Below are 72,089 nucleotides of genomic sequence, written 5' to 3' on the forward strand. Positions count from 1 at the left end.
TTTGTATATTTTAACTTGTTCATTATTAACCTAGCACAAATAGAAGCAAAATAGGGGTTGCTTTTAAATGCACCTCTAATTTCTTTACACTCACCTTCTATAATATACAAGAGTGTTCACAAGGTTCAAGATTCAATATGTACATAGTGGGTGTAAAGAATATAATTAATTAATGTATTTAAAGGCTTTAGCAAAAAAGTTTGTGATTTAATTTAAGATTCTTACAAATTTAAGGGAAAGCGTCATTTGTGAGCTTTGTCTCAAACACACACATTTGGCTTCTTGTGGAAGGTATTGTTGAAACAAAACGACTATAGAGGTGGTTTTTGAATTATCGCAACAAAAATTTTATAATAAAATTTTCACTTTTAAAAATAAAAATAAAAAATTAAATCCCAAAAACCTTATCTATCGTAGGGTTTGTGTGAATTAAGACCACACAAATGTTGTCACGCCCCCAAAATATTACAATAAAGATAACTCATATGTGGAATAAATATGAGAAACAACATACTTTCATACATCAGAGTTCGCTATTTAACAACCAGTTAACTGCCATGTAAGCTTACATCTTTCCATGTCATTGCTTAGTTACACAAATTGAGTCTCGCTCATTACATCTTAAGCCCTTGGCTTTACAAATAACAAACATACAAACATAGGGCATAATTAAGAAGCTCTTGCTTCCTGAAAGTCCAACCATGCTATTGCCTTGGAGGAAACATGTCACCTGCACCTGAAAATGGTATTCCCGTATAGGGTGAGCCAACAGCCCAGTAGAGATAATCTAACACAATATATGAGGTTTAGCAAAGGTATAAATATTACGTGCATAAATAATATCGATATTGAAACATCCACAAGGCCTGCATATTCATATGCCACTAAGACCAAACATCATTCCATTTTTCTTTCAATTCATTTCCAGTTATATATGCTACTCAATTTATGAGTTAAATTCATTATCTTTCAACAATCAAAATGAGACTACAACTCAATGGTTTTCCAACTATGCAAAACTCACATAAACACTTCAAACTTGTCATTTTACGGATATTTCGTCTGAAGGAATCGGCACCCATTTATATATAAAATTTCGGGTTTTCACCCAGGACACTCCGGCCAACTTGCTTTAAATGAAGTCCATCCCCTTTCTCCTCCCAAACAAATATACATATGCAATGTATTTATAAACATAATCACATACGGAGTAAATCCCCTTTCTCCTCCCAATAAACATACATATACAATGTATCTATAACATGGTCATATTCAATGACACCAGCAATGGATTAGCATTAAATCGCCTAATCCTCGTGTAATTTCTACAGCAGTCATAGCTATCCTCCACCGATAGCCCAATGTAATTATTTCTAAACAGATGTTCAATATCAAAATAAATAGTTTATTCAAAACTTCCATAGGTGAGATAATACATATCCAATATCACCATTTATAATCACAACCTTCCAGTTTCACGTTTTCAATGTTAATCCCAATTATTTATGCAAAATAATAATTTAATTAAAATTAGGGAAAAATCCCCCTTTCACCAAATATCAACCCAAACACCAAAATCAACTATTTTGACACAACATGATTTTATATTCAAGCTTCATACTCGTTTACCTCATATTTATCAAAACCCTCTTTTCATTTCACACCCAAATCCTAGATTTGTCCAAACCACAACCAAATCTCATCATCTATACACAATAGCAAATAACTAAGCTAAAAACCATATTAGAGTGCAGAAAATCCCTACCTCAAGTTTGAAGAAAAAACGAGTTGAAACCCCAAAATCAACGATGCCTGAACTCGATCTCCACCACACAACGTAGCCCTCACCTAGATAACCAACTTTGATGAAGGACTTGGATCTAAATCCCAATGGATTTGGAGAAATCAAAGATCTTATGAGTTTTTTTGGTAGAAAATGTAGAGAGAAGGGAGAGGAAATGTTTTTAGAGAGAGATATACAAAAGTGATGTCAAATATCAGATTCACGAACTGATATAATACATAGTCCGCTCGAGCGTGGAAAGCCCCGCTCGAGCGTCAAATACACTATCCTAGTACTTTTGCAGACAGGTCAAACTTCTGATATTAAACATTCTCCGCTCAAGCGCATAAATGGCCGCTCGAGCGGACATGCAACTTCGAATGCGTTTTGCATTTTTGTTTTGAGGGGCGCTGCCCCTTAACCCCGCCAGGGCGCTGCCCTTGGAACCCGCCAAGGGGCGCTGCCCCCTGGACCCCCGCGAGCTGACTGGGCAGCTCAACCCCAGCTAGGGCACTGCCCTTGGACCCGCCAAAGGGCGCTGCCCCCAGAACCCCCGCGAGCTGATCAGGCAGCTCGACCCCCGACCAGCCCAATCGAAGTGTCAAAACATGAAAGAAGGATCGAAACCGGAATCGCTACAAATGTTATGGCATTGCTCATAGTATCAGGTGGATCAATGAAGTCCAAATTGAATGGCATAGAAAGTTTATCACATACATGAATAAATCCTAGAAAAGTGTTTTACGTATAAAATTTTTATGCATAAAATTCAAACAAAATGAAATAATAGGAACATTTTTGAAATTTTTAGTCACAATAATGTATGTTTTTACTCCATACAAAAAAATTGCAAAAGATCACAAATATGAATATTTTATTTGTTTAACATTATTAAAAACATTAATGGGGGTGGAGGCAAATTAGAACTCCTTTTTCTGGCATTGGCACCATATCACCAAAAACCTTCTCCTTCGGAAAAAGTACCTCCCATTTATACTTCTTCACCACATTGTGGATCAAAGTTAGCACTACTAAATGAGCATACTCTTTTCTAGGGCAAAGTCTAGGCCTACCTCCAAATGGAGCGTACGTGTATGGAGCTGATGCTTCTCTACCTTCGTACCTTGATGGATCAAATTTTCTTGGATTGCGAAAAGACTTAGAGCTCTTGTTTGTTGTGTTAACTGTCCAATATACCTGCAAACAACACTCACAAATTAGTTGTGATAACTAGTAAAGAAAAATTATTTAATAGTTCAAAATTATATATTATCTTTTGTTCTAATCACTTATGATCAATCAACCATGTTAACAAAGTTGTTAGGGGTTTTCTTAAAATAGAAAAAGGAAAAAAAAAATAAAAAAGATGACTACAAAAATAGTTATGTCCCACACACACACACACACACACACACACATATATATATATATATATATATATATTATTTTAGAGAAAGAAAATTAAAAACCATAGGCTAGAGAGTAACGGTTGAAAAGATGATGTGATTTAAAGTCAATAAGCCTATACACCTACCTAACAACCAATAACACAAAAGAAAGACCCAAGATTCCACTCATTCGAAACCTTCCTTCTCAACAAGATTAAAAGATAGGATTTAAAATCTCATTTTATTTTTATAATTAGTTAGAACAAAAGATGATGTGACAGTTCCAGATCATTGAATAATGAGCTAGCTTGAAAAGAAATACACAAGCTTCATTTGATATATGTTTACACACCTTCCAGCCCTTTGGAATTGTGTAACCAGCATATGTGAAGTTAGTGAAGACTTCTTTGAAGGTTCCTTGTTGAGGAGGAACAAGTCTCATCACTTCACACATTGCATTCCATGAGTACTTCATTTCCGACATGTCATTTTAGTCTAACAATTCTCTTGTCTTTTTATCTTTTGGGATCTCCAATTGCTCTGCATTTCAAATATATGTAAAAAGACATAAATTAGTTGTAACATGAAACTCGAACAACATGAGTATAGTACACAAAATTTTAGGAGATTGAACAATATTATTTTAAATTTGATCAATATTTGGTTTTAAATTTGTCAACCCAAATTTCATTATTTATAATGAATATGATATATATATAGTTGGTTCACTATATTCAAAAATTTATTATTAAAAAATTAATTTTATATGTATATATACACATAAATAAGATTATTCTTATAGCGACCCCAGTTTGAATTCGATCTGTTGATGATTTGGATCCGGGTTTCTTTGCCTTTTATGGTTATTCTTATCTTGTTTCCCTTGTCTTTCCCTTATTGTAGTTATCGGGTTGTAGTTGTGCGTTTGGAACAGGTTGGTTGCTTGTTTTGCCAAACATTTGTTGCCCAGATTTTGGCTTCTCCACTCGAGTGGACATTCTTACACTCGGCGAGCTTCACTAATTTTGCTCCTCCACTCGAGTGGACATTCTTGCGCTCAAGCGGGGCCTTCATCTGCAAAAATTCTAGAAGTGGGTATTCCACGCTCGAGCGCAACTTTTCATGCCTAAGCGGACCTTTATGTCTGGCACTCGAGCGTCAGTTTCCACGCTCGAGTGGGCCGTGCATCTTTATAAGGTCGCAGTACGCCGAAAAAGTAACTTTTTGCTTTTCTCTCTCCCTTTCCGCCATTGGTAGGGTTTCTTGGACCTTAAAGCTTGGATTTCATCTAGTTACACCCATTTCCTACCCCTGGTCCTATAGATCAAAACATAAAGGGTCGCAAGGGCTCCATTTTGATCTAAGTGGATCGTGTTTTCATCGCCGGCAGATTTTCGGCTTTTCTCCTCTTTGCTTCAAGTGGTAAGGATTCTTGAGCTTCTCCTCAATACTTCTTTATAGATAGACTTGTGGTATTTTGATTATGTTAAAAACCATAGTTGGTGGTTGATTTTGTTAAAAAGCATATGGGCGGATTTGGGTTTAAAATGGTGAGTGTGTGGGTTTATGTGTAATTGATTGTGGGTCACAAATCATGTTCTAAACATGGGTTTAAAATGGTGAGTGTGTGGGTTTATGTGTAATTGATTGTGGGTCACAAATCATGTTTAGAACATAAATTGGGAAGGTTTGGTATATCATTTATTAACTTGGAATGTCAAAGAGAAGTTTAATGTTGAATAGAAATGGGGTTGTGATATGGTGGTTTATGAATGATTGAGGTGTTTAGGCTAATGTTGGTGGATGTGGCCATTGTGGTGCTTGTTGGGATTTGGAGAAGTAAAGTTTGATTTTCAAAATAAAATGAACAAGTTATTTTTATAAACCTTGAAGGGTTTACGATGAACGGGATGATGGGATTTCTTATGGGCGTATTTATTATTTCTGAATATATGATTGGCGTCTAGAGTTTTGTCTTTGGCCATCGGTGGAGGATGGCATTGCTTGTTGCTAGAGATGGTCTACGAGTATTATGGTAGAATGGGTTATGCGATGTAACACGTTGTATTGTCATTGATAATTGAACATTGTGAATGGACGATTCTATTGTTAAGCTGTGAATTATGTTGTTAAGAAAACGGGGTAACTGGAACGCTTGTAAATGTTGTTACAATTAAGAAGCGAATATTGACAAGTTATGTCTTAGTACTGTAGACACCCCATTTTTGACCGTCCTCAGGACTTGGAAGTCACCGTTTGAACACTCGGTGATCATCCATGTTTGTGTTCATCTTGAGTTCCCGAAGGTCTCGGCTCGCGCGCCTGGCCTCAGGATCTCTCGACTCGACTGTTTAGTGTCTGGTTTTGCACCGAACACTTGTGTTTTTCCTTGGAGGGGCAGGGAATACCTTGTGAGGCATCCCCACACATCACTGGCCATGGCCAGGGGCCACCGGCTGGTGTTTTGTTGCCATCGGCAATGTATATTGCCGGTCGGCATTATTTGTTGCCGGTCGACAGTCCATTTTGTCAAAATGGCAATTTTGAGCAGCCGACTACTGTTCATCTACTTTTTGTAGATATTTTGTGCCAGCTGTGATAGCTGGCACCCACTCTGTTCCCCTCCATACACGTGTATGGAGGGATTTCCCTCTAAGCAAGCTTGTTTGGAAAGCTTTGCAAGGGGGACTTCTATAAGAGGGGAGGTCTTCTCCTTGTTCTAGGTTGGCAAGTTTGAAAGAAAAACCAGAGCTTACATATAGATACATCATCTCTCTTTATATTTCCTTCTCTCTCTTCCCTTAGTGTGTGTTTGGTAGCCCAAAAGTGCATTTTACCTTACTTTTGCACTAATACACACACCATTACACCTTGCTCCGAGATTGAGTCACTTTGAGGGTTGATTCTTGAGCTTTTGGACTGATTTTGATCAAAAGAAGAGGGCTGGACCAACTGTTCTTCAAAGGTTCTTCAAGGGTAATCACTTTGCTTTAGTTTCCCCAAACTTGCACTAGTTTTTTACCTATCTTGCTTTCTGATTTAGGTTTTGTGCATAACATAAAAAAAGCTTATATTTTCATGCTTAAGAACTTTCATTAAGGGTGTTTTGTGGTTTGAGTTCAAACTCACTCTCTTAGGCCTTATTTGGCCTTTTTGGTGCTTCCTTTGTGAGGCTTTGTTTGCTTGAGTGTTTTAGTCTTCTCACTACTGAAAACCAGTAGATTTTCAGTGGTGAGGAAGGTGGTTTGAAGTTTTGTATAGGGGAGGGACACCCCTCTCCCTTCATTGCCTCATTTCCTTGCCTTTTGGCTTAAAGGGCAACATGCATGCGTGATTGATTTTGGCCCTATTTAAGAGTTTTTTTGGTGTTTCTAGGTCACATGTTATCTCTGTTTTTGGTCGAATTTGTGCCCTTTTGCATGCTTAACATACTTGCTTTACATTCCTCTATTTGGCCTAGAAATGCATCTTGTGTTTAGGTCATGATTCTTGCATGTGTTAGCCTAATTTCATGAAGGTATTGGCATTACTTTACCATGTTTAAGGCTTGTTGGCCATCTGTTTCAGTCATGCTTGCCATGTTTGGTGTCCTCTCTTTGCGTTTTGGCTTGTAAGCCTTGAGCATATTGGCCTCTAGCATGCGTAGCTTAGACCATCCTCATGATTTGGCATCATTTAGGATCATATTTCAGTCCATAAATCATGTTTGTATGTTTGCATGTGTGACCTCTTTCATGCTTTGAGGATTTGCCCTTTCATGCCTAGAAATGAGTTTTGGTGCATGCATCTCATTGGAGCCACTTAAGCTGCCATATTAGTGGGTTTTGGAGTCCATTTTTGCATGCTAGGATTCTATTTTTTCTTGTCTAATTCATGCCATGAATGGTCATGTTAGTGGAAGTAAAGTGCCCCCTTTTGTGCCTTAGTCTTAGGTCCATTGGCTTGCGTGTTGGCATGAGTGTTTGTCCACCATTTTGGGCAATTTTGGTCACTGTTTTGAGGTGGATTGAGGTCTGCCCCCTTGGTGGTTTAAGGCCACCATTGCATGCTTGTCTCATGTTTGTTGCATGATTGCTTCATTAGGTGTTGTAACATGATGATCCTATTGCTTAAATCGCCCATGTTTGCATTGCATTTGCATCTTGCATGCCTAGCATTGCATACTTGCCATGGTAGTTGTATGGCATTTGGCATGCCTTGCATCTTAATCTCATGTTGTATTTTTGAGTCATGTTTGCATGACATGCATTGCATTACTTGGTTTGGGGTGTCAAACCAAGTGTGAGGGTTAAGGAGCGTTCATACTATAAGTGATGTAACGCATCTTAACTCTCGATCACCGGGGACCTTGACTTCGACATGATAGGGTCTTGGTCCTCATTTGTGTGTTGCATGCATTTTTACATCAAATGGCAACCTTGATCTCTTAGGCTATTCATGCACAATTGATGGCTCGAGGATCGAGGGCCATGCTCCCCTGAGTTCAATACATGATGGGGAACATGACCACGCTCACATGTGCCTGAAATCCCATGCCATATACTGTCTGTCCTCTGTTGCTGTCAAAATTGTCTTCTGCAGGAAGTTTCTGCCGACCGACAGAATTCAATGCCGACCAGCCATTGGTGAATGGCCGATAACTCCAACAGCAGCCGATGGAAATTATATATGGCCGGTGGGCATTTCCTCCAGCCGATGGTATTCTATAGTGTGCAAGGAACCTGTCCCAGAACTTTGGCGTTTTTCAGAGAAGCAGGGTAGTGTAAACAAAGGCAGCAGTGTAAACAGAGGCAGCAGTGGTATGGTATGGACTTTCTGGGCAAGGCGGGTTCGAGCATGCATCATTCGCGCATCCCGAGACGGGGGCTGTGGCCACCTTTCTTCTTTTTTTGTATTCTTTCTGTTAATTAATTAGAAATTCTGTAATAATTTATGGTTTATTATTCGGACTGTAATATTTATTTGGACCCTCCGAGTGAGGGCAATTGTGTAATAAGTGTGTACGTAAGTGTGTGTATGTCTTCCAACCCCACGTCTTTCTTCCCTTTTATTTACCTGCTTATGATGGTAGACTAGGGCATATTTAAATTAGCATACCTTATGCTATGCATGCGTGCATCCATACATTTGTCTTGCATGCACCGGGCTCGGTACATCATGCTAACTGCACTCGTATTTCAATTCCAAGTTGAATATGTGTTAATTGCAGCATTTCACATGCCATGTTTAGGATAGCTGAGCCTGTCTGGATTGCATCTTTGCATGTGTTGCATTAGCCATTTCAAATATGAACTAGGATCATGCATGTGATTACTAACTAGTTCCTGTCTTGGCTTGGAGTACTCTGTAAGTTCTTTTGCTTTAGCATCCTTGCATGCGTGTGAGTGTTGCCATGACAGTATGATTACCATGAGGCTAGCTACTTATGTGATATAACTGCTTGAATGCCTGTGGATGGAGGTTAAATTACCTAAATTGGGACAACGCATTAAAACTGTGAGTTTTAAAGCCCACTGGATAGTGGCAAAACCATATTTTCTAAAAGCCCACTCGATGGTGGCAAAACCTGCATTTTAGCCTACTTGCGAGTAGCAAACCATTTTTCAAAACAAGCATGAAATGTTTTCTTCCAATTTAGGCGATTTGGTCTATATTTGTTTGCTGTGCGCATAACATAGTAATCCTAGACTAATAAACCGAATAAGAACACATAACGTTTTCAAAAGCGGATATCACGGTTAGTAGAGGCCGATCTTCGGATCGGGCGAGAAGGGGTGCTCATAGCTGACCTTCCCCAATCGTACCCAAGTTCCCGAGCCGAGGCAACTTTGGTGATGACGGACACGTGGCCTTTGGCACCGAGTCAGGGTTTCCTAAATTTCCCAAAATAAAATATTTAGGTGGCGACTCTGTATCTGGCAAAGCAGTCCATATTTGGCACTTCTTTTTCTAAAAATCTGTTTTCTCAAAACAATTTGCCGGATTTGGACTCTTTGGTTCAGACTTAGAACCGTGACAATTTTAGAGTCCTGAACTGTAGTGAGCCCAATATCGAACGGAACGGGGGACTCGTTCCTCCCCGGGACGTTCGGGGACGTCTACAGTTTCTGGCGACTCTGCTAGGGATTTAGAGAACTTGACTCGAACTCATGATATCTGTTTTTGACTACACTTGTGTGTTTCTTTGTATTGCATTTGCATTGGTGCGCCTAGGACACCGTGTTTGCCATCTGTCATTCCTGAACGGTTTGCCGGAGGCTTGTCTTGTCAAGGCATGACCATAAGGCTGACCGGTTATGGGCTCTGACAGCATGGGAACACAAACCCCGGTTTTACCGGGGCACCCTTTTCGACCATTCGACCTAGTGCATATTCGGATCTATAGTGACCATTCCAAGCTAGGACAGGTTGCTTACCCGATGTTAGGTTATTTGAAAACCGCTGCGTGCGTAGTGAAACCCTAGCTCCTGACAAAATAGGACAGGGAAACCCTACCCCAACATAGGGGTTTTTTTGGCTCTCTTTACTTGTTATGTGCTTTTAGAGTGTATCTCTACAAGGACGTACATATCAGTTTGCAAGATTGAGTATTAGACCTGAGGGCATCAATATCAGTTTATGAGAACCAGTTATCTGCGGGTACCAGGTTCAGTTTTGGGAACAGTGATTCTGGGGAACAGTGATCAGTATCGAGGAACAGTGTATTCGGCTTACCAACTGTGTGTTATACCTAACTGTGCGTTGTATATGTTTACTTTACGCCGTTGTGTTGTCCGATTGTTTGTTTATTTACTGCTTTATTTATCTTTTGCTAGGTAGTTTAGCACCATTGCTTCTAACCCGGTAGATATTCCCCAAGCACTCTGGATTAGAGGTCGTCGGCTCCATCGATCTGAGGATCTGGTAGACGGACAACCAGTGTACCACTCTCTACCCGCGGTTACTAGACGGAGGACAGCTAGGCAGAGGGCATCAGTTCAACAGTCAATACAGAGGGCTTTATCTACCCCAACTGTGTACAGTAGAGATTAGGGTCCTGTTTCACCCACAGAGAGGGAACATATACCGATAATTTAGTCAGAACAAAACAGTATAGCTAGTTTAGAGGAGATGGTGCGCCAACTCCAAGAGAGCATGAAAATGATGCAGCAAGATGCTGTTCGGCAGGCAGAGTTCGCCAAGCAGCAGGCCACGGTTGTGAGCGAACAAGCAGAGTTAATCATGAGGTTACAATAGCAAAACGGAGCATCTGCTTCGCAACAAGTTCCTCCCAAGCCAGGAATTCCTACCCTCGGGTAGACAGCTAATGTTCAGAATGACACGGACATTCCCATAGGACCACCTCCACCCCCGACCCTACCCCAAATCCAACCCCAGTTATCCAAAACACCCACTAACCTACCGGACTCTCCTTTCGAGTTCGAGACAGATCCCACAGCATTATAGCTGAGCAAGCTCGAAAAGCTGTTCAAAAGATCCCAAGGAGTCCAGACTATCCCTGACATTGAAGATGGCTATACCGACGCAGCCGTGACGCTGCCTGACAGATTCAAGATGCCGCACATTGATCGATTTGATGGCTCTGGAGACCCCATGGTGCACCTAAGATTGTTTTTAGACATCCTAAGGCCAATGGGCCTCACTAGACTGCAGAAGCTGTCTCTATTTGGCCGGACCCTGTCGGGTGTAGCAGCCATATGGTATGCCAAATTGGAGGATGACGTCAAGAGAAGTTGGGACGAGATGGCTGAGGCCTTCATCTTGCAGTACTCATACAATACACAAATCGAGATTATGACCCGGGATCTCAAGACAACGAGGCAAGAACCCAAAGAGAGTTTCTCAGAATTCGTAACCAGATGGCGGGCTAAGGCTTCGATGATGACCTTAAGGCCCACAGACAAAGACCAGATTCGGATGATTGTGCGCAATCTTCAGCCGAAGTTAATGTAGAAGATGATTGTACTCCCCTTCCTTACCTTTTCAGATCTACATGAAATGGGGGTGCAGATTGAGGATGCCTTAAAGCAAGGCTTAATTGATAATGACCGGGAGCAACCCCGCAGAACTTTCAACCGTAACACTAATGCAGGCCCGAGTGGCACTACAACTACCAGGACCTCCGAAGTGAGTATGGTCACCACCAACCCTCCCTGAAGAACTATGGCAGCCGCACCATTCTCCAGTGCGTTCGGAAGCAACCCACAAACAGTCAAATACCCACCCAAAAACACCAGAACCTTCGCTCCACTTTATATGCCCCTGTCCAAAGCTTTGGGGGTCTTAATCAGAAAAGGGCATCTGAAGCCCCTAGAGCCGCGGCCCTTACCAGAAAGACTCCCCGCTGCCCACAACCTAGCCAAATATTGTGCATTTCACCAACAACACGGTCATGACACCGACCTGTGCTTCCGATTGCGTCATGAGATTCAAGATCTCATCGACAACGGGGTGATTTTGCCTCCCGAGAAACCCAACGTTACTACAAACCCTCTCCCCACACATAACCAATCTCCACCATCCAAAAGAGTCAACTTCATCCAAGCTGGGGTCGTGCCTTATGATCCTAGCATCTATATCACTCCTTCCCACCTGCCTAAGCCGGAAGTGTTCCTTCCCGATTGCACCGATTTGTGCATGATGGACATCTCCCTAACCTAACCTAAGCCAACGGTGGTGACTATTGAGAACAGGAGAGAGAAGACTCCAAAGGAGAAGGGGGTTGTTGAGCCAGAGTCCGCGGAATCTGGGAGTGGTGTTGGGAATGCTTATAGTCCGAGTGACTACATTTTGTCAATAGGCCAGGACAGGCCAGGTATGGAACTACCAACATAGGGGGAGTTGTGTGTGATCCAAGGGGACAGTTTGGGACAGGGAACGGATGATGTAACGGCTATGGAAGAGGACCTTGCCAAGCTCCAGTTTTACAGTAACCAAGATCCAGGGGATTTAGCCGTCAACTGGTTCGATTATGAGGAATCAACAGAGGCTACAGGATGGTTAAACGATCAACCAGATGTGGTGGAGGAGCTTCAGCCACAACAAGGCCCGGCAGTGGCAAGAATATCAGTGACAGCCGGAAGGGTTAGAGAACAGAGTGCATCGTCGGAGAGCGCCGGTGTCAAGAATTTCGCTCGAGATTGGAGCATTTCGAGTACGAGGATTATTGAACAGTCGGCTGCATTGACACAGCCGGAACAGGGAAGATTCGAAGATTCCGAGAGAATCAGGAAGGCAAAAGCCCATGTGGGGATTGAGACTGCTGCGAGTACAGAAAGGGAGAATGCCGCGAGCATAGGAATAGAAGGTGCTGCGAGTAAGAGAACAGTCATGCCCGAACCGGACAGGTGCCTGTCAGCAGCAGATGGAATGTGGTGGGAGGATGATGATCTATGTCTTGCCCACATAGACGAAGATTGGGGGAGTAACCAACCAGATGATACCTGGTATATCGACGAAGTCGATCACATGACTAGGAGTGGACGGTATTTCAAGCCTCCACACCTAGATCAACCAGAGGCGTCTGGAAAAGATAGGGAGGCAGAGAAGCAAAAAGAAAAGCAACTCGAAGATGAGGCCATATTGAGACAATTGAAAAAGATACAAGCAGACATCTCCATCGGGGGGCTGCTTATGGCTTCTCAAGTACATAGACAGGCTGTCCTTTCAGCCATGGACAAAGCCAAGCTTTCTATAGACACCACGCCTGAACAGCTGGTGGGCCTAGTCTTTTCGGGAGGAGCTACCCCGATGTTGACCTTTTCTGACAAAGAACTGCCACCTGAGGGTGCGAACCATAACAAGCCACTCTACATCTCCGTGGAGTGCAGAGATAAATGGATACCCGTGGTGCTTGTCGACACAGGGTCCGCCATCAATGTCTGTCCGGCAAGGACAGCCTACGCGATCGGTTTGAAAATCGCGGACTTTGTGCCAACGGCCCAGGTGATTCGGGCATATGATAACACAAGCCGGGAAGTAATGGGAACAGTTAAGATTCAAACAAAGGTTGGGTCGGGACAGCATGAGATAGATTTCCATGTCTTGGAGGTTCCTACAACTTTCAACCCGCTTTTGGGGCGGCCGTGGCTGCATCAGGTAAAGGTGGTCTCCTCCCCCCTACATCAAGTGGTGAAATACCCCTACGAGAAGGGAGTAGCCATTGTTTTCGGGAATTCATCGATTCATCCGCCGCCGGAGGTATCTACGCCTGTTCTAGAAATCGAGCACGGTATGGAAGATGTGTTCATATCAGGTTTTACCTTGGCTGAGGCTCGGGTCGTACAGGACATCATGGCAGCTAATGAAGGGGTATATGTCAGTGCTCAAGCAGTCTACCTTATGAACAAGCTCCAACACATCCCCGGGATGGGATTGGGAAAGAGCGGCCGGAAAGGCGTCGCAGCATTGGCCGAAGTGCCACACAACCCTCATACCTTCGGATTGGGTTATCTACCCACCAAAGAGGACTGGATAAGGAGAGGAAAGGAAATGGCCAGAAGAGCCAGAGCGAAATAGATGGGGAAGCCCTTTGACATAATGCACCGGCCCATTCAGGGTACCCTAAACGGACGCTTCATCCGGGAGGGGGAGGACTTTCTATTTTGTGGCTTCCCAGAGCCGTGGCTGAACGCGGGGAGGAAGCGCGTACCGGGGTTTGAGATTTTCTTTGACCTGCAGCTACCTGAGAATGACGTCACCGAAGGGCAGGCAGATCTACTAGCCGAGGCTGAGCAAAGTAAGGAAGCGGATTCCGAAGGCGCCGAGATTGAAATGGGGGTAGCACTGGCATGTCTACTTTCAGATCCTCCGATCGTACAGAAGTGCTTGGGGGATAACTGCTCGGTATGCATGATCGGGAATGAAACGGCTGCGGGCCTACCATCAACTATTTTGGATGCATCCATTGCACCCTCTCTCGTCTGGCAATATGAAGAGGGATTTTTATCAAGCAGCACCGGGTCAGGTAGTGAGCCGGAATCTGATTCCACCGAATCTTGTGAGTCGGAATCAGGTTCCAGCTCAACTGAGTCTGAGTCCGGTATTCCTAAGGGTGACAACCCAGATGCCACAGTCCTGTCTAGGTCGTCATTTTCTTTCTCTTTTGAGTCTGTTGTAACAGAAGAATCGGACGGCTTGGAAGTATTTAATAAGAATGATGTGGATGTGGTTTCTGAGTATTTTTCTGTGCCTTTGATTTATTGCTTAAATCAGGATTTTCAAAATTTTGATGAAAACGACGAGGAAGAAATTCCTCTAGTTTTGCAACGATTAATTGATCAAGAGCAGGAAAGATTTGTTAAACCCTTAATGGATGAAATCACTACTGTGAATGTTGGTACTGAGAAGGACCCGCAGCTGGTCGAGATCGGGTCCACGTTGTCTTCGGAGGAACGCGAGCGCTTAGTCGCTTTATTAAAAGATTTTAAAGACGTTTTCGCGTGGTCCTACGAAGACATGCCTGGAATCGGTCTTGTGACTGTACAGCACCGGATCCCTCTCGACCCCGAGGCCCGACCGATCAAACAGAAGCTCAGAAGGAATCGTCCGGACTGGGCCATCAAAATTAAGGAAGAGGTCACCAAGCAAATCGATGCAGGCTTCCTGTTAGTATCCGAATACCCGACTTGGTTGGCCAACATTGTTCCAGTGCCGAAGAAGGATGGCAAGATCCGAGTATGCGTGGATTTCAGGGATTTGAATAGAGCTAGTCCGAAGGACGACTTCCCCTTGCCACATATTGATGAGTTGGTGGATTTTACAGCGGGGCGTGCTTTGCTCTCGTTTATGGATGGTTTCTCAGGCTACAATCAGATAGTGATGGCACCCGAAGACCGGGAGAAGACTGCTTTCACCACCCCGTGTGGGACATACTGTTACAGAGTGATGCCGTTTGGGCTGAAGAACGCTGGGGCCACATATCAACGGGCTGCAACCACAATATTGCATGACATGATCCACAAAGAGGTTGAGGTGTACGTGGACGACATGATTGTCAAGTCCAAAGAAAGAGAAGGCCACTACACCGCCTTGCAAAAGTTCTTCCAAAGGATCAGAGAATTTCGGTTGCGGCTAAATCCTCAGAAGTGTACATTCGGTGTTACAGCGGGAAAAATGCTGGGGTTTCTGATTACACAAAGGGGCATCGAGGTCGACCCTTCAAAAATCAAGGCCATCTTAGAAATGCCACCACCAAGGACTGAAAAGGAGGTGCGAGGCTTTCTAGGTAAAGTGCAATTCATAAGACGGTTTATTTCAAAACTAACCTTGACTTGTGAACCACATTTTGGTCTCCTGAAGAAAGAAAAGAAATTCCAATGGGACGGCCGATGTCAAGCAGCTTTTGAACAGATCAAAGAATATTTACACAACCCGCCCGTGCTATCGCCGCCAGAGCAGGGGAGACCACTGATATTGTATCTTTCGGTGACTAAGACCACAATGGTGTAGACGTCCCCGAACGCCCCGGGAGGGTGAGTCCCGTTCTGTTCATTTGGGGTCACTACAGCTCAGGACTCTCAAATTGTCACGGTTCTTAATCTAAACCAAAGAGTCCAAATCTGGCAAATCGTTTTGAGAAAACAGATTTTTAGAAAAGAAGTGCCAAACATGGACTGCTTTGCCAGATACAGAGTCGCCACCTAAATGTTTTATTTTGGGAAATTTAGGAAACCCTGACTCGTTGCCTAAGGCCACGTGTCCGTCATCACCAAAGTTGCCTCGGCTCGGGAGCTTGGGTACGATTGGGGAAGGTCAGCTGTGAGCACCCCCTCTCGCCCGATCCGAAGATCGGCCTCTACTAACCGTGATATCCATTTTTGAAAACGTTATATGTTCTTATTCCATTTATTAGCCTAGCATTACTATGTTATGCGCACAACAAACAAGTATAGACTAGATCGCCTAATTTGGAAATAAGCATTGCATATCCGTTTGTCTTTGAAACACATTTTGGAATTTGCTACTCGCAAGTAGGCTAAAATACGGATTTCAACGAGTTTTTCCAACTCAGACAATCCAACCTTCACCCACAGGCATTCAAACAATTTATCACATAAGCATTTAGCCGCATGGCAAGCATACTGTCATGGCAACACTCGCACGCATGCGGTATGCTAAAGCATAAATACTTACAATGTACTCCATGCCAAAACAATAAACTAGTTAGTAAACATGCGTGATCCTAGTCCATGTTAAATTGCCTAATGTAACACATATAGGATGCAATCAAAGTAGGCTCGGTTAACCTAAGCATGGCATGTGAAATGCGATCAATTGATGCACGTATTCAATTTGGAATTGAAGTACAAGTGCAGTTAGCGTGATGTACCGAGCCTGATGCATGCAATACAAATGCATGAATGCACGCATGCATAGCATAAGGTATGCTAATTTTAAATATGCCCTAGCCTACCATCATAAGCAGGTAAATAAAAGGGAAGAAAGACGTGAGGTTGGAAGGCATACACACACTCACGCACACTTATTACACAATTGCCCTCACTCGGAGGGTCCAAATAAATATTACAGTCCGAATGACAAGCAAATAAATTATTACAGAATTTCTAATTTACTTAACAGAATGAGTGCAAACAAAAGAAAGGCGGCCACAGCCCCCACCTCGGGATGCGCGAATGATGCATGCTCAAACCCGTCTCGCCCGGAAAGCCCGCACCATATCCATTGCTGCCTCTGTTTTTACTGCCTTGCTTCTCTGAAAAATGCCAAAATTCTGGGACAGGTTTGTTGCATACTGTAGAGTACCACCGGCTGGGGGAAATTCCCACCGGCAGTGTATAACTCCCATCGGCTGCTGATTGAGTCATCGGCCATTCACCAATGGCCGATCGGCAATGAATTATGCCGGTCGGCAGAAACTTCCTGCAGAAGACAGTTTTGACAGCAACAGAGGACAGACAGCATATGGCATAGGATTTCAGGCACATGTGAGCTTGGTCATGTTTCCCATCATGTGTTGAACTCGGGGAAGCATGGCCCTCGACCCTCGAGCCACCAATTGTGCATGATAGCCCAAGAGATCAAGCTTGCCATTTGATGTAAAAATGCATGCAACACACAAATGAGGACCAAGGCCTTATCATGTCGAAGTCAAAGGTCCCGGTGACCGAGAGTTAAGGCACGTTGCATCACTTATAGTATGAACGCTCCTTAACCCTCACACTTGGTTTGACATCCCAAACCAAGTAATGCAATGCATGTTATGCTCACATGGCTCAAAATGCAACATGATACTAATTATGCGAGGCATGCCAAATGCCATGCAACTATTATGGCAAATATGCAATGCTATGCAAGCAAGATGCAAATGTAATGCAAACATGGACAATTTAAGCAATAGGGTCAACATATTACAACACTTAATGAAGCAATTATGCAATGGACATGAGACAAGCATGCAAAGGGGCCTTGAACCATAAAAGGAGAGACCTTGATCCTCCCCAAAACAGTGACCAAAAGTGCCTAAAAAGGTTGACAAATACTCATGCCAACAAGCAAACCAAAGGTCCTAAGGTTAAGGCACAAAAGGGGGCATTTCACTTCCAACAACATGACCACTCATGGCGTGAATTGGACAAGCCAAAACAGGAACTTAGCATGCAAAATGGACTCCAAACCTACTGATATGGCAGCTTAAATGGCTCCAATGGGATGCATGCACCAAAGCTCATTTCTAGGCATAAAAGGGCACACCCTCAAAACATGAAAGAGGTCACATATGCAAGCATGCAAGCATGATTTATGGGCTGAAATGTGACCCTAAATGATGGCAAATCATGAGGATGGCCTATGCTATGCATGTTGGAGGTCAATATACTTAAAGCTTACAAGCCAAAACACAAAGAGAGGATACCGAATAAGGCAAGCATGACTAAAATAGATGGCCAACAGGCCTTAAACATGGTAAAATAATGCCAACACCTTCATGGGACTAAGCCAACACATGCAAGAATCATGGCCTAAACACAAGATGCATTTCTAGGCCAAATAGGGGGATGTAAAGCAAGTATATTAAGCATGCAAAAGGCCACAAATCCGACTAAAAATAGAGATGACATATGACCTAAAAACACCCAAAAACCTCTGAAAAAGGGCCAAAACAAAGCAAGCTTGCATGTCACCCTTTAAGCCAAAATGCAAGGAAATAAGACAATGAAGGGAGAGGGGTGTCCCTCCCCTACGCAAGACTTCAAACCACCTTCCTCACCACTGAAAACCCACTGGTTTTCAGTGGTGAGAAGACCAAAACACTCAAGCAAACAAGGCCTCACAAAGGAAGCACCAAAAGGGCCAAATAAGGCTTAAGAGGGTGAGTTTGAACTCAAATCACAAAATACCCTTAATTAAAGTTCTTAAGCATGAAAATACAAGCTTTTTTTATGTTATGCACAAAACTTAAAACAGCAAGCAAGATAGGTAAAACACTAGTGCAAGTTTGGGAAAACTAAAGCAAAGTAGTTACCCTTGAAGATCCTCTGAAGAACAGTTGGTCCAGCCCTCTTCTTTTGATCAAAATTAGTCCAAAAACTCAAGAATCAACCCCCCAAGCCTCTCAACCTCGGAGCAAGGTGTAATGGTGTGTGTATTAGTGCAAAAGTAAGGTAAAAATGCACTTCTGGGCCATCAAACACACACTAAGGGAGGAGAGAGATGATATATCTAGCAGATATATGTATATAAGCTCTGGTTTTTAGGTTTAAAACTCCCAACCTTCAACAATGGGGGAGGAGGGCTCTATATATAGACTAAGCAAATGGTTCTTGGCTTCTCCAAGAAGCCAAGTGAAAGGGGCAAGAAGGTGCAAAGGAGACTAGGCTTCTTGGAGAAGCTAAAACAGCTGGCAAAGCTTCTCCAAGAAGCTTAGCCAAGGGTTCATCCTTCTAGAAGGAACCAAGGGGTTCAAAGGCACATACCAGCCAAAACCCCACGGGGAAGAGTGATGGTGCATTCCAGCTGGCACAGCTGGCATGCACCATGCCTCAAGTGTGCAAAGGAGTCACACCGGCCAGCAAAAGAAGTCACCGGCAGAAAAGAGTGCCGGTCGGCAGTATATAGTGCCGGCCGGCCATTTATTTTAAGAAAACATGGCCGGTGGAACCCCTACACAGCCGGTGATGCTAGGGGAAGGCCGGTGGAAAGTGAGGATGGCCAAAAAGCCATTATCCTCCCTCCAAGGTAAAAGCACAAGTGTTTGGTGCAAAACCAGACACTAAAGAGTCGAGTCCGGAGATCCTAAGGCAAAGCGCGTAGCCGAGGCGTCCGGGAACTCCAAACGAACACAAACATGGATGATCACCGGGTGTTCAAACAGTGACGTCCAAGTCTTGAGGACGGTCAAAAATGGGGTGTCTACAGATGGGTTGCATGCTTGCGCAAGAATCAGAGGACAAAGTGGAGAGAGCCATCTACTATCTAAGCAAGAAGATGCTGGATTACGAGATCCGCTACACTCCGCTGGAGAAGGCTTGTTTGGCCTTGGTATGGGCTACTAGGAAACTGCGGCACTACCTGTTAGCTCACTCTGTAATGTTGGTTTCACGCTTGGATCCCATCAAATATCTTTTCAAGAAACCGGCACTTACGGGTAGGCTAGCTCGTTGGCTGCTGCTGCTTTCTGAATTTGATCTAAAGTATGTGACACGAAAGTCAGTAAAAGGAAGAGCGGTAGCGGAGTTCCTTGCCGACCACCCGGTTGAAGGGGATGAGGCGGTTGAGTACCTATTCCCAGATGAAGCCATTCTGCACGTCGAAGATGAAACTTGGACGATGTACTTTGACGGAGCGTCAAACCAGTACGGGTATAGGATAGGAGTGTTAATGATAGCACCTGACGATTCCCGTATCACCTTAGCATTCAAGCTCCGGTTCAAAGTCTCGAACAATGAAGCAGAATATGAGGCATGTATTGCCGGCCTAGAAGCAGCCCTAGAACTAGGGGCAAGGCGGTTGGACGTCATTGGGGACTCGAACCTTGTTGTGTCTCAAGTAAAAGGAGATTGGAAAGTCAAAGAGGAGAAGATGATAATTTACCACCAGACCTTGGACTTGTTAATTCCTCGGTTTGAGAAGCTAAATTTCACTCACCTAGTGAGAGAGAACAACAGGTTCGCAGATTCACTAGCAACTCTATCCTCCATGATAGACATCCCGTCCGGAGTCCGGATGCGTCCAGTCATTATTGACCAGAAGTTTGCACCGACGTATGAATCAATCGCCGCCATAGACGAAGTTCAGGACGAAAACCCCTGGTATTACGACATTTGGAACTTCTTGGAGAAGGAAGCATATCCACCGGGGGTAAATGCCAAGGATAAAAGGGCAATCAGAAGAATGGCCGTTCAGTTCATCATCTGTGGGGGTAAGCTGTATAAGAGAGGCCATTTGGGAATGCACAAGCTATGTGTCGAAGCCGAAGAATCGAAGCGCCTGATGGAGGCCATCCATGGGGGAGAGTGCGGTGCGCACATGAACAGAGTAATGCTAGCACGGAAAATCCTTCGACAAGGATACTACTGGTCCACCATGGAGGAGGATTGTATCAGTTTTGTTCGGTGATGCCACAAATGTCAGATCCATGCAAACCGCATGAATATCCCGCCGTCGAAGCTGTACAATATGACTTCACCATGGCCATTTTCAGTTTGGGGAATTGATGTGATCGGGGCTGTCACTCCGAAGGGATCGAATGGGCATGAGTTCATCCTAGTTGCGATAGATTACTTTACAAAGTGGGTCGAGGCCCAATCATATGCCGTGTTGAAGGCGTCGCACGTTGCAAAGTTTATCAGAAACAACATCATCTGTCGCTACGGGGTCCCAAACGAGATTATTTCGGATAATGGTTCCCACTTTAAGAAGGAAGTAATTGACTTGTTGGAGAAATATAACGTGGCTTTTCATAAGTCATCCACCTACCGGCCGCAAACCAACGGAGCAGTTGAGGCCGCCAACAAGAACATCAAGCATATACTGCAGAAGATGGTGGAAACCTACCGGGATTGGCCAGATAAGTTGCCATTTGCTCTGTGGGGCTACAGGACTTCAATTAGGACTTCTACCGGAGCGACTCCGTATTCATTGGTTTATGGGATGGAGGCCGTTCTACCCATCGAAGTTGAGGTTCCGTCATTACGAGTATTGGCTGAGTGTCAGATAGCCGAAGCAAATTGGCAGCAGAGCAGGTTTGAGGAACTCATGCTCTTTGATGAGAGAAGGCCGAAAGCACTGTACCATGTTCAAAGTTATCAGCGCAGAATTGCCCGGACTTTCAACAAGAAAGTTAAGTCCAGGAATTTAAAGGAAGGAGATTTGGTGCTCAAGGACAACCGAGCTCCCATCCACGACCCAAGGGGCAAGTTCAGACCTAATTGGACTGGTCCCTACATCATCAAAGCTGTCTAGTCAGGTGGAGCTGTGGTTCTGATGGACCTAGATGGCCTGGAATTTTCCCAACCAATCAACATGGACAAGTTGAAGAAATATTACCCTTGAGAGGCTCGCTAGGCCAAAAACCCGAAAGGGCGACCTAGGCAAAAGTTAGAGCATAAAAACTTGGAAAATATAAAAACTGAGCTCGCAAGGTTGAAAACCCGCAAAGGGCGACCTTGGCAAAAGTTAGAGCGTAAAAGGAGAGTGAAAATACTCGAGTGAACCTAAGCCTGAACTACGTAAGGCTTGATTCCCATCTTTGGGATACGTAGGCAGCTTCATCTTGAAGTTCAGCCATAAACCTTTTCCCCGATCAACTTTGTCCATTTGATCATCTCAGTCATCTTTGTCTATCAGCATCCATTGGAATCTTCAGTACATTGCTATTCAGACTAGGGGCAACTTTCCGTTGCCATGCAGTGCCGTGGTACTCTTCAGACTAGGGGCAACTTTCCAGTTGCAGGAATCCGAGGTTGTGCATCTCGGTGATAGATCTCAGGCGTGTCCAGTTCTGATCCACATCGAAAATGATTTTGAGAAGTTTTAATAAAAGCTGACTTTGTTCAGAATAATCTTTTTACAACTTTGACCATTTTTGGACCAAAGCGAAAAATTTTCAGTACCACAACCTTCAATTTCATTGATTTCAAAATAGAGTCCTCCTGCTCTTGCATACAATCAAAGTTGCTTTTTATTACATTCATAAAGAAAACTTGAAAGTACTTATAAAGCAATAAATCCGGGGCACAGTCAAGTCAGGTGCTCCTGCGCCCCCTCCCGGAGCTGGTCAAAATCTCTAACGCCAAGACGGGCCCGACCTGTGCCTCCTCATTAAGCCAATCCAAGCACTCATCAGACAAAGTGCAACTGAAAGTAGGAGCGGGGGCCAGGAGTTCTCTCGTCCTCCACGCGGTGGCCTGCCAAGCAAGCTGTGCGCCTCGGGCTGGGAATGCAGTAGGATACTCTATCCCCTCTGGCGGGCAGGTCTAATCATGGCCGAATTGGCGCCGAATCCGAAATGGGAAGTAGAATGCACAGTGAGTGAGACCAATCAATTGAATCCCAGTCTGCCGGGACATGTTGTAACTCATTGCTGGAAGGCTCAGCCATGGGCACCGCCAAGCAATACGGTCTGCGGACAAGCGGCACATCCAAGCGAACCACCATCCCTCATCAAGGGCATTGACTAAACGGTGCCGGAAGAAATAGCCGCGAGCTGAATACACTGGGCAAGAGTCCGCAACCTGCAATTTGTCCATCAACCATACCTGGGAAGGGATGAAAAATGAGAGAATAAAGAATAGAGAGATATACGAGGAGAGAAAAGTGAGAACAGGGTTTTGTGAGAAAAGACCGAGCTTGAGGGCCGAGTGATGTGAGCAATGCAAATGTGAGATTGGGTGGGAAACATTACCTGTAGTAGTAGTGGACTCCCTGCTAATCTGGTCGTCTCATGACGATAAAAGGCGTCTAAGCCCATCAACGTCTCAGCCAGAGTCATGGCAATACAGCTCTTGCCCTCCTTCAAGCCTTGGGCAACCTCGGTCAGCCGGACACTAGACCCTCCGAAGCCTAAGACAAATAGAAAATGAGATAGCATGCACAAACTGAGGGCGTGTTGCCGGAAGCCTTGCCAACGATGGTTGTTGCGATCACCGGCATCAGAAAACCGATCGATCAAACTCGAAATGACCAGCATCCCATCACAAATCAGAGACCGAGCGTCACGCATACTGAGTCCACACATTCGCCCTAAGGATTGGGCATGGCCAAAATTAAGTTGGGGCAGGAGCTCCTCGTCACGCTCGGACTCCATTAAGGCTCGGAAATCTTCGAAGGTAGGACATATCTCTTGCCCAGCGAAGCTAAAGACATGCGTCATCGGATTCCAAAACCTCGTCGCGGCATGAAGAAACGGAAGGTGTAACGGGGTACGACCCAGAGTGAATAGTGCATTTATGCCAAAATCCCGGAAATTCAACTTTTCCGAGCCATCCAAGCTAGCAACCCAAGCTGTGAGATTTTGAGCAAGAAACTCTTCCATTAGAGAAAATCAGTGTGGAATTGAGGAAAACTACGAAGCTGGGGTCTTTTGTAGGAGATAAGGTTGGGTGGAGGACAAGTGTCAACATTCTGGTGATTCCCTTAATCATAGCCGGCCGGGCGAATATTCTGCCGACCGACCATCATCTTTTGCCGACCGAACAAATTTCTGGCCGATGGCCATTCCTTGCGGCCGATGGCCTCTACCCCTGGCCGATGGGCTCCCTCCTGGTTCCCTGAGCTGTTTATGCTAGGGATTGGGGAACTCCACCACCTCCGATCCCTCCCCCGGTGATCGATTCTTGCGGAGTCACACCTGTCTGCTTATCAAGTTATTGTACATTTGCTTGTCGAGTTGTATTTCACTCTCTTTGAGCTTTTGATTCGTTTATCGAGTTGTACTCACACTTGTTTGGTTATATAATGTCTTTGTTTTGCTTATCGAGTTGTAAGTCGGTTCACTACCTGATTATTACGATGCAAATATTCATTGTTCAAAATAGGTTCAATTTCGTTCACATTGTGGTGTGGTACCTTGCGATGCGATGCATAGAACATTTACAAACGGAACACCTTTTGAACAAAATGGTTGTTTCATTCCCGTCACGTGTTTTGCAAAATATGTAATTTTGAAAAAAAATAAAACCTGCCCGAGGCAGCGCAATGTGCTTAAACTACCAGTAAAAAGGAAAGTAAAGCATAGAATGGCAGGGTAGCAAAGTGTCAGAATTGATACCAGTAAAACTCCCCTTGCGGTCAACGCACCTTCCGCACCTTTGTTCGGGTTAACTACATGGTTTGGCGTCTTCATCACTCGAGACAATGCGGGAAAGCACACTTTTGAAACGTGAACCTTCGAGTTGACCTCAGGCCACAACTTCTGCGAGCAATGCTCGATACGTGCGAAGAACGTCCCGTCCCGTATCCTTTTCATGTCTTGTGAATTCCACAAATCGTTTCAATTATGCTGTGTTACAGTACTTTACATTCCAGCATCGTGAATGACATGTTTTTACTTACATGTGTACATTCAACTCTTCTCATACACACTACTTGTGTAGACCGCATGTTTTGCTTGCGTAGACCGCATCTTTTACTTGCGTAGACCGCATGTTTGTTCAACGTCATTACTTGCGTAGACCGCATGTTTGTTCAATTTCATTACCTGCGTAGACCGCATGTTTTGATTGCGTAGACCGCATGATTGTTCAATTTCATTACTTGCGTAGACCGCATGATTGTTCAATTTCATTACTTACGTAGACCGCATGTTTTATATGCGTAGACCGCATGCTTGTTCAATTTCATTACTTGCGTAGACCGCATGTTTTGATTGCGTAGACCGCATGCTTGTTCAATTTCATTACTCGCATAGACCGCATGTTTTATCTGCGTAGACCGCATGTTTGTTCAAAATTCATCACTTGCGTAGACCGCATGTTTTGCTTGCGTAGACCGCATGCTTGTTCAATTTCATTACCTGCGTAGACCCCATGTTTTGCTTGCGTAGACCGCATGATTTCCTTGCGTAGACCGCATGTTTGTTCAAACCCGTCACCTGCGTAGACCGCATGTTTTGCTTGCGTAGACCGCATGTTTGTTCACTTTCGTCACCTGCGTAGACCGCATGTTTTTCTTGCGTAGACCGCATGATTGTTCAATTTCATTACTTGCGTAGACCGCATGTTTGTTCAAGTTCATTACTTGCGTAGACCACATGTTTTACATGCGTAGACCACATGTTTTGCTTGCGTAGACAGCGTGTTCTGCTTGCGTAGACCGCATGCTTATGTTCAATTTCATTACTTGCGTAGACCGCATGCTCATGATCAATTTCGTTGCCTGCGTAGACCGCGCGCTCCATTTGCATGTCCGTACCTTCACAGTATTGTTATGCTTCCCACTTGCTATGCGTTGTCACGCATTTCAAGTACACTATTATGCATGTTGCTAACAATATTGTACCTGTTAAGTTTGTTTTCTTTGCAGGCACGATATTGTATGTACGGTTCATTTGAGGTTGGTGCAACCAGACGAGCCGCACAGGTATTGTATCCTCCGAGTGAGACGTATTGAGAATTACATAATTCTCTTACACCCTCTCTGCATTGTAGTGTAGTTTGGCCTATGCTAGCTTAAAACTGTTGCATGTGTGCTCCGTTACAGCTTTCTTTGCATGATCATAAGTTATGTCTGGCTCTGTGCATTGTCTTGCATTTTGCCCCTGCCTTCGGGCGCATATCTTGTTTGTCTTGCATGTCTGTCTGAGTCTTCGGCCTTGTCAAAAATGGGTCGTCTCTGGGCTTTGACATTCACTCCCGTCATTGTTATGACTTTCGAGTTCTGTCAAAGAGGGGCAACTGTAGACACCCCATTTTTGACCGTCCTCAAGACTTGGACGTCACCGTTTGAACACTCGGTGATCATCCATGTTTGTGTTCGTCTTGAGTTCCCGGAGGTCTTGACTCGCGTGCCTTGCCTCAGGATCTCTCGACTCGACTGTTTAGTGTCTGGTTTTGCACCAAACACTTGTGTTTTGCCTTGGAGGGGCAGGGAATACCTTCTGAGGCATCCCCACACATCACCGGCCATGGCCAGGGGCCACCAGCTGGTGTTTTGTTGCCATCGGCAATGTATATTGCCGGTTGGCATTATTTGTTGCCGGTCGGCAGCCCATTTTGTCAAAATGGCAATTTTGAGCAGCCGACTACTGTTCATCTACTTTTTGTAGATATTTTGTGCCAACTGTGATAGCTGGCACCCACTCTGTTCCCCTCCGTACACGTGTATGGAGGGATTTCCCTCTAAGCAAGCTTGTTTGGAAAGCTTTGCAAGGGCGACTTCTATAAGAGGAGAGGTCTTCTCCTTGTTCTAGGTTGGCAAGTTTGAAAGAAAAACCAGAGCTTACATATAGATACATCATCTCTCTCTATATTTCCCTCTCTCTCCTCCCTTAGTGTGTGTTTGGTAGCCCAAAAGTGCATTTTACCTTACTTTTGCACTAATACACACACCATTACACCTTGCTCCGAGATTGAGTCACTTTGAGGGTTGATTTTGAGCTTTTGGACTGGTTTTGATCAAAAGAAGAGGACTGGACCAACTGTTCTTCAAAGGTTCTTCAAGGGTAATCACTTTGCTTTAGTTTCCCCAAACTTGCACTAGTTTTTTACCTATCTTGCTTGCTAATTTAGGTTTTGTGCATAACATAAAAAAAGCTTATATTTTCATGCTTAAGAACTTTCATTAAGGGTGTTTTGTGGTTTGAGTTCAAACTCACTCTCTTAGGCCTTATTTGGCCTTTTTGGTGCTTCCTTTGTGAGGCTTTGTTTGCTTGAGTGTTTTAGTCTTCTCACTACTGAAAACCAGTAGATTTTCAGTGGTGAGGAAGCTGGTTTGAAGTTTTGTATAGGGGAGGGACACCCCTCTCCCTTCATTGCCTAATTTCCTTGCCTTTTGGCTTAAAGGGCAACATGCATGCTTGATTGATTTTGGCCCTATTTCAGAGTTTTTTTGGTGTTTCTAGGTCACATGTTATCTCTGTTTTTGGTCGAATTTGTGCCCTTTTGCATGCTTAACATACATGCTTTACATTCCTCTATTTGGCCTAGAAATGCATCTTGTGTTTAGGTCTTGATTCTTGCATGTGTTAGCCTAATTTCATGAAGGTATTGGCATTACTTTACCGTGTTTAAGGCCTGTTGGCCATCTGTTTCAATCATGCTTGCCATGTTTGGTGTCCTCTCTTTGTGTTTTGGCTTGTAAGCCTTGAGCATATTGGCCTCTAGCATGCGTAGCTTAGACCATCCTCATGATTTGGCATCATTTAGGATCATATTTCAGTCCATAAATCATGTTTGTATGTTTGCATATGTGACCTCTTTCATGCTTTGAGGATGTGCCCTTTCATGCCTAGAAATGAGTTTTGGTGCATGCATCTCATTGGAGCCACTTAAGCTGCCATATTAGTGGGTTTTGGAGTCCATTTTTGCATGCTAGGATTCTGTTTTTGCTTGTCTAATTCATGCCATGAATGGCCATGTTAGTGGAAGTAAAGTGCCCCCTTTTGTGCCTTAGTCTTAGGTCCATTGGCTTGCGTGTTGGCATGAGTGTTTGTCTACCATTTTGGGCAATTTTGGTCATTGTTTTGAGGTGGATTGAGGTCTGCCCCCTTGGTGGTTTAAGGCCACCATTGCATGCTTGTCTCATGTTTGTTGCATGATTGCTTCATTAGGTGTTGTAACATGATGATCCTATTGCTTAAATCGCCCATGTTTGCATTGCATTTGCATCTTGCATACCTAGCATTGCATGCTTGCCATGGTAGTTGTATGGCATTTGGCATGCCTTGCATCTTAATCTCATGTTATATCTTTGAGTCATGTTTGCATGACATGCATTGCATTACTTGGTTTGGAGTGTCAAACCAAGTGTGAGGGTTAAGGAGCGTTCATTCTATAAGTGATGTAACGCGTCTTAACTCTCGGTCACCGGGGCCCTTGACTTCGACATGATAGGGTCTTGGTCCTCATTTGTGTGTTGCATGCATTTTTACATAAAATGGCAACCTTGATCTCTTAGGCTATTCATGCACAATTGATGGCTCGAGGATCGAGGGCCATGCTCCCCTGAGTTCAATACATGATGGGGAACATGACCATGCTCACATGTGCCTGAAATCCCATGCCATATACTGTCTGTCCTCTATTGCTGTCAAAACTGTCTTCTGCAGGAAGTTTCTGCTGACCGGCAGAATTCAATGCCGACCAGCCATTGGTGAATGGCCGATAACTCCAACAGCAGCCGATGGAAATTATATATGGCCGGTGGGCATTTCCTTCAGCCGATGGTATTCTATAGTGTGCAAGGAACCTGTCCCAGAACTTTGGCATTTTTCAGAGAAGCAGAGCAGTGTAAACAGAGGCAGCAGTGGTATGGTACGGACTTTCCGGGCAAGGCGGGTTCGAGCATGCATCATTCGCGCATCCCGAGACGGGGGCTGTGGCCACCTTTCTTCTTTTTTTGCATTCTTTCTGTTAATTAATTAGAAATTCTGTAATAATTTATGGTTTATTATTCGGACTGTAATATTTATTTGGACCCTCCGAGTGAGGGCAATTGTGTAATAAGTGTGTACGTGAGTGTGTGTATGTCTTCCAACCCCACGTCTTTCTTCCCTTTTATTTACCTGCTTATGATGGTAGACTAGGGCATATTTAAATTATCATACCTTATGCTATGCATGCGTGCATCCATACATTTGTCTTGCATGCACCGGGCTCGGTACATCATGCTAACTGCACTCGTATTTCAATTCCAAGTTGAATATATGTTAATTGCAGCATTTCACATGCCATGTTTAGGGTAGCCGAGCCTGTCTGGATTGCATCTTTGCATGTGTTGCATTAGCCATTTCAAATATGAACTAGGATCATGCATGTGATTACTAACTAGTTCCTGTCTTGGCTTGGAGTACTCTGTAAGTTCTTTTGCTTTAGCATCCTTGCATGCGTGTGAGTGTTGCCATGACAGTATGATTACCATGAGGCTAGCTTCTTATGTGATATAACTGCTTGAATGCCTGTGGATGGAGGTTAAATTACCTAAATTGGGACAACGCATTAAAACTGTGAGTTTTAAAGCCCACTGGATAGTGGCAAAACCATATTTTCTAAAAGCCCACTCGATGGTGGCAAAACCTGCATTTTAGCCTACTTGCGAGTAGCAAACCATTTTTCAAAACAAGCATGAAATGTTTTCTTCCAATTTAGGCGATTTGGTCTATATTTGTTTGCTGTGCGCATAACATAGTAATCCTAGACTAATAAACCGAATAAGAACACATAACGTTTTCAAAAGCGGATATCACGGTTAGTAGAGGCCGATCTTCGGATTGGGCGAGAGGGGGTGCTCATAGCTGACCTTCCTCAATTGTACCCAAGTTCCTGAGCCGAGGCAACTTTGGTGATGACGGACACGTGGCCTTTAGCACTGAGTCAGGGTTTCCTAAATTCCCCAAAATAAAATATTTAGGTGGCGACTCTGTATCTGGCAAAGCAGTCCATGTTTGGCACTTCTTTTTCTAAAAATCTGTTTTCTCAAAACGATTTGCCGGATTTGGACTCTTTGGTTAAGACTTAGAACCGTGACAATTTTAGAGTCCTGAACTGTAGTGAGCCCAATATCGAATAGAACGGCGGACTCGTTCCTCCCCGGGACGTTCGGGGACGTCTACAAGTACCCAATGAGGTCTTTTGGGAACATTTGAAGTTGTAACGCCCGAAATTTCTAGCCCAAATGATAATGCAACAATCATGGCTCTCTTAAAGGAAAACCAAATATAACTTCCCATACTTGCATTACATAATAATAATAGTTCCTCATGCGATATTACATTGATTCAACAACAAGTAAATAACCAAATAAACACCCCCAAGGGTTTACAATCTTCCAAGGCTTAAGCCCGGTACACAAAATGGTTATTCAAACCCACACATACATAGCCCTTGGCTTACAAATAGGATCATACCAAATGAGAACTTTAGTGCTCTCAACACACACATTTCCACGCCCTCAATTAGGCGGATTCACCACGTCTTTTCCTGCACAAAAATCCGGTAGGGTGAGCATAAAGCCCAATAGGAAATCCTTAACAAAGTATATACATTTTATACAAGTCTCAAGAGATGAATGCACATGTCGTACCATGCCTTTTTGAAAATAAAACACATCTTCATCTTTTGAAAACCATCATGCTCAATGATGTTATGCAACTTCAACTGTTCAAAATTTATCAATTTAATTAAAGAGGGCGGTAAATACAACTCTGGTAATCCATAGGTTGGTGTCTGCAAGTAGACTATACGAGTACTACCAATTGTCATTTTTACTGGTATTAACCAGAAGGCTCGACACCTATCCGCGCGACTTTCTGGTCTTTCACCAAGGACACTCAGGCCAACTTAAACAATTTCATCTACACCACCTATCAAGACTTACCACCGTATTTACCCCAAAACCATTTCATGAAAACCCATTTCCTAACATTCTTTTCTCAATGCAAATTTCCAAAGCTTAACATAGTCCAATGAATTGAAATGCCAATGTATGCTTAATAATGCAATGCAACATTACTTCCATATTCAATTGTTCCACACAATATACCATTGTGATCAAAATTCCAAATACTCTTTTGAACACAATTCCACAAGATGAATATATATATATATACATACTTTCATATCCAATTCATTCAAGAGAATAACGTAATTCTCACATTTCGAGCAATCTCAACAATTTAGTCAATTCAAGACTAAATCAACATTTTGACAACAATTTCCAAAATAAACAACATTTCTCATTTTTTTCACAAAATTCGTCATTTATATATAAATAAACAATTTTCAAAACATCCATTTATTTTGGTACACAAAATAAATATGACAACATCTTCCAAGGATTTTTAACATCTTTCAAAGAAAAGACCCAATTTCTAGGTTTTCTCACCAAAACCATTCATCTCCAAGATATTTAGAAGAATCTCTCCAAAATCATCTTTCTTCAATCAATAAGGTTCAAAACGTTCAATTTCTATTTTAAAAGGGAAAGAAATTAAACCCTCCTTCAAAATCACTCATCTTCTTGAAATCAACAATCAATTTTTCAAAGCTAATCAAAGGATGATTTCGAAAATCATCTAAATCTTGCAAAAACATATATATAACTCTAAGAATATCCCTACCTCAAGTTTTGAAGAAGAAATGAGATAAAACCCCCAAAATCAACAATATCGAAACTCGATCTTCACCGCACACAACGAAGCCCTCGAGATGATAACCACCTTTGGTGAAGAACTTAGGTCTAAATCCCAATGGATTTGGAGAAATCAAAGAGAGAAGATGACTTCTAGATAAAGAAGCTCCCGATCTAGAATTCTGGAGAGTTTTAGAGAGAGAGAGAGGACTGAAAAAGTGATATGAAATTCAGATTCACAAACTAATATAACATGCCCCGCTCGAGCGCCAAATACACTAACCCAGTACTTTTGTAGACAGGTCAAACTTTTGAAACCAAACATTCTCCGCTTGAGTGGACAAGCAACTTCGAATGCATTTTGCATTTCTGTTTTGGGGGCGCTACCCCTCAACCCCGCCAGGGCGCTGCCTTAGGACCCACCAAGGGATGCTGCCCCCTAGACCCCCGCGAGCTGACCGGGCAGCTCGACCCCCAACCGGCCCAGTCGAAGTGGCAAAACATGAAAGAAGGATCGAAACCGGGATCGCTACAACCTTCCCCCCTTAAAGAATTTTAAAATTTCAAATCAAACTACCCAAACAAAGGGGTTTCTAGCGATCAAAGCCACGCTATTTCATTTTCAAATCACAATACTAACTCTCAACCAAATTCCACCATGGTTATCTCATTAACAATGACCTCCCAAATATGCATAAACATGAAATTTCTCAAAAAGTAATGGCAACTCTAAACAACCTTATGCTTAAAACAACAACGCACATATCAACATGTGGTTAACAACTTTAAATACGTTTTCCCTCAACACTAGGGAATATTACAAAGAAAAGCAACTTAAGCATTTTCAAATAAATCCGGATATTTGGAGCGGACTTCCGCCTCTCGTTCCCACGTCGCTTCTTCAACCCCATGGTGTCTCCACGACACCTTTACCAACGGTATAGTTTTGCCCTGCAGCACTTGCTCCCAGGTATCTAATATTTGAACCGGTCGTTTTTCGTAAGAGCCATCCTCATCTACCCCCAAGTCAACCCAGTCAAGAACATGAGAAGGGTCGGGTTCATACTTCCTTAGCACAGATACATGAAATACGTTGTGAAAAGTTGTGACGGTAAAGCTAATCGGTATGCCACTTCCCTAATTCGCTCTAAAATCTCAAAAGGCCCAATGAACCTTGGAGATAATTTACCACTCTTACCAAATCTCATAAAACCCCATCTTGGTGAGATTTTTAGAAACACATGGTCACCATCTTCAAAAGAGAAAGGTTGTCTCCTCTTATTGGCATAACTCTTTCGTCGGCTTTGGGCCAAAGCTAACCTCTTCCAAATGAGAACAACTTTCTCGATTGTCTCTCTAACAATTTCCGGACCCAGTAACGGTGCATCACCTACTTCGGCCCAACAAACTGGTGATCTACAAGGTCAGCCATATGAGTCCTCAAATGGTGCCATCCCAATACTAGCTTGGTAACTATTGTTGTAAGCAAACTCGATCAATGGTAAGTGCCTTTCCCAAGGCCCCTTAAAATCAAGGACACAAGCTCTAAACATGTCCTCCAAAATCTGAATGGTTCGTTCCGACTGTCCATCGGTTTGAGGATGATAAGCGGTCCTAAGAGTCAACTTAGTTCCTAACGTCTCTTGAAGGATTTTCCATAACCGGGTAGTAAAACGAGGATCACTATCCGACACAATAGTCATAGGGACTCCACGAAGTTGAACTATCTCTCTAATGTACAATTCTGCCAAGCGTTCAACTGAGTCACTGGTGCACATCAAAATGAAATGGGTAGACTTAGTCAACCTATCAACAATCACCCAAACGACGTCATTGCCTTGTTGTGTTCTAGGAAGCCAAACTACAAAATCCATGGTAACACGCTCCCATTTCCACTTGGCTATTGGTAACGGTTGTAACAAACCCGCTGGTCTTTGGTGTTCGGCCTTCACTTGTTGACAAGTAAAGCACTTCAATACAAATAAAGCAACATCCTGTTTCATACCCCTCCACCAAAACTGACGACTAAGATCAGGATACATTTTAGTGCCTCCCGGGTGTACCGCAAGGCGTGAGTGATGGAACTCCCGAAGTACTTCCTCTCTACAAGATTCTCATACAAACAAACGGTCTAGGTAATGTACACTCAGATCCGAGTGAACGTTCAAACCTTTCTCTTCCTTCCCATTGGAAATCTTAACAAGGATTGATTCCATATCACAGTCTCCTCGTTGTACCCCTATGACCTTACTAACTAAGGTAGGTTAAGAATTCAAAGTAAATAAGGTAGCACTCTCTCCGGACTCACCCAAGTGCAAATCAAACTTGCCAATAACATCTAGCATATCCCATTCCCGAATGGCCATACTTGCCAAACTACTCACAGATTTTCAACTCAAAGTATTGGCCACCACATTGGCCTTCCCTCGATGATAGTGTAACTCAAAGTCATAATCCTCCATAAATTCCATCCACCTCCGTTGTCGTAAATTCAAGTCTTTTTGAGAAAACAAATACTTTAGACTCTTATGATCGGAGAAGACTTCAAACTTCTCACCGTACAAGTAATGCCTCCAAATTTTCAAAGCAAAAATCACCACTGCTAATTCTAGATCATGGGTGGGGTAATTTTTCTCATGAGTTCTCAATTGTCGTGAATCGTAGGCCACAACTTTTTCCTCTTTCATCAAGGCACAACCAAGTCCATCCCCAGATGCATCACAATAGACAGTGTAATTCAAACCCCTTTCCGTAATTATTAAGACTGGTGTGGTGGTCAATCTAGTCTTAAGTTCTTGGAATAACTTTTCATAAGCCTCATGTAGACGCGCCCGTGCGTGGGCCTCATGCTACTACAGTTCGGACTCGATTTATGTCACGGTTCGTAATCTGAACCAAAGAGTCCAAATCTGGCAAATCGTTTTGAGAAACAGATATTGAAAAAGTAGTGCCAAACATGGACTGCTTTGCCAGATACAGAGTCGCCACCTAAATATTTTTTAAAATGGGGAAATTTAGGAAACCCTGACTCGGTGCCGAAGGCCACGTGTCCGTCATCACCGGAGTTGTCTCGGCTCGGGAGCTTGGGTAAGATCGGGGAAGGTCAACTATGAGCACCCCCTTTCGCCCGGTCCGAAGACCGGCCTCTACTAACCGTGATATCCAATTTTGAAAGCGTTTTGTGTTCTTATTCCATTTATTAGCCTAGAATTACTATGTTATGCGCGCAGCAAACAAGTATAGACTAGATTGCCTAATTTGGAAAGAAACATTGCATATCCGTTTGTTTTAAAAATGTTTTGAAATTTGCTACTCGCAAGTAGGCTAAAAATATGGATTTCAACGAGTTTTTCCAACTCAAACAATCCAACCTCCACCCACAGGCATTCAAATAGTTTAACACATAAGCATCTAGCCACATGGTAAACATACTGTTATGGTAGCATTCACACGCATGCGATATGCTAAAACTGGAAAATACTCACATAGTACTCCGTGCCAAAACAAAGAACTCGTTAGCAAACATGCATGATCCAAGTCCATGTTAAGTGCCTAATGCATCGCATACAAAATGTTGCTAGAATAGGCTCGGCTATCCTAAACATGGCATGTGAAAATGCACAACTATCACATATTCAGTTTAGAATTTGAAATACAAATGCAATTAGCGTGATGTACCGAGCCTAATGAATGCAATACAAATGCATGAATGCACACATGCATAGCATAAGGTATGCTAAATTAAACGTGCCCTAATCTACCATCATAAGCAGGTAAATAAAAGGGAAGAAAGACGTGAGGTTGGAAGACATACACACACTCACGCACACTTATTACAGATTCGCCCTCACTCGGAGGGACCAAAATAATAATACAAATTAATTAACTACGCAAGCTAATTAAATATTACAAATTGCTTAATTAATTAACAAATTAACTAAACTAAAGAAAAACAGTAAACCGCCTCGGGGCGAGGGCCAGATGCAACACATGCTCGGGACTGGCTCGGAATCGCACTGTCATGCATAGTTTGCCTCTGTTTTCCCTGCTCTGCTCCTCTAAAAACTGCCAAAGTCTCAGGGATGCCTCTCAGGACACTGGGGGATATCATCGGCTGAGCAGAATTTCCACTGGCAGTAGCATTTAGTCACTGGCACAAAATAGATCCACCGGCCATCGATTGACTGCCGGTCGGCACTAAATACTGCCGGCCGGCAATAAATTCCTGCAGAACCTGCAACTCACAGCAGCAGAGGGAAAAATCTTGCATGGCAATGCAATTCAAGCAATTTATGCACCCATTACATTCCTTATCATGTTAATGACTCAAAGGAGGATGTGCCCCAATTCTCGGACCACCAATCACGCATTTCCATGCATGATGGCCCAAAGAATCAAGTGTGCAACTTCAATTTCAAAATGCATGCAAACCAAATAAACACACAAGGAGGCCTAACCTCTATCATACTCATCTCAAGAGGCAAGGTGATGCATGCAAGATGCAATGCAACTTAGGCATACGAGCTAAGGATGCAACATGCCGATACAAGCAAACATGCAAGGTGAGCATGCAAATAAGCAAAGGATGGTCTTAAACATGAATTAGGCAGCTCTAGTTAGGCCCAAAACAGTAGCCAAAGTGCTACAATGAGGGACCAAATACACATGCACACATACATATGTTGAAAGGCCAACACTTAGGCATAAATTGAACAACTCTCAAGCACACTTGAAAGGGGGAATCATGGACTAATTAGCATGCAACATAAGCATTGAAATCATGCTAAATCATGGTGCCAAACCAAGCAATAAATCAAGCCAAACATGCAACAAATAGTCTAAGTGTTCAAAGCAAATCCAAGGAGCATTGAACTACACTTAACAAGACCAAACATGGCATAAAAGGAAGGACCAAAATCAGAGGTTTAGCATGTTAAAACAAAGCTAAAGAACTACTTAGATGGCATTTAAGTGACTCAAAAACAAAGGCATGCATAGACACCAAAACATGGAGCATTGCTACACAAGCTTCTACAGCATTAAAGAGGCATGCAAGGCAATCAAACAAGCATGGAAATGGGACTGAAATAACATGTGGGGGGACCCCAAATCACCAAATCGATGCAAAGATGTCATGCTACACATGCACATACTCAATGCCAACAAGCCCAAATACAAAGGAGCTATATCAAGCATGCCAAAATCAACCCAAACACTTATGGAAAGACCTAAAACATGGCAAAATATGCACATAATCTTCACAAGACTAAGCCTAAAACATGCTCCAACAAAGGCTAACAACCTAAGACATGTTAAGGCATAACAAGGCATTACAAGGCAACTATGCTAAGCATGCATGGAGTACCGAAACCAATTTAAAATCATGTTATATTATGGATATATAAGCATGAAAAACAACCTAAACATGCTCAACACACACTCAAGCATAATGCTCTCTCAAGAGGCCAAAATATGCCCTTTTCAAGGACAACAAGGAGAGGGGGTGGCCCTCTCCTTCTTGGGACTTCAAGGCATCATCTTCACCACTGAAATCCCTCAAGATTTCAGTGGTGAAGAGACCCCAACACCAAAATCCCGGAGCTAGCACAAAATGGCCCAAAATGAGGCCTTTCAAGGCCTAAGGGGGGTCAACCACCCTCAAACAACAAAACACTCTTAATAAACAATAAAGAGGGCCTAAAAATAGAACTTTTTTATGTTATACAATAAGCACAAAAACAGCTCTAAGATAGGTAGAAAATCAATGCAAAAATGGAGAAAAAGGAGACTAGGTTCTCACCCTTGAAGACCCCTTCACAAATGGTGCTCCAATGGCCTTCTTTAGCTTGAATCCAATGCTAAAACTTCAAAATCAGTCCCTTAGAACCTCAGTTCCAAGAGGAAGGTGAAACACTAGGTGTTTGTGTGCAATAGTAAGACACAAAACACCTAGTGCACAAAAGAGAGGGAAAGAGATATAGGGAGTGTATCTAACTCAAACCCTAAAACCAGAGCTTAACAATGGCTGTTTTTGCTCTCAAAATATCTAAACTCTCTAACCTTTGTCCTCCTCCTTTGCTTCAAGAGAGAGCCTCTCTTTATATGTCTTGTAAAGCTTACAAGACAAGCTTTACAAGAGGGAGATCCCTCCATACACGTGTATGGAGGGATGCAAAAGCAAGACAGCTGTTTAAAAATATCTGCAAAAGCAGATGAACAGCAATCGGCCGGCCAAAAATGCCATCTTGGCCAAAAAGAGTGCCGGCCGGCACTAAATAGTGCTGACTGGCAACAAATAGTGCCGGCCGGCAATAAACATTGCCGGTGGCAGCAAACACCAGCCGGTGGCCTCTAGCCACTGCCGGTGGTGGGTGGGGATGGTCTACAAGCCCTACCCTGCCTCTCAAAGGCAAGACACAAGTGTTTGGTGCAAAACCAGACACTAAACGGTCGAGTTCGGAGATCCTGAGGCAAGGCGCGCGAGCCGAGACCTCCGGGAACTCCGAACAAACACAAACATGGATAATCACCGAGTGTTCAAACGGTGACGTCCAAGTCTTGAGGACGGTCAAAAATGGGGTGTCTACACCTCACTCCACACAAATTTGATACCCATAGTCAAAGGTGCAGCTAGTCTAGAGAAGTCCCTAACAAAGCGTCGATAATACCCCACTAACCCCAAGAAACTCTGGATCTCAAAAACATTCTTGGGTTGTTCCCAATCTTGTACGGCATCTATCTTTGAGGAGTCTACTGTTACTCCCTCTCTTGACACTACGTGCCCCAAAAATTTTACCTTGGTTAACCAAAACTCGCATTTCTTAAACAAGGCATACAAATGGTGTTTCTCAAGCAATTCAAGCACTACCTGTAAGTGAGCCTCATGTTCCTCCTCCTCGGTTGAATAAATTAAGATGTCGTCCACAAAGACGACCACAAAACGGTCCAAGTATTCCCTAAAAATTTTGTTCATCAAATCCATAAAGGAAGCAGGCGTATTGGTTAACCGAAAAGCCATTACAAGGAATTCATAGTGGCCATAACGCGTACAAAAGGCTATTTTCTGAATGTCCTCCCCTCGAACTCTCAACTGATGGTACCCCGACCTCAAATCTATTTTTGAGAAGCAACGAGACCCTCTAAGTTGGTCAAACAAATCATCTATTCTGGGTAGAGGATACTTGTTCTTAACTGTAACTCTATTCAACTTGCGGTAATCAATACACAACGGCAATGACCCATCCTTCTTCTTTGCAAAGAGAGCCGGTGCTCCCCAAGGCAATGTACTAGGGCGAATGAAGCCTTTGTCTCAAAGTTCTTGGAGTTGAATCTTTAACTCATGCAATTCGGCGGGTGTAAATCAATACGGTGACATGGAAATCGGTGTCGTGCCAGGCACTAATTCAATGGAGAACTCGATCTCTCGGTGAGGTGGTAAACTAGTAAGATCTTCTGGAAAGACATCCGAGTATTCACAAACTACCCTTGATAACTCAACACGAGCCCTGTCACTCTCACTATCCAAGAGAGTTGCAAGAAGGCCACTAAGCTTGCTCCTACTACGAGGGTCAACAACTGGCGACAAGGCTCTGTCAACTCGGTTTCCCCAAAAATAGAAACGATCACCACCCGAAGTGCACACTGTAACTCTCTACCGGTAACAATCAATCACAGTTTGATAAGAACACAACCAGTCCATGCCTAAAATGAAATCAAAACTCGACATATCTAGCAACACAAAAGCCAACAGAAGTCGACGCCCGGCAACTTCTATTTCACAATCCCGACAACCCTAGTCTAAATCAACTATTCCCCCAACAGGAGACTCTACTCTGAGTGGAGGCACTAACTGTGCTACCTTTAACCCCAATGCAGAAGCAAATGCAGTAGATATTAATGAATGAGACACACTCGTGTCTATCAATACATTAGCCAAAGAATTACACACAACAAAAATACCTCTCACAACTGAGGATTCTAGCAACTGTTCCAGCACGGTAACAACATACATGCACCCCTGTAGCCCCTGATTAACTTGCCTCCCACTCGGAGCATAGGCCTGTTGTACCGACTGAGCTGAAGTGGCTCGCTGATTAGCTCGTGAAGCCTGAGCTGAATGAGACTACTGGTGGCTCTAAGTCTGCTTCGACCCTGATGCGCCAGATGCGCCTCCCAACGGAGGGCAAGTTCTCTTCATATGCCCCGGCTGACCACGCTGATAAAAATTAAATCCCTGGCCTCCATTCTGAGACTGAGACTAACTCTGAAATCGGTTCGGTGGTGGTGGTGGCAACATCAACTGTCCTCCACCCTTCTGTGGGCACGAAAAGGCTTTGTGGCTCGGCTGGCCACACTTGAAACACGTGAAGCCACTAGATGTACTTTTTTCCAGAACCGCACTAGGCAAAGGAAAAGTGAATTTTGACTGTTGTTGTTGTGGCTGTGGCTAGAATGAAAAGGTACCACTGCTCTTCTTATTTTGCCTATAGTCTCCTTAAGACTCTTGGCCCCTAGGCCTCGAACTCCGAAGCCTCTCCTCCTCGACTTGTATGGAAATCTCAATGTATGTCGTCGACTCTACAAGACGGTCATAGTTCCGAATCATGTTCCCAACAATCTTAAAGAAAATTTTGGCTTTTAACTTTTTCTCAAATTCAATACAACGGCGCTCTTCCATTGCCACCAACTCTGGTGCAAACCTAGATAAACTAGAGAAGACTGCCTCGAACTCGGCCATGGTCATGTTGAGTTGTTTAAGGTCTTTGAACTCTTGCCTCAATCTCTTCCTAACAGCGGGAGATCAATACTTATCTTGGAAAGCAACCACATAGGCTTCCCATGATGGCTCCACCCTACCCTGGGCATACTTCCACCACTGACCCGTATCCCCTTTAAGGTAGTAACTCACTAAAGTCACCCTCAACTGGCTATCATCTATATGAAGCATCTCGAACGTCTTCACAGTTTGTTCGAGCCACTCATCCTCTTTCTTGGGCTCGAGGCCACCATAATATTCATCTGGTTTGGCCCGTAAAAACTCTCTAGTAAGGAAACTTGTCCTCGACTCCACGGTGTTCACTCGGGCTTGATTCTCTGCCTTCAACAATGTTGTAGCAATCCCAATTTCGATCCTTCTTTCATGTTTTGCCACTTCGACTGGGCCGGTCGAGGATCAAGCTGCCCGGTCAACTCGGGGGGCTCCAGGGGCAACGCCCCGTGGCGGGTCCTAGGGCAGCGCCCTAGCAGGGTTGAGGGGTAGCGCCCCCAAAATAAAAATGCAAAATGCATTCGAAGTTGCTTGTCCGCACGAGCGGTCGTTTATGCGCTTGAGCAGAGAATGTTTGGTTTTAGAAGTTTGACCTGTCTACAAAAGTGCTGGGTTAGTGTATTTGACGCTTGAGCGGGGCATTCCACGCTCGAGCGGACCATGTTATATCAGTTCGTGAATTTGATATTTCATATCACTTTTTCAGTCCTCTCTCTCTCTCTCTCTAAAACTCTCCAGAATTCCAGATCGGGAGCTTCTCTCTCTATAAGTGATCTTCTCTCTTTGATTTCTTTAAATCCATTGGGATTTAGACCTAAGTTCTTCACCAAAGTTGGTTATCATCTCGAGGGCTTCGTTGTGTGTGGTGAAGATCGAGTTTCGACATCGTTGATTTTGGGGGTTTCATCTCATTTCTTCTTCAAAACTTGAGATAGGGATTTTCTTAGAGTTATATATATGTTTTTGCAAAATCTAGATGATTTTCGAAATCATCCTTTGATTAGCTTTGAGAAATTGATTGTTAATTTCAAGAAGATGAGTGATTTTGAAAGAGGGTTTAATTTCTTTCCCTTTTAAAATAAAAATTGAAGGTTTTGAACCATATTGATTGAAGAAAGATGATTTTGGGGAGATTCTTCTAAATATCTTGGAGATGAATGGTTTTGGTGAGAAAATCTAGAAATTGGGTCTTTTCTTTAAAAGATGTTGAAAATCCTTGGAAGATGTTGTCATATTTATTTTGTGTAGCAAAATAAATGGATGTTTTGAAAATTGTTTATTTATATATAAATGACAAATTTTGTGAAAAAGAAAATGAGAAATGTTGTTTATTTTGGAAATTGTTGTCAAAATGTTGATTTAGTCTTGAATTGACTAAATTGTTGAGATTGCTTGAAATGTGAAAATTACGTTATTCTCTTGAATGAATTGGATATAAAAGTATGTATATATATATATTCATCTTGTGGAATTGTGTTGAAAAGAGGAATGGGAATTTTGATCACAATGGTATATTGTGTGGAACAATTGAATATGGAAGTAATGTTGCATTGCATTATTAAGCATACATTGGTATTTTAATTCATTGGACTATGTTAAGCTTTGGAAATTTGCATTGAGAAAAGAATGTTAGGAAATGGGTTTTCATGAAATGGTTTTGGGGTAAATACAGTGGTAAGTCTTGATAGGTGGTGTAGATGAAATTGTTTAAGTTGGCCTGAGTGTCCTTGGTGAAAGACCAGAAAGTTACGCGGATAGGTGTCGAGCCTTCCGGTTAATACTGGTAAAAATGACAATTGGTAGTACTCGTATAGTCTACTTGCAGACACCAACCTAGGGATTACCAGAGTTGTATTTACCGCCCTCTTTAATTAAATTGATAAATTTTGAACAGTTGAAGTTGCATAACATCATTGAGCATGATGGTTTTCAAAAGATGAAGATGTGTTTTATTTTCAAAAAGGCATGGTACGGCATGCGCATTCATCTTTTGAGACTTGTATAAAATGTATATACTTTGCTAAGGATTTCCTACTGGGCTTTATGCTCACCCTACCGGATTTTTGTGCAGGAAAAGACGTGGTGAATCCGCCTAATTGATGGTGTGGAAATATGTGTGTTGAGAGCACTAAAGTTCTCATTTGCTGTGATCCTATTTGTAAGCCAAGGGCTATGTACGTGTGGGTTTGAATAACCATTTTGTGTACCGGGCTTAAGCCTTGGAAGATTGTAAACCCTTGGGGGTGCTTATTTGGTTATTTACTTGTTGTTGAATCAATGTAATATCGCATGAGGAACTATTATTATTCTATAATGCAAGTATGGGAAGTTATATTTGGTTTTCCTTTAAGAGAGCCATGATTGTTGCATTATCATTTGGGCTAGAAATTTGGGGCGTTACAGAAATTAAAGGAAAAACCCGTGTGAAACTGTGGTTCGCAGTGTATATTTAAAAAAAGAAAAAGAAATAAGAAATAACATTAATGCAATCAATGGATTTGTGACTATTATGATGATAATTCAACTAGGTGTATGTATTACACCCGTCTAGTATTCCGTTGATTTGTGTTATGCTTTTGGATTGTGATGATGTTTGGGTGTAACGTCCTAAAACAAAAAAAGATAAACCAACCCAAAAGATTCATAATCATAAAAGGAAATATGTTACTTTCATTCATCAGAGTTTATATTACAAAAGTGATTACATGCATCATACTTTCATAAATATTTATTCTGAAACTATAGCATGTAACACTAATTAATTACAGCAAAATAAACACCCTACGGGCTTACATCTTTCCAAGACATCTCTTAGTTACAACAAAGAAAGAGTCCTAGCTCTATAAACATTTAACACAAAACGAAATAACAAAACGTAGTCTTTAGCCCCTAAACGTCCCAAGCTATGTCCTTGAAGGCGGCATGTCACCTGTACCTAAAAATGGTTTCCCAAGTAGGGTGAGCTAAAGTCCAGTAAAGATATGCTAAAACAATATATGAGATTTAACTAAGATATAAGTATCAGATAAATGTGCAATATTCTTAACCAACACATATTCTTTCCAAGACCATTCAATATAGATAACAAATGCCTCGATTCATTTCCATTCATCCATTTCGGGTAAATCTATTAACCAAATTCATTATTATCCAATCAACCAAAATGAGATTACACTCAATGGTTCACAATTCAATACATTCATCAATCTAACACTTTTATTTCTTGCCATTTTACGGAATCACATTCGAGGGAATCGACACCCATATATATATATATATATATATATAATTTCGGGACTTTCACCTTGGACACTCCGGCCAACTTAATTTTCAATGGAGTCCATCCCCTATCTCCTCCCAAACAATGGAGTACATCCCCTATCTCCTCCCAAACAATGATACATATACAATGTATTCAAAAACGTTGTCATATACAATGACTAATCAAATCACATATTCAATGGTTTAATCAAACCTTAATATTCAATGACATAACTCAATTGTTTAGTTTCAATTCACCTAATCCACATGTAGTTTCTACAACAATCATAGCTATCCTCCACCGATAGCCCAAAACAGATATTTCTAAATAGATATACAATCTATTAGACAGATAATTTATCAAATTTTCATAGGTGAGTGACCTAACAAATCCAACTACACCAATCATTTATACACCCTTCCAATTTCATATTTCCCACATCAATTTCATTATTTATACAAAATAATTTATTTAATACAAATTAGGGCAAGTTTCCCTTTTTTCCAAACATTAACCCCAAGACCCAATTTCACCAATTATACTCAAGTAACATCATGTTCAAGACCTCACATACATGTATAGAGCCAAATATACAAAACCCCTCTTTCAAAATTCAAACCCAAACCCTAACTTCACCCAAATCTTCCCAAATCCCACCGTTTATACAAAAGGACAAATACCTAGGTTAAAACCCATATTAAAGAGTAGAACATCCCTACCTCAATGTTAGGAGAGCAAAGGAGAAGATGGAGACACTTCAAACAAGCCAAAACCACAATCTACCCAGATCAACACGGAGCCCTCAAGGTGCTCTACCTTTTTAACAAAGGAAGTAGGGTAGAGGGATGCTTAGATCTTAGAGTATTTGTAGAAGGAGAGAGTTTTAGAGAGAGAAAGGGAGCCGGATTGGGGTTTTGAAGAGAAAGGAAATCAAAAAGTGATGGAAAAATCCTCTGTTGCGAACTGATATACTCGGTCATCGCTCGAGCGCAAGAAGCATCGCTCGAGCGCAAAATGTGAAGCTTCAGAAGTTTTACAGACGTACACGTTCGCTTGAGCGCAAGAAGCCTTGCTCGAGCATAGAATACACACCTTCAATTATTTCACAGATGCACACCCTCACTCGAGCGCAAGAAACCAAGCTCGAGCGAAGGAACAAATAACACAAAGCTCGCTCGAGCGCAAGAAGCCTCGCTTGAGCGAAGAACTTCACCCTTCCCAGAAATGCTACGTCTAGAAGGAAACATGAGAACACCAAATTCTCGCTTGAGCACAAAAAACCTTGCTCGAGCGAAGAAGCAAATTACAAAAAGCTCGCTCAAGCGCAAGAAGCCTCGCTCGAGCGAAGAGGCAAAAATCTAGGCAACAACAATCCAACCCAACTAACAACCAACCTATTCCAAACTCGCCCAACAAGTTCTAAAACTCAAATACAAAGGGTCAAAGAGGAAAAACAAGACATGAATACAATATTCAATCACAAAACCCGAGTCCGGAACACAATGAAGGTCGGGACAAAACCAGAGTCGCTATATTGGGGGTCCATTGCCCGCCGTATCGTAGCCGGCAAAGCGTGACGCCTTGACAGAGGTTTCCTCGTCCCTTTCGGTTTGCACCCGGTAAAGTGTTAAAAGGGGGTCCGTTTTCCGCCGTATCATAGCCGGCAAAGCGTGGCACGTTATGTAGGTTCTTCGTTCCCTTCCGATTCGCACCCGGTAAAGTATGACCTAAGGAGCACCTCCTTCTGGGTGAGGTCAGTCAAGTGTAATGTGTTATTTGTATTGTGGATCTGCCATTCATGTTGTAGGCCGGTTGAGATGGAATTGGTAGCATGTATTACTTCTGTTACCTCGTTTTGTATATATATATGGTTCTTATGTTGTGGATCTGCCATCTGTGCTGTAGGCCGGTGGAGATGAATTGGAAGCATGTGGTGTTCCTGTTATCTTGTTTTGTTTTATATTTATGTATTGTCGGTAATTCGCATCAAGAAGATGAAATTAAGAGTATGTATTACTTTGATTATTTAGTCAGAAGGTGTATATGTGTTAATTGTTTCTTACTGGGCTTTTATCCTTGGGTATATGGTCAGGGAAGGTTGTAGACATCTGTATTAGGATATAAAGGGAGGTGAATGGTTATGGAATATTGAGAGATGGGTTAAGAACCATAAATTTGCATGTGGAGTCATATTTTCAGAACGGTTGTTTAAATGAGGTTCCTTTTTGTTAAAGTGGGAAGGTTTATCAAAGAAAGAATGAGGTTTCAAATATGTTCTTTTAAAAAAAAAAATGAAGAGAATGTGAAAGAGAATAATTGGTTTTCATGCTGAATAGTGTCAAGAGGAACATTTTGAGAAACACACAGTTATATATGTATACTTTTCATATTAAATGTCACATTACGTATATGGTATGACTTGATGCATTCATGATTATTTTTATCTATATGTTGTGATTGGTTAGGATCTTTGGGATCTCTACTGGGCTTAGTGCTCATCCCACGTGTTGATTAACGTTTTCAGGTGCAAGACTGAAGGGATCGTTTGCGACTTGAAGTCTTTTAATTGTTGGCCACGGGGCCCTTTATTTGTAGGCCGAGTGCCATGTGCTGTACAAGGGTAAATCCTTTTTGTTGTATTTATTGTTATTTAATGTAAGCCTAATGGCATAATACCTTGTCATATTTATATCATCATTGTTGTCCTGAGAGAAAGATATTGTTTATTATTGTTTATCCTCAATCAAATGGAATTAATATAAGGTATTTGGTAATGTTATTCGAGTAATAAAACGTGGGGCGTGACAATTCTTTCACGGTCAACTAAGATTATTCATAATACGATCAACTAAGATTATTCTTTCACGTCACAAAATATATTTTTTAAATAATTTTATATGTATGTATACACATAAATAATTTAACTAAAATTTATGAAATATTATGATTAGAAAAAAAAAAAAATCTTTTATCCCGTGTATCACACATGTCAACTGCTAAGTACCTTAATTACAATCCAAAAGAATTTTGTTATACAAACAAAATAATTTACTCAATAATAATAATAATAATAATAATAATAACTTATAATTTCAAAAATGCAACAATCACATTATTCTTCATAGAAAATTATATAACAAAGTTATTACCTGATAGACCTTATTGTAGATGTCTGGACTCTCTCCCACAAACTTCATGAAGAAAGAAATGGTGACAACCACATTGGCATAACCAGCCACCAACAAACCTATCATTTTATCAGCAATCTCTGCGTCACCCATACCCTTCCAAGTTAGATCACTCACAAGAATCATATGAGACAGTATATCTTGCTTCATAGCTCCTCCACCGCCTAGTGAACCAGCCTCGCAATACAATCTGGATTTTCCATCCCTAGAATGATCCGGCAAGCGATTGACAAGGTTAGAGTCTTTGCCAAAGGATAGACCTATTACAAAAATATTATGGAACAATTCAATATTGTTCAACAAAATTATTAAGACATACATAACATATGAAATAAGAAATATGCGTAAAACAACATACTCCCTCCGTCCCAAAATATTAGTCCCTTTTTCCATTTTTTATTGTCTCAAAATATTAGTCCCTCTTCAAAAATCAAGAACAAAAATAATATAAATTTCCTATTTTGCCCTTCTTTTAAATTAATAAACAATCTAAAAAGTACAATTATGACGTTGACATTCCCAAAAAATGAACTATCAAAAGGATAATTTTGGAAAATCAACTTTTTTCAAAAGCAAAAATTGTACTACCAAAAAAATTTGGATTCCCCAAAAGGGACCATTATTTTGGGATGGAGGGAGTAGTAAGAAAGTCGTTGTAGACACCCCATTTTTGACAGCCCATAAGACTTGGGCTTTACTGATGGTTTACTTGGTGATAAAAGGTGTGCAGGGCAAAGATCCAGTTTCTTTGGCAAGGAGAGAGACAAGTCTCAAATTCACACCCCGTTTTGGACCAAAGCTATTTTGGATGGTTTTTAGACCTTAAAACCCTCTCTTTCAAAACTTTTTTGAAATAAAGTTTCTGCGATGTTCCGAGGCTCGCATTTTGTCAAACGTTGCGCTTTTCGGTAAACCGAGCAGGGACAAAGTGGAAATGAATGAAAGAGAGGTGAAATCTTTGAAAAATCTTTCAAAACACCTTGCTTAGGGGTTTGAAGTTGAAGAAAGGAGGGGAAGAGAGAAGAAACCAAGTTGGAGAAGAAGACAGGCATGAATCTGGGTAAAAGGGAGTCAAGCAGTCCTCGCTGAATCGGGCTTATTAATCTGCATACTTGGATTTTAGCTATGGGGCCACCACCGTCGGAAAGTTCACTTCCGGGGCTTCATTTTTCACTCAAGAATCTCTTAAAGCCAAGTCCGGGTGGGGGAGATATGATCAGTTGAAGTTGGGCATCATCCCGATTTGATCGAATCTGCGCGGCTTCACCAAAAAGGACATAACTTTTTTCACAAGAGGAATTTTAATGCAAGGTTTGCGCCATTTGAAAGCTAACTTCCGGGGCTTCAATCTAGACACCCACCGGCCACTTTTTGACCATGGAAGCATCTGTCGGCAATCTATTTATCCGACCGGCAATTTATTGTGCCGATCGGCCATTTATTTTAGCCGACCGACCATTTTTACTGGCCGACAACCTTCCGGAGTATTCTACAGATTGAGTGGATGCCAGCTGTGCTAGCTGGATGGCACAGACTGGATCCTCTATACACATGTATGGAGGATCTTTGCTCTTGGTTTGAAGCTTCTAAGAGAAGCTTTAGTCTCTTGGCTCTTTAAAGGAAGCTCTCCTCTTCCTTATACCAGGTTAGAAAACCAGCTGGAGCATTGCATACAATCCTCCATATATCTATCTCATCCAAGCCTCCAAACCCTAAAATCCTTGCTCCATTTGCACTATACCCTATAGCACCACACCACCACTCCATTCCAACAGCTTGGAGGGCCTTCTCAGAGCTTTGGAGGCACCTTTTCTCAAGCCAAAAGGCTGCTAAAGTTTGATCTTCAAGGGTGAGCAACATTTCCTCTCTTTTAAGCTTATTTTTGTATCCTTTCTAAGCCATACATGCTTGCATATTTGGGCTCCGACCCTAACTGAAAATAGTCATTTTTTGATGTATTTTTCATGTTTGTTTTAGGGTCCTTCCATGTTTAAGGTCCCTAGTTGCCACTTGCCTTTATATCCCTCTTTTTAGGCCTTATTTTGCATAGTATTTTAGGCTTGCATACGCACTGTTTTGGGTTTGATCATAAACTGTAAAATACCATGTTTTGGGTCCCTCTTCAACATTGTTGAAGGGCCCTCTTCTGTTTGGGGCCAGCAGCTGTGACTTGCTTCTTTATCTCACATTTAGGGCCATTTTTGCATATCGGTTTAGCCCTATTTGTGTTCACTGTTTGGCCTTGCTTAAAACTGTAAACATGCTTGTTTTGAGACTGTCTTGAATCTGTCTTCATGCTTCATGTTTAAATAACGCATGCTTTGTATAGCTGTAGGCCATTGCGTGTGCCTAGTTTTGCATTTCGAGTCTCATTCCATGCATTGGGTGCCATGTTTCCGTGATTCGGGGCTGTTTTATATCACATTTCAGTGCTGAAATTACATGCTTGTATGCCATATTTCATGCCTCGCCATGCCTTGTTAGAGTTTCATACTATGCCTTAGGTTTGGTCCTCGGTTTGCGTGCATGCGTGCACGCGTTTCGAGAGTCTCATTTTCATCTAATGGCCACTGATTTTGGCATGCTTGCGAGCTATCCATGTTAGTTTAAGTCCATCATCGCATGTTGTTGCATGCCATGTTTACTTACATGTTTAGGTTGTGCGCCTAGTATACATTGCTCATTTGCATGTTCATGTTGCATACTTAGCCTCCATGCCTAGGTTGCATTTCATTGAGCATGCATCCCTTGCCTCTTGATCAATCATGATAGGGGTTGGGGCCCTTTAATGTGTTTTGTGCTTGCATTTCATTTGATATCGAAGTTGCAAAACTTGGCCTCTTAGGCCATCATGCGTAATTGATGGCCCGAGGGTCGAGGGGCATATTCCCTTGAGTCCATTACATGATTGGGAGAGTGGCCATGCATACACTTGCTTGAAATTCCATGCCATACACTGTCTGTTCTTGTTGCTGTCAAAAACCAGATTCTGCAGGAACTTTCTGCCGACCGGCAATCCTTCCTGGGCCGGTAGCTTCATCAGCAGCCGATGGATATTTTCAATGGCCGGTGGACATTTCCTTCAGCCGATGGTGTTCCACAGTGTTCAAGGGACCTATCCCAGAACTTTGGCAATTTTCAGAGAAGCAGGGCAGTGTAAACCGAGGCAGCAGTGGTATGGTACGGACTTTCCGGGCGAGACGGGTTCGAGCATGCATCATTCGCGCATCCCGAGGCAGGGGCTGTGGCCACCTTTCCTTTTGCATTCATTCTGTTAATTAATTAGAAATTTTGTAATAATTAATGTGTTTATTATTCGGACTGTAATATTTATTCGGACCCTCTGCGCGAGGGCAATGTTGTAATAAGTGTGTGTGTGTGTGATGTATGTCTTCCAACCCCACATCTTTCTCCCTTTTATTTACCAGCTTATGATGGTTAGATTATGGCATCTTTCAATTAGCATACAGTATGATAGCATGTTTGCATTCATTCATCTGTTTTGCATGCACCGGGCTCGGCGCATCATACTAACTGCATTGTATTTTCAATTCCAAATTGAATACGTGTTAGTTGTAGCATTTCACATGTCATTGTAGATTAGCCGAGCCTATCTTAGTTGCATCTTGCATGCGTTGCATTAGCCATCTTAACATGAACTAGGATCATGCATATGATTATTAACTAGTTTTTGTTTTGGCTCGGAGTACTCGGTAAGCATTTATGCTTTAGCATACCGCATGCGTGTGAGTGTTGCCATAACAGCACGATTACCATGAGGCTAGCTGCTTATGTGATATAACTGCTTGAATGCCTGTGGATGGAGGTTAAATTACCCAAATTGGGATAACGCATTAAAACTGTGAGTTTTAAGCCCACTAGATAGTGGCAAAACCATCTTTTCTAAAAGCCCACTCGAGGGTGGCAAAACCTGCATTTTAGCCTACTTGCGAGTAGCAAACCATTTTCAAAACAAGCATGAAATGTTTTGTTCCAATTTAGGCGATTTGGTTTATATTTGTTTGCTGTGCGCATAACATAGTAATTCTAGACTAATAACCGGATTAAGAACACATAACGTTTTCAAAATTGGATATCATGGTTGGTAGAGGCCGATCTTCGGATCGGGCGAGAGGGGGTGCTCATAGCTGACCTTCCCCAATCGTACCCAAGTTCCCGAGCCGAGGCAACTTTGGTGATGACGGACACGTGGCCTTTGGCACTGAGTCAGGGTTTCCTAAATTCCCCAAAATAAAATATTTAGGTGGCGACTCTGTATCTGGCAAAGCAGTCCATGTTTGGCACTTCTTTTTCTAAAAATCTGTTTTCTCAAAACGATTTGCCAGATTTGGACTCTTTGGTTCAGATTAAGAACCGTGACAATTTGAGTCCGAACTGTAGTAGACCCGCAAAACGAACGGAACGGGACCTCACCCTCCCGGGGCGTTCGGGGACGTCTACAGTCGTCTACAAAAATATTTGTAAAAGCTTAGTATATATCTCATGTACATGATTTTCTTGTGTGTCTTGTGAGTATCACACTCTTAGAAAAATATTTTCTGCTTGGTTTGATTTTTAAAAAATTATTTTTTTGACGAATTTTATGTTTGTGTGAATTTTGTTTTCTTATTTTAGTCAACTTTTATTTTTTTTTATTTTTGTTATTTATATGCATCTAATCTAAATGTATCTAAAAATAAAATAAATTTACTAGAATATAAAAATAAAATAAAAAATTTCACTAAAAACAAACAAAAATCCAAACAAAAAATTGTTACATTTTTATTTAGATTTTTATTTGTTTCTAATGAACCTTTCATATTTTTAGTCATTTAATTTTTTAGATGAATCTAATTTTGACATATGTAAAACCTACAAAAATTAAATGATTAAAATAAAAAAATACAAATAAAATTCTGTCTAAAATAGTTTGTGAAAAATCAAACCAATGAATTAAATCTAATAAATATTGTAATATAAATATAATAGTAAAATTTAATTTTCTAACTTAAGAAGGTTTTAAAAACTAATAAATTTGTCTTACCAAACCTTAAATATTGAAAATTAATAGGTTTTAAATATTGAAAATTTTATTTTTATTAAAATTTCTAACAAACCTTCAATTCATCTTTGTCTCCCAATGAGTCTTCAAGTGTTGTTGTGAAATTGAGTCAATTATCTCCAAGTAACTTGACAATGCCTCAGGCTTGAAAAACCCAGGTGTCCTTATCACTTCTTTTACATCATCCGCTGCCACCGCGTGCGGTGGTGGAACTGGTGGAGCTGCCGCTGGTTCGGGTTTTGATGAGAGGAAAAGATTCGGCTTTGAGTGAGGCGAGAAACCAGTGAAGATCTTTCTCTCATTGGAGAAGAGAAACTTGTTTCCTTTTGGGCCACATATGGCTGTTGTTTTCTCTCCGAAAATCTTCGTCTTGAATATCTCTTGAGAATACTTTTTCATCCTATAGTTCACAAAATTTTCTGGCTTGCCAAACAGGAATTCGATGCTTTCACCGATAATAGGTCATCCGAAGCTGCCCGGAGGCAATTTGACACCATCATTGGAGCAGTGTCGAAGAGAAAAAATGGTGATGAGAATAGAGAGGAAAGCAAGAATGACAGAGAGATACAGGAACTCCATAGATGTAGAGATATGATAGTGTTTTGGTGAAAAAATGAACTAGGAAGCAAAGGTGGTGTGTTTGAGTAAGGCTTGGAAGTGTGGTTTATATAGGTATATAGAAAGCCCAGTGTTGTCCAATTCAAAGGGTAGATTTGGAATTTTAAAAAAATTAAATGTTTCAACTTTGGTTTTGTTTTGTTTTTTTTTTTAATTAAATTTTTTCATTTTGGGTCTTTGAAAATATTTTGTTTTTCCACTTTGAACCCAAGGGAAAATATTCCATCTTTGTTGAATTTATTTGACTGAGTAATCCAAACTAGGCAATACCAAATGTTGTTTCATTTAATTACAATATTATTCATGAAAAATGTATGAAATTTGTAGAAAAAAAAAATTATAATTTGATTTACAATGATCTGACATGTTAAGTGAAAAAATGATATTTATCATTGAGAGAGTTATACTGATATTGTGTCATTGAAACTTATTTACCAACAAGTGAAAAACATTATAAAAATTAGTTATTAATATTATACATTTTTTTTTATTAATTTATAATTTTTGTTTCTTGACTTAACTATCAAGTAATTGTCCCTTTATCTTTCACTTCATATGTGTATTTATACAACAAATTATATGTGTATAAATAAAAATTTATTTTATATTAAAAATAAGAAACCCACCATAACACATAAATTGATGAAAATGTATAATGTAGTGGAAATTTTATCAAACATATATATAAACTGTTAGAAATAGTAAAAGTGAGAAAATTAAATAATTAATAAACTATAGCTTATATGAAAACTGATAAATGAATGAGTATAGCAATTCTGATTTTGACTCGACTCTTGTGGTATCCTGGACTCGGGTTTAATGCTTTCATATTATTGTTTACCCCTCGATTCCCTTGTATCTCTTTGAAATTGGCTTTTGGGTTGGTGTGGTTGTGTTTGGGCAGGTTGGTCACTTGTTTTTCAAACCTTGTGTTGCCCAGAATTTTGGTCCTTCACTCGAGCGGCACTTCTTGCACTCAAGCGGGCTTTGCAAACTCTTAGTATTTTTGCAGGTCTGCAAAACTACTGGGAGAGTGATTTCTATGCTTGAACAGGTAGGTGCTCGAGCGTTGGTCTGTTGTCTGCAAAACTATTGGATGTGTGTTTTCTACGCTCAAGTGTCACTTCTTGTCCTCGAATGGTGAGCGTCTTGTTCATTGTGTCTTGGTGCTCGAGCGGCCTTTCTTGCGCTCGAGCTGAACAACTTATTATGTCTGACGCTCAAGCATTAACTCTTGCGCTCGAGCAGACTGTGCGTATATTAGATCGCGAAAATGACTTTTTATATCACTTTTTCAGATCTTTTCTCCCTAAAACCTGAAGTTGAGACTCTCTCTCTCTCTCTCTCTCTCTCTCTCTCTCTCTCTCTCTCTCTCTCTCTTTCTACATTTTCACCTAGTTTTAGTGATTTCTTCACCCTAATCCCTTTGATAAAAAGGTAGACCATCTTAAGATCTCCATTTTGATCCGAATAGAGTTGGATTTGGGCATCTTTGAAGTTTCACGTTTGCTTGGCTCATCTTCTCTCTTTGAGGTAGGGATTTTCTACACTTTTATATAGTTTTTGGCTTAGTTATTTGTCGTTGTGTAACAATGGTGGGATCTGGGAGTATTTTGAACAAACCTAGGGTTTGGGTGTGAAATAAAAAGAGGGGTTTCTAATTGAGTGTGAAATAAATGATTATGGGGTTCAAATATGAGGTTCTATGGTGGCAAAATAGTTAATTTTGGCATTTAGGTTGATATATGGAAAAAAGAGAGTTTTGCCCTAAATGGATCAAATTGTTATTTTGTATGAATAACTAAAATTGATAATGATATTGTGCAATTAGATGATTGTTAATGTAAATGGTGGAGTTAGACACGTGTTGTCTGTCACCTATGGAAATCTGAATAATTTATCTATTGGGAATACTGTATATCTGTTTAGAAATATCTGTATTGGGCTATCGGTAGAGGATAGTTATGATTGTTGTAAAAAATGCATGAGGATTAGGTAAATTGTAACTAATCTAATTTTGGTTGTCATTGAATATGACTATGTGTTAAATACATTGTATATGTATGATGTTTGGGAGGAGAAGTGAGATGTGCTCCATTGTGCAGGAGAAGAAAAGAGATGTACTCTACTGTTTTGGAGGAAATAGGGGATGAACTCCATTGAAATTAAGTTGCCCGGAGTGTCTAGGGTGAAAGTCCCGAAATCGTGTGTATACATGGGTGCCGATTTCGCGGACAAAATTTCCGTAAAATGGCAAATTTGAAGTGTTTGTGTGGTAGTGTATTGAATTGACCACTGAGTTGTAGTCTTAGTTGGGTTGTTGAAAGATAATGAAATTGACTCATGAATTGAGAAAAATAAATGGACTTAAAATGAATTGAAAGATGAACTTTGGTGCTTTACAGTTATATAAAATGTGTATATTTTGTCACCGGCATTATGTATGCACATTATACTTATATCTTTGCTAAATTTTATATATTATGTTAGATTGTTCCTACTAGGCTTTGGCTCACCCTATTTGGGAAAAACTTTTCAGGTGCTGGTAACATACCTCCGCCAAGGCAATAGCTTGGAGGGACTTTTGGGAGCAAGAACTTCTTTATTTTGTTATATTCTTTTGTATAGCCAAGGGCTTAAATTGTATTAAGCTAGGCTCACTTTTGTGTAACCAAGTAATGACTTGGAAAGATGTAAACCTATAAGACATATGACTATACGTTTAATTTTTAATTCTCTTAAGGATGCAACACATGCTGTAGATTCAGGATGAATATTTGTGAATGTATATTGCATGTGTTGACTTTTGTAAACGTACTCTGGTGAATGAAAATATCTTATTTCTATTATTCTTCCGCTTATGAGTTGGTTTTATCGTTTTATTTTGGGGGCGTTACAATGAGATATTGATTAATAATAACTCATTCATTTTGGAGTAGCTTGCTTCACCAATAGTCCCTAGTAAGGGCTTGTTTGGAATGTTAAAAACAAATAGTTTAAAAATAAAAATGTCATTAAAAAAGTTAAAAAGTCAATCAACTATATACAAAAATTAAAGATTTCATTTTTTTTCTTTATTTTTGTACATTTTTTCATAAAGGAAAATTCTAAACATACATAAAATTCATACAAAAAACTTGACAAAAATGATATGGTATTGCCCTTATTACAAATAAATCCATCTTCAATTGTGTTTTGTTTTGAAATGAAATGTTCATCAAGAGCCACATTATTATGTATGAAAATAAGTATAGTTTTTTACTTTTTATAAAAAAAAAAAAAAGGGGAGATTTTTTTTAAGGTCCCTAATAATAACAATTTAGAGCATAAAGGACACCCAAAAAAATAGTGATGCATCAGGTCCCTGAACAACTTGGCGCGCGTTTTTAATTATTTTGTGGACCAAAATACCCTTGCCAAAATCAACACAGAAACAAAACTCATTCCGACGTCTGAGTTCCATTCCAAACATCCAGCATCTTCACGAACAGGAGAACAGCAGAATTAGGGTTTCAACATCATCTGCACCATCGACATTAGAGCTTCGTTATCTTCTCCAAAAATCATTCCCATTCCTTCCTCACAAATTTCTCTGACCTAGGTTAAAGCTTCGTTTTCACTGCTCATCATCATCTCAGTCCATCTTCGTCACGTCTCATCTTCATCTCGGGCCATATCAGCTCGTCATTCAAGTTTCATCCTAACTCTGGTCAGTTTTTCTACAATACAACTAGATTTTCTCTGGAAACACAGTTAATAGCATTTTATAATAACCTTCCATAAATTAGGCTTTCAATTTCGTAATAAAAAGCTACCTGAATTTGGAAAAAGTTATTTCTGTGTGTTTTGAACTTATTCTTGAACATGTTCGTGTGATTTTATCTGTAAATTTCTCTGGCATTTGAATTTCTCTGATTTTTGCTTGATGTATGTTTCTTCTTTCAATTTTCTCTGGCATGTTTATTTTCACAAAAACAATTTTCTATGTTTTTATCTTATTCTTGAACATGTTTCTGTAATTTTGTCTATAAATTTCCCTGCTCTGTAAATTTCTCTATAATATGTATTTTTAATTCGAATGTCTATCTTTCCCTGGAATGTCTATTACTCTCTTGCCTCTGTCTAAGTTTCTGTGGTATTTATAATTTTCTCTGACCACATCACATCCCTTCCCTCCCTTGTGTGTCTCTATCATTTTTAATTTTCTCTGAAATTTTAATATTATGGACTGGAATGAATCTTTCTTCTTTGAATTTTCTCTGCCATGTGTGTTTTGAGAAAAAGTTATTTCTCTGAATTTTGATCTTATTCTTGAACATGTTTCTGTGATTTTGTCTATGAATTTCTCTGCTTTGTAAATTTCTCTGGAATATGTATTTTTCTCTGCAATGTCTATTACTCTCTTGCCCCTGTCTAAGTTTCTCTGGTATTTATAATTTTCTCTGACCACATCACACCACTTTCCTCCCTTGAGTGTCTCTATCATGGTTAATTTTCTCTGGTTGTATATGTAAATTTCTCTTGCATTTTAATATAATGAATTGAAATTTTCTCTGGAATGGAAATTTCCTCATGAATGTGTAATTTTCTCCGGAATGTGTATTTTTCTCTGGTATGTTTATTTTGTTCAATTCTTGGTTTCAATATGGTGTAATTCTCAGTGGCATGTTTACATTACTTTGTTTATTTTATCTTGCTAATTGTGGAATGGAAATTTTCTTTCGCTTGCCATGTTTAGTTTTTTCTATCATTCATTTTCTCTGGTATGTTTACTTCTATATGTAATTTTAACAATTATTGAAAATTTCTCTCTCATGTTTATGATGCTGTGTTGATTTTCTCTGACATTTAATTTTTAATGTCCAATTTTCTCTGGCATGTCAAATTTTCTCTGGTATGTCCAATTTTCTGTAATTTTCCCTTATCTGTAATTTTCTCTAGCATCTCCAATTTTCTTCCTTATCTGTAATTTTCTCTGACATGTCCAATTTTCTCTGGGATTTAATGTTGACATATTTATGTTTTAATCATTGTCTAGAAAATGGCAAAACGTAAAAGCAGTGAAACACCGGAAACACCAAGCAAAAAACAAAAACTCTCTCAGTCTTCTTATGGACTAAGATCAAAAACCAGCAGCAAAACACTAGAAAACACCAAGCAAGAAAGAACAACTCTCTTAGTCTTCTTATCATCGAAGATCAAAAACCACAAGCAAAACACCACAAACTCCTCACCAAAACACACAAGTCCAAGCTGATGAAGCAACTAGCATCCAGATGAGTACCCCAACTTCAAAAGACTCAAGCTTAAGGGGGAAAAAACCTGTTAAACTCCACAGAAAGAGAGCTCACTACAGCATTCAATTCCGATCCAACCTCTCATCTGTCGTCTCCTTTTTTCAAACACTTAAATTCAATTCAAAACAACTTCTAGAGCTTCAAAAGACCCCATTCTGGTATTTGATCCAAGCTCTAACCACTGAAAGGATGGATCCAAAGAAATCTAGGAAATCCGATGATGACGTAGTTGCCATAATCCAATGTTACAATGAAAAAACAAAAACATTCACAGTTGGTAAGAAGAACCTGACCTTTACAACAAATGACATGACCTTGATTTTTGGTTTGGACGGAGGTAAAGGAGCCATGTCATTAAGATACTCTAAAAAGCCAAAATCTGCATTCCTTAGGAGAAGATTCCAAAAGGACACAAGGCTCACTGGTCCCGTTCTTAAAAATGCCTTGGTCAAAGCAATGAAAGGCAAACAACCAACTGACTTCAAAGATGTAGCAATCATTGTTACATTGTACTTGTGTCTCACCCTATTTTTTTAACAAGTGGGAATTCAATAGGTTGGGTTTTTATAAAGTATGTGGAACCTCTTGAATCAATGAAATAGTATGATTGGCCGGAAGCAATCACATCAACATTGATTGATTCTATCATGGCATTGCACAAAACTCCAGAAAAAGTTACGGGGTGTGTCATTGCATTGCTGGTAAGTATAATATCCATTCAAATTTGCAGTTATTTTACTTACAAATTTGTGCGTTTAGAAAATTTTATTTACTTTCATTTTCATCACAGTATTGGCTATGTGAACATTCAACTATCATTGACTCGGAAGACAGTAACACAACTGACTTCCCAAGATGTGCCAAGTGGAACCTGCAAACCTTGACGAAACAGCTGCAGAAGACACCAGTCCACTCTCTTGCACCTCGGCAGGTTAGATTCCTATTGCTACTGAAATCTCAATGAAATTCCAAAATTTCTCTGACCACTGCTTTGTTTCCCTCCTTGTGCATTGATTGATTAAGATCAATTTTCTCTAAACTATCAATTTATGTTTTCTTCTTTGGTTACCACTGGTCTATTTCTGCCATTGTAATCAATTTTCTCTGCCATCCAAATTTCTCTGACCACAATTGTAACACATTAACTTATATGCCCTGATTGATTTTCTCTGATATCTAAATTATGTTGGTTGTTTCATAATTTTCTCTGGCCCATCAAATTTTGTCTCCTTGTGTGTAATTTTCTCTGCCCATAACTTATGTGCCTTGCATCTTTGATAAACACTGTTTATTTCTACCCTTCTAATGAATTTTCTCTGGAATCCAAATTTCTCTGACACAATTGTAGTAAAACATTAACTTATATGCCTTGACTTATTTTCTCTGATATCTAAATTATGTTGCTTGTTTCATAATTTTCTCTGCCTCATAAAATCAACTCCATGTCTCTAATTTTCTCTGGCCCATACAATTTTCTCTGAAGTTTGTTTCCCATTAGTATCATTTAGATGAATTTTATTTTCTTTATTTGAATTTTTTCTCTCAGTGAATTTTGTAACATTTCTCTAATAAAAGGGTCTCCTGTTACAGATAGATAACAAGCAGCTAGTCAAAAACCCATCAGAGGAGTTCTATCTTGGCAAAAAGATGAAGAAAGAATCAAAAAAGGCAATTGTCAAATTCAAGGAGACATTACAAGATCCATCTGAAGATAGAGGGAATGAACAAGCAAAAGGCAACATAGAAGAATACGAAGCCAGCAATAGACAAGAACATCAAGCAAGCAGCGTAGAAGAAGAAACCAGAGAAGAAAGTGAAGAAACAGAAGCAGAAGACAAAGAAGAAAATGAACAGAAAGAAGAAGACAGTGAACAAGAACATGAAGAAGAAGATGAACAGCAAGAAGAAAACAAGGATGAAAGTGATGAAGAAGAAAATAATGAGCCGATGGACCAACAACGTGATAGCATTTGTGGCTCAACAATGCATCAGCCTGAAGAATTTGAGGAATCAAAGGATGCCCAAATTGCTGATCTACGTCGAAGACTGAAGGCACTTTCTCAATCTAAAAAAGAAGAAGACAGAAATTGGATTGAATTACTTGCTGAAAAGGATATTTCAATAAGAATCCTGACATCACTTAACTCAGAACTTCAAGAAAAAGAAAGCACAATCCAAATGAAACTAAGGATGTTGGAGGTTGAAAGAGCAGACGTTACAAAAACAATTCAACAGTTGAGGTGTTCAAATTTCGAGCTTGAAACTGAAAATGCTAAATTGCATGAACAAGTTCAAGAACTATCCGTCCAACTAGCAACACAACCATACCGAACACCAACACAACTTCAACCACAAGGTCAGTGAAAATCTTGAGCCACAAAAAGTTATGTCCTTGTGTCAACATAACTCAGAGAAATTTCTATTTATCATAATTTTCTCTGTCATTGGTAATTTTCTCTGGAAATTATATTTCTCTGAACACATTAGTTATATTTCTACTGCTCATTTCATTTTCTCTGTATATTTTCTTATTCCATTTTTGGGGCTTGTTTGATTTTCACTGTGTATAGTTGGAATGCAAGTGGAACAACAACCAACCCAACAAGAACAAATGGCATACAAAGAACAACCGAAACAAAAGACAAAAGTCTATGGTAACTGCAAAATATTGAATCAAATAAATTTACATATTGAAATATGATCTGTTACTTCAGAGAAATTTCACTTTTCCTAATATTTTCACTGTCTACAGTCAAAAAAGATCCGACGTCAATGATAAAAAATTTAAAGGCAAAAGAAAGGAAGGAAAAGCAGCATGATCCAGAATTCCAATATCCCAAAGTTGCGAAAGTGACTAGAGCTTCAAAACAAGCTGCAAAGCAAGTTGAGCAAAGCACGAAGGACAAAGAAGTGCTTGATGCTGATGTGTACATCTTGCCTCAACCTATAAACATCAGAAAATCTTGGGTCTTTCCACAAACTCTTCCGATTTCAAGATTGATAAAAGATCATGTAAAAGACATGTTGCAGCACATATCAAATGTGTTTGGGCTTGAGTAAGTACAACAAACAAAATAGAACATAACAAACAACAAATTACAAACTTATATTACATTAACAACAATTCAATCCCTTCTTTGTCATCTTGTAGCGCTTTAATTTGGACAAGTGAGTTGAATCTCATTACCTTTGAAGACATTAGAAACCTAATAAAGCAAAAACAAATTGCCAACAATGTAAGTCTTTCCCTTTCATCAAAATTTCTCTGCAATGTTCCATCAGCCTTTATAAACCAATATTACAATTATAAATAATATTTTTCAGGTCATTGATGGCTATGGAGAGATCCTTTTGGCTGACCAAATGAAAGAAAGACAACAACCAACCTCATTTTTTTTCACATCCATGAGCTTAGTATGTTACTACTATTTTATTTGATTTTCTCTGGAATTTACTAACTACTTTCTCTTCTTAATATACTTCTTGAAGCCAATTGTGTCACTAGTCATAACAAAACCATTTTTTGATTTTCTCTGAACACAGAATTTCATCAAGATGACAGAAAATCAAACTTTTCGAGTGTCCTTATTTGACAAGCATATCGAAACAGCATGGAGGAACTACAGGTTCCTTCATTTCCCAATAAATACTGGAGGTAATGAGAAGTCTACACATGGAAATCATTGGCCCTTGCTTGTCCTGGACAAACAAAACAATTTATGGAGGTTCTACAACTCACTAAGGCCAATGGGGGATGATGCAGAAGACAAATATGTCAAAGATGCAAAAGAATTGGTAACGAGTGCAAATTTCTCTGATGATAATTTTCATAGAATCCCATTGATTTGTCCATAAATTTCTCTGTTATTTAAAAATTATTTTTTTGCAACAAGATTACGTGGAGAATTTTTTGAAAGCTTGCCTTGAAAGAGACGCTCAATCACAACCCTCTTTCAAATTTATATACTCACAAAACACAAGTTACGACTTTGAGTATGTCAATAGTGCTCCACAACAAGAAAGTGATTCGTAAGTTTCATACATCTATAAATAAGATAATCTGATTTGCATGTTTCTTAAAACTAACCATACCTATAATTTGTATGCAGTCTGAATTGTGGCCTCTTTGTCTGCTATATAATGAAACAATATAGCAAGCATGAACCTATCAGCTCCAAATTGTCCACACAAGAGATAAGATTGATGAGGGCAGAACTCATAGAGAGATTTGTGACCGAAGTTGGCCGGTCATGGACTGAACCAATTGAAATACCTCCAGAAGAACCACAAATGTAATAGTGAAACTAGTGAAAGGAAGACAATGTACATATCCACACAGAGAAAATTGTCTCACATATATATATATATATATATCCATACAGTATTAACCATTCAGTTTTTGTTGATACATTGAAGGAATGATGATCCTTGACATATATGTATATATCCTTTCTTGACTAATCTAAATTTCATTTTTTTTTATTTCGACTAATGTGAATTTCATACCTATCGATGGTTAAATATATATATATATATATTTATTGTCATTCACAGAGAAAATTGTCAGCAGAAATTTCTCTGGTATGAACTACCAAAAATTCACAGAGAAATTTAACTTGTATCGTCCCAAGGGGATGCCTATATGATCATGTAATCTGTAATACTTTGTGTTAGCACAAAACAATCATCAAACTCAACAAAACACAAAGCGCACAGTTATTTTATCTGCCACTGGAAAATTTATCTGGATGAAATTGACGGATTCAAATGGTGACAGAAAATGGAATTTCTGAGTTATGAATTTCTCTGGGTTGAGTGATTTGGAGAGGAGGAATTTCTCCGTGTTGGTGAGGAAAATTTCTCTGGCTTTGACACAAATTTCTGAGTTGAAGTGAGTCCAGAGAAATTCTTCCCTGGTCTAGAGAAATTCTCAACTCAGAGAAATTTCAAAAGAGCTTAATTTTGTTTCTTGGTTATACAATAATTTTTTGTATGCTCTGTCTGGTGTGCACATTTCTTGAAATGATTGGTATGAAGCTACCAGAAATTCACAGAGAAATTTAACTCATATCTCGCCAAAGAAGGTGCCTATATGATCATTCAATCTCTAATGCACCGTATTAGTACAAAACAAATACAATCCACACATTACTTTAGTCTGCCATTGTCAAATTTATGTGTGTAACGCCCTCAAAATAATAGCATTAAACCCATCAATTAAGAGATTCATTAACATATGAAATAACCATATTCTTCCATTTCTACAGAGTCTTATTACATAAGTATTACATGTTAACAACAAAAGCAAAATGCCCCACGGGCTTACAGCTTTCCAAGTTAACACTTGGTTACACAAAAAGGAGTACTAACTCATACACATTAAGCCCTTGGCTTGTATTCACATGTAATACATCAAAAAGTAAAACGACAACATTATGTCCGCCTCTAGCCTCCCAAGCTATGTCCTTGGAGGTGGCATGCTTCCTGCACCTGAAAATGATATTCCCATATAAGGTGAGCCACAGCCCAGTAGAAATACACTAAACCAACCATGAACAATGACTAAAATATTAGCAATTGATAGATGGCCAACACTGATACAATCACATAAATCACATATTTATGTCATACGACTTATGAGTCCAAGATTCCTTTCATTTTCCCTTTTTCAACGGATAGGCATATAAGCACTAACCACATTATCAACAGATATGTATAACAACAATATCCACATTCTCAGATAAGCAAATAAGCTATATCCACATTCTACAACAGATATGTGTAACTACAATATCCACAGATAAGCATATAAGCTATATCCACACATCACAAAGATAAGCATATATAAGCTCTATCTTCACTTCTTTAGACAAGCATATGAGCTGTATCTACGGAGTTCATCCCCTATCTTCTCCCAACACTATCCGGTTTAGAGGTACATCCCCTATCTTCCCCTAAACCGCGGAGTACATCCCCCATCTCCTTCTCTACACATAACGTATACAAACACATTGGTTCTATATACAATCACTCAATACATATAGTTAATGTATTCTATCAACCGTCAAGTTCCATGACACACTTCATTGATTAGTTTCAGTTTGCCTAATCATCATGCATTGTCTACAACAATCACGACTATCCTCCACCGATAGCCCAAAGCAGTTATTTCTATACAGAAAATAAATGCACAATGGATATTTAATCAACATTTCATTTCCTCACTCCTCACAATTAATTATCCCAATTAATTAAACAATGTAATTAGGTCAATTTCCATAATTAACATTTCAACCCTTAGGTCCCATTTTCATCAATGATTTAACATTTATGCCATTTCTCTACTCCAAACATGCATCTAGGTTTATTATGAATAAAACCCCAACTTTTGCAAAATTGCACAAAAGTCCCAAACTTTCACAAAATTACCAAACCAACCCCAACATCTCAAAATACCAAAATTTAAAGACAAAATCCATAGAGAGGAGTAGGATATCCCTACCTCGAAGTTTGAGCCAAAAAGGAGATGAAGACTCGAAGATCAACGTGTTCCAAATCCAAACTTTTTCAGATTAAGTCAAAGCTCTCAACGCCCTCTATCTTTTTAACAAAGGCCCTAGGCTAGATTCACACTCTAGGGAGATCAATTCTTAGAGAGAATATAAGTGTAGAGAGAGAGAGAGTCTCGGATCTAGGGTTTAAAAGAAAAAAGAAGGTGAAAAAGTGATGTTTAAAATCGCTACTGTCCGCTGATATAAAACACGCTCGCTCGAGCGAAGCCTTCATCGCTCGAGCGACCAGACACAGAAAACTCTCGCTCGAGCCAAGAAGTACTCGCTCGAGCCAAAAACTCAAAAGTGCGCTCGAGCGAAGGGATGCTCGCTCGAGCCAACAACTCAAACCATCAGGTCTGTAACCAGAAGCACGCTCGAGCGACAGACCTCTCGCTCGAGCTAAGAACAAACCAGACCGCTCGAGCCAAGAAAAGATCGCTCGAGCCAAGAAACACAACTCTCAGGTCCAGAACCAGACGCCATCGCTCGCTCGAGCGAAGCCACTCTGGCTCGACCCACCAGACACAAACTCAACTCTCGCTCGAGCGACAAACTCCTCGCTCGAGCGAAGGTCCAAAAATCTGGGCAGCAACACTAGGCTCCCAAACACAACCAACCTGAAACAAACCTGCCCAACACATCCTATAACTCAAATACGAAGAAAAAGGATGCAAACAAGATAATAAACAACTGCCAACATTCACGGACACATGTCCGGATCACCGTTCAACAAGGGTAAACCCGGGATCGCTATAACCTCCCCCCCTTAAAGAATTTCGTCCCCGAAATTAAGCACAAGTTTTTCAAAAACAAGTTTTTCTAAAACAAGTCTTTCTTTATTTTAAACAATGTTATACTTTAACATTCAACAATTCGACCCATTACCGGTCACCCCCTCCATTTAACAAGAGGCATTTCACAATATGTAAACAACATATGTACTTTCAACATGCATCAACATTATGCACTATCTTTCCAATTTCAACAATATATTCAACATATATAGTGTTACATTCAACTTCCATATGAGGCAAGTTCCAAAACATACTTCCAATAAACCAAACATTTTCAATGTTTCACAACTCAAGACATATAGAAAAGCTCTTAAGTTCAACAATAATTCAGAATTTAAATACAAGATTACATATCAACAAACAAGTCCGGATATTTCTCGTGGACTTCCAACTCACGTTCCCAAGTGGCCTCCTCCACTCCGTGATGTTTCCACAAGACTTTCACCAAAGGAATGGTCTTGCCACGCAGGACCTGATCCCGCCTATCCAAGACCCGAACCGGTCTCTCCTCATACGAGGCATCCTCATCTACCTCTAAATCGGTCCAATCCAACACATGTGATGGATCTGGCTCATACTTCCGAAGCATACTCACATGAAGCACGTCATGTACGTCGGACAACTGCGGCGGTAAGGCTAACCGATAAGCAACCTCACCAATCCTCTCAAGAATCTCAAAAGGACCAATAAACCGAGGGGATAACTTCCCACTCTTCCCAAATCTTATCAGACCTCGCCTAGGTGATATCTTCAGAAAGACATGATTACCTACCTCAAACGCCAAAGGCCTCCTCCTACGGTCAGCATAAGATTTCTGCCGACTCTGGGCTGTAACAAGCCTCCTACGGATAAGCTCAACTTTCTCCGTCGTCTCCCTAACCAACTCCGGACCCAACAAAGGTGCATCACCTACCTCGGCCCAACAAACTGGAGACCTACACGGTCGGCCATACAAGGCTTCAAACGGTGCCATACCGATGCTAGACTGAAAACTGTTGTTGTAGGCAAACTCTACCAAGGGCAAGTGCCTCTCCCACGTCCCACTGAAGTCAAGGACACAACCCCGAAGCATATCCTCGAGGATCTGAATAGTACGCTCGGACTGCCCGTCAGTCTGAGGATGATAAGCCGTACTAAAGGTCAACTTAGTGCCCAAGGCACTCTGCAAACTCTGCCACAACCTAGCAGTAAAACGAGGATCTCTATCTGAGACAATCGTCACTGGGACCCCGTGCAATCTCACTACGTCCCGAACATACAAGTCGGCAAGATGATCTACCGAATCTCTTACGCGCATAGGAATGAAGTGCGCCGACTTAGTCAACCGGTCTACAACCACCCAAATAGCATCACTACCCCGCTGAGTCCTCGGAAGACCTACAACGAAGTCCATAGTGACATGCTCCCACTTCCACTCGGCAACAGGCAAGGGTTGCAACAAACCCGCTGGCCTCTGATGCTCGGCCTTCACTTGCTGGCAAGTAAGGCACTTCGATACGAAAACAGCCACATCTCTCTTCATACCCTGCCACCAAAACTGGCGACCCAAATCCTGATACATCTTAGTACCTCCCGGATGCACTGCAAGGCGCGAATGGTGAAACTCTCGGAGTACTTCCTCTCGGCAAGACTCCGGTACAAACAAACGGTCTCGGTATCTCACACTCAGGTCGGGATACACCGTCAAACCCTTCTCAACTTTCCCACTGGAGATCTTCTCTCGGAGGGATTCTACCTCAAGGTCACCTCTCTGTGCCTCTAACACTCTAATCACAAGTGTAGGCTGCGCAACAACAGAAAACAAGGCCGCAGCCTCAACAGATTCGCCCAGTAGCAAATCAAACTCGCCAAGTGCTCCCAACATCTCCCATTCCCGGATGGCTATACTAGCTACATCACTAATGGATTTCCTACTAAGGGCATCAGCCACAACATTGGCCTTTCCCGGATGATAGTGCAACTCAAAATCATAATCCTCGATGAACTCCATCCACCTTCTCTGCCTCAAATTCAAGTCTCTCTGTGTAAACAGATACTTCAAACTCTTGTGGTCCGAGAATACCTCGAACTTCTCACTATAAAGGTAGTGCCTCCAAATTTTCAAGGCAAAGATCACAGCCGCTAATTCTAGGTCGTGTGTGGGGTAATTCTTCTCGTGTATTTTCAACTGACGTGAGCCATAAGCTACCACTTTCCCCTCTTGCATCAACACACAACCCAAACCCTCCCGTGAGGCATCACAATAAACCGCATAACCCAACCCTCTCTCCGGAATAATCAACACCGGAGCGGTGGTCAATCTAACTTTCAGCTCTTGGAACGACTTTTCACAAGTCTCACTCCACACAAACTTGACTCCCTTCCGAGTCAGTCTAGTCAACAGTGACGCTAACCTGGAGAAATCTTTCACAAACCGACGGTAATACCCAGCTAATCCCAGAAAACTGCGAATCTCAAACACACTCTTAGGCTGTACCCAATCTTGCACTGCCTCAACCTTGGATGTATCAACAGACACCCCTTCCCCGGATACCACGTAGCCTAAGAATTTGACTTCCCTCAGCCTGAACTCACACTTCCCAAACTTGGCATACAGCCTATGGGCTCTAAGCAACTCAAGCACCACTCTCAAGTGTTCCTCGTGCTCCTCCTCTGAAGGCGAATAGATAAGGATGTCGTCCACAAAGACGACCACAAATCGATCTAAGAACTCCCGGAAAATCCAGTTCATCAAGTCCATAAAGACTGCCGGTGCATTGGTAAGCCCAAATGGCATCACCAGAAACTCATAATGGCCATACCGCGTACGGAATGCCGTTTTTGGAATATCCCCTTCCCTGACCCTCAACTGGTGGTATCCCGATCTCAAGTCTATTTTAGAGAAACAACGGGAACCCTTCAACTGGTCAAACAAATCATCTATACGGGGCATAGGATACTTATTCTTAACCGTAGCCCGATTCAACTTCCGGTAGTCAATACACAATCTCAAGGCACCATCTTTCTTTTTAACAAAGAGGGCCGGCGCTCCCCACGGCGAAACATTAGGGCGAACAAAGCCCTTATCAAACAATTCCTGGAGCTGAACTTTCAACTCAACCAACTCTGCTGGAGCAAAATGGTAAGGTGCCATAGAAATCGGCGCCGTGCCGGGCACTAATTCAATAGAAAACTCTATCTCACGGTAAGGCGGCAAACTAACAAGATCTTCGGGAAAGACATCCGAATACTCACAAACCACCCTCGGCAACACAATCTATGTCTCATCACACTCACTACTCTCAAAGCTAGCAAGTAGACCACTAAGCTCACTTCGCCCTCGCGAATCATACCCCGGTGCCAAAACACTACCAACCTGGTCTCCCAAGAAATGGAACCACTCCCCGCTCAAGGTACATAACGTGACCCTCTGGCGGTAGCAATCGATAACAGCCCAGTATGACGATAGCCAGTCCATACCCAAAATAACATCAAAACTCTTCATAGGCATGACAACAAACGGAAAAGGAAGCCTATAGTCGGCGACCTCTATATCACATCCTCTAACACCCTGTTTCAGGATCAACTCACCACCCAAAGGCGATACCACACAAATAGGAGATGCTAACTGTGCTAACTCCAATTCCAAAACAGATGCAAATGCAGCAGATACAAAAGAATGAGATGCACCCGTGTCTATCAACACATTAGCAACCGAGTTGCAAAACAGAAAAGTACCTCTCACCACAGATGGAGCCGGTACTAAATCCTGCGCGGTAACAGCATACACGCGCCCCGTAGGCCCCTGGTCTACCTGCTCACCTCTCGGAGCAAAAGACTGCTGCACAGACTGGGATGACGAAGCTCCCGGATTGGCCCTCGAGGCCTGCACAGACTGAGCTGGCTGAAAACCCTGCGTCTGCCTAGAACCAGACGCTCCCGAAGTGGCACTCAACTGCGGGCAAAACCTCTTCAGGTGCCCAGGCTGTCCACACTGATAACAAGTCAAGGGCTGCCCCCTGCCCAAACTCTGACTCTGCGGTCTAGCTGAAGACGAAGCAGCTCTCTGACCCCCACCCTTCTGCGGGCAAACAGAAACCTTGTGACCCAGCTAGCCACACTTGTAACAGGTGAATTCCCCCTGACCACCTCTCCCGGAGCCTGCACTCGGCACTGGAAATGTCAATCTAGCAACACCACCCTGCGACTGCTGAGGGTTAGAACCCATCTGCCTCTTGCCATCACCCTAGCCATCTTGGCTCCTCTTGGAGCCTCTCTGCCCCTCATCCTCCTCCTGCATCATGAGCTCCACATGAGCTGCAGCGTCCACTAGGTGTCTGTACTCTCGGATGTAAGACCCACCAACCCTCAACTTGAGGCCCCGCCTCAACTTCCACTCAAACTCATAGCAACGGCGTTCCTCAGACGCCACCAGTTCAGGTGCAAACCTGGACAAACTAGTAAAGGTAGCCTCAAACTCGGCCACTGACAAGCCCTGCTGATTAAGCCGGCTAAACTGATCCCTCAGCTTCTCCCTAGCTGCTGCAGACAAAAACCTCTCCTGAAAAGCATTTATAAACGCCTCCCAAGTACCACCAACACGAGCCTTCTCATACTTCCACCACTGACCCGCATCTCCCTTCAGTTGGAAGGATGCCAAGGTCACTTTCAGTGCTCCGTCCTCGATGCCAAGCATCTCGAACGTCTTACTCATTTGCTCTAGCCACTCATCAGCCTTCAGTGGCTCCTTCGGATCCCCGATAAACTCATCTGGATTAGACCGGAAGAACTCCCTCTTCAAGAAAGAAGGCCCTGCCTCAACGGCCTGATTCCCAGCTCTAAGAATACCCAAAGCTCCTACTATCTCTCTGGCCAAGGCACCCATGGCCTGCTGACCCACTGGCTCGGCCACATTGGCCTGACCAACTCCCTCCTGCACTGCCGGAACCTCCTCCGGTAACGGTACTTCCTGCCTCGCAGGTCTACCACGCCTAGCACCTCTTCCTCGTCCTGACATCCTAATAAAGGTAACACAGAACATTAGCACATTCATAAGTGTGCCGAAACTAAACACTCACGTTCTAATGCATGGACAACTGTAATTCATTCCACATAAGCACATAAACACATAAGCACTTACGAATTTCATTTCCGGATAATGATAGTCCCGAGGCGTTGCTAGAGTTCCGGTTAGAAATAGCATTGATCAAGTGCTTTTCCAACAAGACTCCCAGAAACCCAAGGATCCAATCAACATCCTAGAAATTAAATCCCATACCCACATAGTCACATAAGCATGTTATCAATTAAGCACATAGCATATGATACTACATCTAAGTCTCTATCAAGCGAGACGAACCCACTGTGATACTAATCACTTCCCACGTACCCAAAGTATTCGAACCTGGTACGCTCTGATACCAAGTTGTAACGCCCTCAAAATAATAGCATTAAACCCATCAATTAAGAGATTCATTAACATATGAAATAACCATATTCTTCCATTTCTACAGAGTCTTATTACATAAGTATTACATGTTAACAACAAAAGCAAAATGCCCCACGGGCTTACAGCTTTCCAAGTTAACACTTGGTTACACAAAAAGGAGTACTAACTCATACACATTAAGCCCTTGGCTTGTATTCACATGTAATACATCAAAAAGTAAAACGACAACATTATGTCCGCCTCTAGCCTCCCAAGCTATATCCTTGGAGGTGGCATGCTTCCTGCACCTGAAAATGATATTCCCATATAAGGTGAGCCACAGCCCAGTAGAAATACACTAAACCAACCATGAACAATGACTAAAATATTAGCAATTGATAGATGGCCAACACTGATACAATCACATAAATCACATATTTATGTCATACGACTTATGAGTCCAAGATTCCTTTCATTTTCCCTTTTTCAACGGATAGGCATATAAGCACTAACCACATTATCAACAGATATGTATAACAACAATATCCACATTCTCAGATAAGCAAATAAGCTATATCCACATTCTACAACAGATATGTGTAACTACAATATCCACAGATAAGCATATAAGCTATATCCACACATCACAAAGATAAGCATATATAAGCTCTATCTTCACTTCTTTAGACAAGCATATGAGCTGTATCTACGGAGTTCATCCCCTATCTTCTCCCAACACTATCCGGTTTAGAGGTACATCCCCTATCTTCCCCTAAACCGCGGAGTACATCCCCCATCTCCTCCTCTACACATAACGTATACAAACACATTGGTTCTATATACAATCACTCAATACATATAGTTAATGTATTCTATCAACCGTCAAGTTCCATGACACACTTCATTGATTAGTTTCAGTTTGCCTAATCATCATGCATTGTCTACAACAATCACGACTATCCTCCACCGATAGCCCAAAGCAGTTATTTCTATACAGAAAATAAATGCACAATGGATATTCAATCAACATTTCATTTCCTCATTCCTCACAATTAATTATCCCAATTAATTAAACAATGTAATTAGGTCAATTTCCATAATTAACATTTCAACCCTTAGGTCCCATTTTCATCAATGATTTAACATTTATGCCATTTCTCTACTCCAAACATGCATCTAGGTTTATTATGAATAAAACCCCAACTTTTGCAAAATTGCACAAAAGTCCCAAACTTTCACAAAATTACCAAACCAACCCCAACATCTCAAAATACCAAAATTTAAAGACAAAATCCATAGAGAGGAGTAGGATATCCCTACCTCGAAGTTTGAGCCAAAAAGGAGATGAAGACTCGAAGATCAACGTGTTCCAAATCCAAACTTTTTCAGATTAAGTCAAAGCTCTCAACGCCCTCTATCTTTTTAACAAAGGCCCTAGGCTAGATTCACACTCTAGGGAGATCAATTCTTAGAGAGAATATAAGTGTAGAGAGAGAGAGAGTCTCGGATCTAGGGTTTAAAAGAAAAAAGAAGGTGAAAAAGTGATGTTTAAAATCGCTACTGTCCGCTGATATAAAACACGCTCGCTCGAGCGAAGCCTTCGTCGCTCGAGCGACCAGACACAGAAAACTCTCGCTCGAGCCAAGAAGTACTCGCTCGAGCCAAAAACTCAAAAGTGCGCTCGAGCGAAGGGATGCTCACTCGAGCCAACAACTCAAACCATCAGG

The 72,089-nt window shown here is 41.3% G+C and overlaps 1 pseudogene; it reads right to left on the reverse strand.

Annotated features, from left to right (window-relative positions):
• Window positions 1–2,683: 2,683 nt before the first annotated feature.
• Window positions 2,684–52,271, reverse strand: LOC114285484 (beta-amyrin 28-monooxygenase-like; annotated as a pseudogene).
• Window positions 52,272–72,089: the final 19,818 nt, after the last annotated feature.

The sequence above is a fragment of the Camellia sinensis genome, chromosome 15, assembly GCF_055761805.1.
Source record: "Camellia sinensis isolate YWXY chromosome 15, ASM5576180v1, whole genome shotgun sequence".
Taxonomy (NCBI): domain Eukaryota; kingdom Viridiplantae; phylum Streptophyta; class Magnoliopsida; order Ericales; family Theaceae; genus Camellia; species Camellia sinensis.